The sequence below is a fragment of the Microtus pennsylvanicus genome, chromosome 7 (genome assembly GCF_037038515.1).
Source record: "Microtus pennsylvanicus isolate mMicPen1 chromosome 7, mMicPen1.hap1, whole genome shotgun sequence".
Classification (NCBI taxonomy): Eukaryota; Metazoa; Chordata; class Mammalia; order Rodentia; family Cricetidae; genus Microtus; species Microtus pennsylvanicus.
Window position 1 is genome coordinate 53,647,327 of NC_134585.1, and position 60,948 is coordinate 53,708,274.

A 60,948-nucleotide genomic window follows, 5' to 3' on the forward strand; every position below is an offset into this window, starting at 1 on the left:
CTTTTAGTTTTTCGAGATAGGACTTCTCTGTGTAACTCTAGCTGTCCTGGAACTTGTTTTGTAGACCAGGCTGGCCTCAAACTCACATAGACCTACCTGCCTCTGCCTCTTGAGTGCTAGGATTAAAGGCATATGCCACCCAACTCAAGTAACTTTTTTACATTTTGTATTATATTTATATATTCATACTCTTTCATTCTTTGTGTGTGTGTGTGTGTTGTATGTGCATGCAAACACACGTACACACACACGATCATGCATCACAGCATACATGTGGAAGTCAGAAGACAATTCATGGGAGATGATTCTTTCCCCTCACCAAGTGGGTTGACTGTGGGTCTTCAGGCTTGGTCATCAAGTCCTTTCCTCACTGGGCCAACTCACAAGCCCACGAAATGTTCTTCAGGCAGTGCCGATGCCTGAGCGCCATCCCAGGGAGTTCAGCTCACCTCTGGGAAGAAACTGGAACAGCAAGTTGGAACAACAGCCCATGCGTGCCCATGGAGACGAGAGGTGGTCATTGACAGTCCTGCCCTATCACTCCTCATCTTATTCCCTTGAGACAGGGTCTCTCAGTTCACCATTTCAGCCTCAGGAGCCTCCTGTCTCTGTCCCCCAACTCCAGGGTTAAAGGTATGAGTATCCATTCCCAGGTTCTGAAATAACCTAAAGACATCCCACTAGGTCTTACCATCCTCTTAACGGATACACCACCTCCCAGTGGCACCTCCCTGGACATTTAAGATGCAAACTGTAGTGGTAGCCTCTTATTTAAAAAAGTGAAAGCTGGTTCATGTACCCAGTTCATAGGGTGTGGTAGTGCACACCTTTGATCCCAGGGCTGGGAGGCAAAGGCAGGTAGATTCCCAAGTTCAAAGCTAACCTGGTCTACAGAGCAAGTTCCGGGACAACCAGGGCTACACAGAGAAACACTACATCTTAAAACCATAGATAGATAGATAGATAGATAGATAGATAGATAGATAGATAGATAGATAGATGACAGACAGATAGATACAACACAAAAAGGTGGAAGCAATCTAAATGTCCATCGGTGTATGAACTTAGTACACGCATGCCCTAGAATATTATATTATTCAGGCCTAACAGGAAGCTCCACAAGTCAGAAGCCCACATCCACACTTGGGTGTGCCTTAGATTTTCCTCAGCGACTTTTCTTTCTAATTTTACTAAATGCCAACATTAAAAAAAATTATTTTATTTTGATTGGGATTTTTAGACAGGGTTCTGCTACATAGCCCAGGCTGGTCTTGAACTCATAGCCATCCTCCCGCCTCAGTTTTCCACATGTTGGGAGTATAGGCCTCATCACCACAACCAGCTTGGCTGTGGCACAAATTGCAAAGCAGATGAACCTTGAGGACTTATGCTCAGTCACGAAAGGACAAGTGTCACCGGACCCCATTTCTGTGTGGAATCTAGAGCAGATAAAGTCATAGAAACAGAAAGTTGAATGGTGTTACCAGGGGAAGGGGTGCAGGGGAAGGGAACTTGCTGTTCAGTGGTTACAGAGTTCTAAGTGTTCTGAAAAGGGATGGTAAAAAGGGACTCTGTCTTGGAAAAAGGAAGGAAGGAAGGGAGGGAGGGAGGGAGAGAGGAAGGAGAAAATTGAACAGAAATTTCAGGGAACAAAAAAGAACAGATTCAACGCTTCTGAAACTACACTTCAAAAATAGTTCAGAGTTTAGAAGGCAAGGGAAATTTAAAAATATCAAAGGCATCCTTAGTTACATATCAAATTTAAAGCCAGTTTAGGCTACATGGGACTTTATCTCAAGAAAATCCAGCAATCCAGGTGTGGTGGTGCACGTCTTTAATCCCAGCCCTTGAGAGGCAGAGGCAGAGGCAGGTGGATCTCTGTGAGCTCAAGACCAGCCTGAACTACATAGTGAGTTCCAGGACAGCCACAGATACATAATGAGGCTCTGTCTCGGAAAAAGGAAGGAAGGAAGGAAGGAAGGAAGGAAGGAAGGAAGGAAGGAAGGAAGGAAGGAAGGAAGGAAGGAAGGAAGGAAAAAAGGAAGAAAGGAAGAAGAAAATTGAACAAAAATTTCAGGGGACAAAAATATATGTATGTATGCATGCATGTATGTATGTACGCATGTGTGTGTATATGTATGTAGGTATATTTTACCACACTAATGAAACATTGGAACTTAAAAAAAAAAGAGCCAAAATGTGTCTCAAAGCTGACCCTGAGTGAGGACACGTCCCCAGAGAAGGGTGGGTACAAGGCAGATACAGGCAGACAGATGCACAATGAATGAACTCAGGATTTAGACTGATAATAAACAGGAAATCATAGATGGGTTTAAATATTTACACGGTATGCAGGCTTCGGGGTGAGGACGTTACAGGGAGGGCAGCGGAGGAGCAGGGGACACGGGAGAATGTAAATGTTAGTAGAACATGAGCCTGAAGCAGTCCGACTACATGCTGCCTGTGCACCCAGGAAAAGTGACAGCTGCAGGAGGGGGAACCCCTGAGCAGGCCCAGGGAAAGCGCACCCCAGAAGCCTGGACCGCCCCGTCCAGGAAGGGAAAGCCTTGTTTACTCCAAGAGGCTGGAATAGAGTCATAATCAAATTATAACTTGTTATTCCAAATGACTTTCCAGCGAGCCAGGCTGACACCAGGAGCTGGAGAGATAGGAAGCAAAGTTCTTTCCAGAGCTTCGTTCCTTCTCTAGCTCCCTCTCTCCAGCTCTTTCCTCCCTTTCTGATTTCCCATCTTGGCCTCTGCAGCCTTCCTTTCTCATGTGAGCTCCCTGGGTCTGTGGAGCAGAGATGGCCCTCCTTCGTCTCAGCAAGTGAGCACTGGTAAGACACCAGGAGTGTCCTGGCTCAGAAGCTTCTCTGCTGTGGACCCAGCACCCACCTCCCAACTCAAGAGCAAGTTCAATCCCTGTTCCTAGGAGCCAGGACACTTACCGGCCAGGAGTCTGTCTAGAACGTACCAGGTTATTAGTGTTTTGACAGGGTCTCATGTGCCCAGTGTTAGCCTCTTAACTGCACTGCAGAGAATGGCCTTGAACTTCTCAGTTTCCTGCCTCTACGTGCCCAAGTGCTGGGATTACAAGCATGTGCCACCGTGCCCGGTTTTGGTTTGGGTGTGTGTGTGTGTGTGTGTGTGTGTGTGTGTGTGTTGTTGTTGTTGTTGTTGGTTTTATTGTGGTACTGGGGTGGAACCCAGGGTTTTGTGCATGCTGGGCAAGCATGCTACCAAGTAAATGACAACCCCAGTTCACTTTCTGAGTCTTCTTAGAGAAGTCGCATTTCCTCTGTGGAGTTGAGAGTGTCTGTCGTCCCAGAAGGCACCTCTCTGCTTGCCTTTCCTGTTACCCAGGCTACTGTAAGAAGGTGTGCTGCTACCAGGGGCCCTCAGCTCTCAGAGAGTTGGAAGCCTGAGGTGGATGGCACACACAGACCTTCAGTGATGGGGACAGCAGAGAAGCATTTAACACGTCCCTGTGCCATAAATCTCAGAGATCCAGGATCCCACTTGGCCTAGAAGCAGTGAGTTAAATGTCCACCTTGTGCAAACCTACACAGTTTCTCAGAGGAAAACAGTAGGGCAGAGGGCCCTTTGGAAGGCCAGCTGGACTGAAAAGGGGACAAGAAGTAACCACCTTCTCCTTCATTCTGGCCAGTTGCCTTCCAATGCCCCAAGAAGAGTGAGCAGAGAGGCGGGCTTCACTTCCTTCCCTGGGTTCCCATACCCATGGTTATCAGCTCTTAGGAATGAGCACCTCAGAAAACCTCCCTGGAATCTAGCCAGTGGTAGTGATGGCACACACCTTTAACCCTGGCACTCAGGAGGCCAAGGCAGGTGGATCTCTGAGTTCCAGGTCAGCCTGGTCTACAGAGCCAGTTTCAGGGCAATCTGGGCCACACAGGGAAATTCTGTCTTGAAAAGCAAAGACTAAACAAACAAACAACAACAACAACAAAGCAGAGGGGAAAAGTGGCTCCTTCCAAACAGACTTAAGGCCGCTTTCTTAGCCCACTCTCTTGCTCTCCCTCTCAAGTACACACACACCACGTCCCAGACAAAACCTAGTTTTCTTTATTAATAACCTTGAAATCTAGGGAGATGGCTCATCAGTTAGAGCGCCTGTTGACTCGGGTTCAGTTCCCAGCACCCACATGGTGGCTGACACCTGCAGGGGTCCCACACTGGCCCTCCAAGGGCCAGTTTATTTCCACAGACAGGAAGGACAGGTCTGAGTCAGCAGGCCCAGGACAGGGCCAGTCACAACACTACTTCAGGCCTGTCCTTCCTGTCTATGGAAATAGACTAGGCTATGGATCTGACAGTTTCATAGCAATTTAATAAAAGTCAAAGTATTAATGTTTTTACTTTATTTATATGGTTTTTCTTTTCTTTTTTCTTTCTTTTGGTTTTTTGAGACAGGGTTTCTTTGTAGCTTTGGAGCATGTCCTGGAACTAGCTCTTATAGACCAGGCTGGCCTCGAACTCAGAAAGATCCACCTGCTTCTGCCTCCCGAGTGCTGGGATTAAAGGCGTGCGCCACCACTGCCCTGCTTATTTTATTTATATGTATGTGTGTGAGCTGCATGAGTATATGTGCACTATGTGTGCCTGTGGTCTTTTAGCAGTTCCACACTGCCTGCATCCCCACCCCTGCCACTCCCCAGCAAAACCCATTTCTCTAGGGTTACAATGGCTTCTGTGACAACGACAGGAGGAGGTGAGGAGGGCCCTGCTCCCCAGATCCTAGACTGTCCTGTCTATTCCAATGCTAAGCCAGTGACGAAAGCACAAAGAAGTACATCACGCTTTGGTTCCCTGGTGACAGAATCATAAAATTGGAGACTACCAGTGCCCAGCATTTTCTCCGAAGATGAAATCCATGGTGGGCCAAAGTTAAGCCCCAAGTTGCATGGTCAGAGGCAGAGTTATAATGGAGAAGTGTGGCGAACACCCCAGGCCTCCTAAACAGTCCCCTTCTTCCTCTTCCTACACTCTGACTTCTGTCTGCTGTCAGGCTTTCTTTTTTTTTTTTTTTTTTTTTTTTTTTTTTGGTTTTTCGAGACAGGGTTTCTCTGTGGCTTTGGAGCCTGTCCTGGAACTAGCTCTGTAGACCAGGCTGGTCTCGAACTCACAGAGATCCCCCTACCTCTGCCTCCCGAGTGCTGGGATTAAAGGCGTGCGCCACCATCGCCCGGCTTGCTGTCAGGCTTTCAAAGAAGCCTGAGGGAAACCATCCCACACAGTGGCCATCATCAGCAGGCTCCTGGGTACTCATCTCTGACCTGTACCCCAGGCCATCTCCTAGCTTTCTGATGGGTCCCACAGTAACCCTCTGCCCCAAGCAGGCTGGGGGATTATGGGAGGGCCCAGGGAGCCCCTGGAGGTCCAGACCAGGCCTCTGTAAGGGCTAACTCTCACTGGAGGTCTCACTCACATCCTTCCCACCAGGCAACTCCCCAGACAGCATTTCTCGAAGGAACAGAAACTAAGCTGTAGCCAGGCAAAGGGACTTGTCTAGACTGGTCCAGCTGGTCAGGGGCAGCTCTAGAGCTCTCGGGCCTGCCAATTCCATGAGCTTGTCCAATATAAAGTCACCCCCTGCAGCTCTGGAAACTAATTTAGCATGGCTAGCTATCAAACACCTCGCGGGATATGCTCATCCTGTCGCCCCAGGTTAGACGTGGTAGGATCTGACTGGAACAGCGGGGCTCTTTACAGATGCGGACAGGCCTGGGGATATGCATGTCTGGCTCTTGTTGCTCGTTGGTAGGATGGAGACTGATGTTCAGCTCCATCTTTGACTTTCGTGTGCTTCTCCTTGTGCATACAAAGAACAGCATCTTCCCAGGGGGGCCACATGTGCCAATTCAGAAAGATGCAGTAATCCTAAAATGCCATCAAAGGTTAGAACTTTTTTTCCTTATACAAGAACCCCATGGGGGAGGGGTGGAGCAATGGCTCCGTGGTTTAGAGCACTTACTTGGTGCTCTTCCAGAGGATCCCAGTTCTATTCCCAGCACCCACTAGGAGGCTCACAATCATCCATAGCTCCAGTTTCAGGAGATCCAGTCCACTCTTCTGACCTGGCATGTTCATACATACGAGCAAAGTATTTATACACATAAGATAACATAAATCAAAAATAAATGAAATAATTCTTTAAAGAACTGTGTGGGCTGGGGAAAGGAGCCTCAGGGGCTGGAGAGACGGCCCAGCATATAAGAGCTCTTGCAGCTCTTCCTGAGGAGCCAAGTTCAATTCCCAGCACCCATGTCAGGTGGCTCACAACCACCTGAACTCTAGCTCCAGGGGATCCAAAGCCACCACATGCACACACATCCACATAAATCTTTTAAAAAGAACAACACTTGGGCAACACAGGAGAAGAATCTGATGAGTCACAGCCCGACAGGGACGTGGCCTTTTCAGAAAGAGCATCCACTGATCTGCACAAGTGCCCAGCACAGACTTGTTTAGACGGCAGGGGAACGGAGCTGAGCTGTCCTCACTGTCCCCGACCACAGGATAAACCTCTCACTTGGCTTCCATTCTGGCCCTGCTTGAGAAAGTACCCAAAGGACACTAGGGACCTCCTCCACTTGGGCAGGCAGTTCTGCTAGGGATCCTTCCTCCAGCCTGACTTCCCCCAGGGGGGTTAGGGTTGTTTGAGTGTCCCTGTGATGACTAATTGTGACTGTCAACTTGACTAAATTTAAGATCACGGACACGTCCCTGGGCATGTCCCTGAGGACACCTCCAGAGAAATTTTAACTGAAGGTGGGTGGCACCTTCCCTTGGGCTGGGGTTCTGAACTGAAGTGAGCTGAGCACAGACATTTGTCTCTCTGCTTCCTGACTGTGGATGTATATGACATCCACCCTACTGTCCCCAGCACAGCTGCTCTGGCTCCCAGGCCTTCCCACTGTGATGGGCTGCACTCTCAAAGTAGGAGCCAAAGCTCTCAGGGAGAGTGGCACAGCCCTGGTGACCGGAAACCCACTGTGTAGACCAGGCTGGCATTGAGTTCTCTGAGATCCGCTCTCCACCCTGCCCCAATTTAAGTTGCTTTTGGTAACTGCCACAGCAACAAGAAAACAAGAAGCTGCCACTCACTGACCCCATTTTATGCGTGTGTGTTCTTTCATTGCTGGGGCAGCAGAGCCCAGTGTTCTAGCACAGAAATGAATCAGTTTTGCCTTTCGAAGAGTCCGTCAGACCACACCTTTAATTCCAGCACCCAGAAGGCAGAGGCAGGCAGAGCTCTGTGAGTTCAAGGCCAGCCTAGTCTACAAAGCAAGTTCCAGGACAGCCAGAGTGTTATTCTGTCTCAAAATTTAAAAAAAAAAAAAGAAAGAAAGAAAAAGAAAAAAATCTCCATCTCAAAAAAAAAAAAAAAAGAGGCCGGGCGATGGTGGCGCACGCCTTTAATCCCAGCACTCGGGAGGCCGAGGCAGGCGGATCTCTGTGAGTTCGAGACCAGCCTGGTCTACAGAGCTAGTTCCAGGACAGGCTCCAAAACCACAGAGAAACCCTGTCTCGAAAAAACAAAAAACAAAAACAAAAAACAAAAACAAACCATATTGTTGTTTTAATTAATTTATTATTATTATTATTTTTGAGACAGGATCTCTCTCTATGTAGCCTGGCTGTCCTGGAACTCTCTATGTAGGCTAACCTCAAACTCACAGAGATCTTCCTGCCTCTGCCTCCCAAGTACTGGGTTTAAAGGTGTGCACTACTATGTCTGCCTCCTAATTAATTATTTTTTTCGATACTTTGTCTTAGTAGCCCAGGTTGGCCTCCAGCTGGCTCAGTACTTGAGAATAACCTTGTTCCTTTCTGCCTCCAGAAGTACTGGAATAATAGGTGTGGGCAGCCATAGCTGCTGTTTTATTTCTTATTTATTTATTTATTTTGGTTTTTCTAGACAGGGTTTCTCTGTATAGCCCTTGCCAACCTGGAACTCGCTCTGTAGACCGGGCTGGCCTTGAACTCCCAGAGGTCTGCCCACCTCTGCCCCCTCAGTGCTGGGATTAAAGGAGTACGCCATCACTGCCCAGCACTGTTTTAAGTTTAATCCCGAGTGCTGGGATTAAAGGCATGAGCCACCACCGCCCGGCTATGGTTTGGTTTTTGTTTTTGTTTTTTTGTTTGTTTTGGTTTGGTTTTTCGAGACAGGGTTTCTCTGTAGTTTTGGAGCCTGTCCTGGAACTAGCTCTTGTAGACCAGGCTGGCCTCGAACTCGCAGACATCTGCCTGCCTCTGCCTCCCAAGTGCTGGAATTAAAGGCCTATGCCACCACTGCCCGGCAACAATGTTTTTAACTTAAAAATGAGGAAAAAAGTGCCAACTCCAGGGCAATCAAGTTTTCACGACAAAAATTATGTTTTGTATGACAAACCTTTCACCCTTGAAGAATGTTCCCTGGGGTATATATGCGTTTGTTTACGGAAGCGCAATGTACCTGCTTGATGGCTGCCCACTGAGGCAGGTGTGTGAGTGGATGGAAACAATGACTGGAGAAGAGTAAGAGTCTCCCAAAGAAGGAAGCAATACAAAAACTCGGAGTGGTAATCTACAGTGGTAATGTAACCAAAACTCTAGACACAGCCTAGCTGTTTCCAGATCCCTGGAGGGCCTTGGGCCAAACACACCTGTAAGTTTTGTTGGGACAAAGAGAGGTTCATTGTCTCCCTCCTTTCATAAATGTCCCTTCACGTCATTGCTGCTGTGTGAGTCCCACCGAGGAAGGGCTCTTTGCCTGAGGTCTCCGGCTCACACTTGCCTGAGAGGCTGCAGCTCCTTCGGGAGACCACTCCCCTCTAGGAAAGGCCGTGGGAATATTCAGCCAGGCAAGCCCAGGGCAGCCAGGTCCTGGCTGTTCCCCCAGCCCAGCTGTCTCCACAGCTTGAGATGCTGTCCCTTCCCTCCCCTGCACTAAACCAGTGAACGGAAGGGCAGCCTGACTGTAGATGAAACCAGACCCTCCTTGGGAGGCGCCTTCTCAGTTCCTGGCCTGGGCAGGGCAGGCCACGTGTTGTTATGGTTGAGTCGACCAGCTGGGAATCAACAGGGGGGTTGTAAGGAAACCACACTAATTAGGAGAAAGCAAACATGACTGTCACTGCTGGCAGTCCTTTCCCTGGCGTTCCCTCCCAGCCCGCTCCCACCAGGGTATCAGTACCAGATCAGCTTCTGTCCTCCTGCCCTTTCCCTGTGCCTTCTATTTCCAGGGTCAGAGTTGTGTGACTATTGGCTCTGACCCCTCTTCTTGAGTGAGGTGGGAGGAAGGCCAGACTGGCTCATCCATCCATAGCTGGGACCAGAACTTCCTTCCCTGAGGCCACAGCTGACCAACCCCTGGCTACCCATCTCCTACCTCTAGTCAGGCCTGAGCCTGTGTTCTGCTGTTAGGCAGCAATCTGACCAGATCAGTTCTGTCATAAAGTGAAGTTTTCATTGGCAAATGAACACGTCCGGGTTTGCTTGCCACGGGCGTGTCCCCAAACATCTTCCTTGGGAAGGTTTACTGGGGATATAGATTACCTCCAGATCAAGGGAGAGGGTTAAGACAGCATTCTGCTCTTGCGAGGGACCTGGGTTTGTTTCCCCAAATCCACACCAGGTGGTTCGTAACTACCTGTACCTCCAGCACCTGGGGATCCGACGCCCTTCTCTGGCCTCTCAAGCACCTGTGCGCATGTACACATACCCACACACGGATATAAACACATACACAAAATTTATAAACAATTTTATATCTTTAGATTATCTCCAGAATTAAGAGGCTGAATATAGGACAAAGTGTGAAAGGAAGAAGAAATGCCTGCACAGGGCAATGGGAGTGTAGTCAGTGTAAATAGAGATCCGTCAACCTCTTTCCTCTCGTGTGTGTGTGTGTGTGTGTGTGTGTGTAGCGTCACTGATGCTCCGTGAGTCTTGGGTTGGCTGCGACAATTGAAAACAGTCACCCAGATGTGGTGGCACACGATTGCCTAGTCAGCCCTATATAGTAAGACTTTATCTAAAAAGGTAGAAAGGGGGAGGGAGGGAGGGAGGGAGGGAGGGAGGGAGGGAGGGAGAAAGGGAGGGAAGGAGGGAGGGAGGGAGGGAGAAAGGGAGGGAAGGAGGGAGGGAGGGAGGAAGGAAGGAAGGAAGGAAGGAAGGAAGGAAGGAAGGAAGGAAGGAAGGGAGGGAAAATAAAAAGAAAGGAAGTAGAGAAAACAGTTCCCCTGTATATGAGTTCCTTTGCCAATAGTCCTAGAAGCTGTGACTCATGAAAAGACACATTCTTGGATTGGAGCTACCATTTTAAAGCCTGTAGAAAAAAAACCTTGATTCCACACTACGACTCTACAATACACCAAACATCCCCACATACCCAATTAAGAGAGGAGTATAGAAGATTAGCTAGTAGGGAAGAAAATGTTATGTTTAGGGTAGGAAGAGACAGCTTAGAAATCGAGTTTGACTTAAACCAGACATGATGTCTTCTAATCCCAGGAGACAGTAGAATTACCATAGATTTGAGACTAGCATGGGCTAGCTAATGAATTTAAGGATAGTGTGGCCTAAATAGCAAGAATGTGTACCCCTCCCATAGGGAAGTAAGATATAAGAAAGCGGGGAGAAGTATTGAGTTGAAAGCTTCCAGCTACAGCCCGATCTACATAGCAAGGTCCAAGGCAGCCCGGACTAGAGTGAAACTCTGCCTCAATAAATAGACAAGAAAATGATAAAATTGAGATCAATGTAGCCAAATGGAGATTCCAGAAACTAGACCAGCTAAAGTGTAGTGCAGGAAGAGTCTGATCATCCTACCTCCAACTGTGACAGTATTTTTAATGGTATTAGGTCAGTAAAACACTACTATGGCAAAAAATGAATATTTTTTAATGTTTTTTATTTATGATGATGAAGATGTGTGTGTTCGTGTACACAAGCATGTGTCATATTAAGTGTGGAGGTCAGAGGACACCTTTTAAAAGCTGGCTCTTTCCTTCTACCTTCACATGGCTTCCAGGGATCGAACTCAGGCTATTAGGCTCACACGGTTTTGTAATGTACAATCTAGTTGTCAACCTGAGAAGAAAACAAGACAATAAGTAGCATTCCCCATGGTCTCTCCTTCCGTTCCTGCCTTGACTTCCCTCTGTAACCTGTAAACCAAATCAACCCTGTCTGCCTCAAGTTGCTTTCCGTCACGGTGGTTATCACAGCAACATAAAACTAACTAGGGCAGGTGACAAGTACTTTTATCCATTAAACCACCTTGGTGGCTCAGAAAATGAATCTCAGACCACATGGCAAAACAATTCCAGAAAAACTGAATATCTGATTATAAAGTCTTCGCGAGAAAACATAGAAGAGCCAGGCAGTGGTGGCACCGGTCTTTAGTCCCAGCACTTGCAAGGCAAGAAGCAGGTGGATCTCTGTGAGTTCAAGGCTAGCCTGCTCTTCAGAGCAAGTTCCAGGACAGCCAGAGAAACGCTATCTCAAAAAACAGGAAGAAAGAAAGAAAGAAAGAAAGAAAGAAAGAAAGAGAGAGAGAGAGAGAATTAGAAAACATAGGAGAATATTTTCACAAATATTTAGAAAGTGAAAGTAATACAAAATGAAAATAGTTAACCATAACAGAAGAAAAACTGATGAATTTTTAAAAATTAAATTAATATTTGTTTAAAAATTGTACTTCAGGGAGGAAGAAGGTAATACTTGAAGAGCTGTATGGCATCTGCGATACATGTAGTCAACAAACAGCAAGTATGAAAATATAGAAAGAACAAGTTAATAAGAAAAAACAGACCAAGGGGCTGGAGAGATGGCTCTGTGGTTAAAAGCACTTTCTGCTCTTACAGACAACTACAGTTTAGTTCTTAGCAACCACTTGGTAACTCACAGCCATTTCTAACTCCAGTTCCAGGGGATCAGATACCTTTGTCTGGCTTTCTTGAGAACTAGGCACACACATGGTGCACATACATATGTGTGGGCAAAACACTCATGCACATAAAATGAAAATAAAATGATGTGGGAAGGTCATTTGTCTATCTGTTGCTTTTATTGGTTAATTAATAAAAAAAACTGCTTGGCCTGATAGGTCAGAACATAGGTGGATGGAGTAGACAGAACAGAATGCTGGGAAGAAGGGAAGTGAGGGCAGATGCAATGGAGCCAGCCACCAGGTCAGACATGCTGAATCTTTCCCAGTAAGCCACCACCTTGTGGTGCTACATACATTAATGGAAATGTGTTAATCAAGATATGAGTGTTAGCCAAGAAGAGGCTAGAACTAACAGGCCAGGAAGTGTTTAAATGAATACAATTTGTGTGTTGTTATTTCCGGGGCTAAGCTAGCCGTGCGGGAGCTGGGCAGGATAAAAAGCAGGCCTGCTCGCCTCATCACTACAGTAAAATTTAAATATATGTATTTAATATAAATATATCAAGAAAAAAGAGACAGATAAATATAAAATGAGCACAAATCCTGAACAGATTTATTACAAAATAGAATCTATAAATGGTTTATAAATACCCAAAAAGCTATTGTCATTAGGCATCAAATGTAAAATAAATCTTCAATGAGCTCTTATTATATACTAACTAGAATGACAGATGAAAACTACAAAAAAATTTTTCAAATATGACAAGGTTTTGGAACACCTGGAATTCCCACATATAGCTTGTACCAAAATAAAGTGGTACAAGTGCCATGGGAAGCATTTGGGCATGTTCTACTAAAGCTGAGCATGTGTAGACCCTAACAGTTCCATCACTCAAATATTCCAGAAAGGTTTTTCTCAAGTTTGCCCAAAGTCATGTTAGTCCCAGCACTATTTGCAACATTTTATATTGAAAGGATCCAAACTCTATCAACAGAATAAAGGAGTTTTTTGTTTTGTTTTTTTTATTTTCAAGACAGGGTTTCTCTGTAGCTTTTGGTTCCTGTCTTGGAACTAGCTCTTGTAGACCAGGCTGGCCTCGAACTCACAGAGATCCGCCTGCCTCTGCCTCCCGAGTGCTGGGATTAAAGGCATGCGCCACCACTGCCCCGCAGAATAAAGGAGTTTTAAAATAAGAATCAATCTAAGAAAATATTATATAAAGTTCAAATCAGCAAAATGTTATTTGTGGTGCCAAAAGTTGAGATAATGGTTATCCTTAGAGGGAATGACTGGAAGGGGATACAAGACAATGTTCTGGATTATTGATCATGTTCTACTTGTTCTATGGAAGGAAATACAAGACTGTGTTCTAGAGTGTTGATCATGTTCTACTATTCTATGGAAGGAAATACAAAATGGTGGTCTAGAGTGTTGATAATGTTCTACTTGTTCTATGGAAGAGAATACAAGACAGTGTTCTAGAGTATTGATCGTTTCTACTTATTCTATGGAAGGGAATACAAGACAGTGTTCTAGAATGTTGATCACATTCTACTTATTTTATGGAAATTCATCAAGCTGTACACTAAAGATCTGTATGTTTTACTTACCTGTTTTTTCTAATTTATTTAAAAAAGAGGGATGGGCCAGAGCCAAAGACTGCTGAGGGTCTGGATGTGAATCCGGGACCGTGAGTGAATCTGGGTCCTCCAAGGGAATAGGCAGGAACCAGAGATCTCAGCGAGGCCAAGCACGAGTCTGGAACCTCAGAGAGAGTAGGCCTGAGCCAGGTCCTCTGTGGGTTCGGGCATTGGTCTGGGACATCAAAGGGAATAGGCAAGAACCTGGAACCCCTGCGGGTCCAAGCCCGAGTCTGAGACCTCTGAGGAAGTAAGCAGGTCCTCTGCAGATTCGGGCACACCTGAGTCTGGGACCTCCAAAGCAGTAGACCAGAACCAGAAATCTTTCCAGGTCCAACTCCAACCCAGGGACTTCTGCAGGTGGGAATCCAGGCCAGGATTTACAAATACAGGTTAAAGCCGGTAACCTAAACCAAAGTTTCCCGGAGGCAAGGAACTCCACCTTGGGCTACACATTCCACAGGAGTGGAGCACAAAGAGACTCCTAGGACAGGGAGGGCAAGGGGAAACAAGCTCCACCGGGAGCAGAAGCCAGGAGCAAATCCAGCCCTAGCAGCCAACCCAATCCTGGGATACTGGCAGACCAGGATTGAGCCAATGACCTGAATCAGAGTCTGCAATCTCCACCGAACCGGAGTGGGACTGAACCAGTTACCTAAGACATAGAGAGTACAAGCTCCACCAGGAGAAGAAGCCAGGACCAAACCCAGTCCCAGGACACGGGCAGATCAGGACTGAGCCAGTGACCCCAGATCCAGAGTCAGCGATCTCCACCTCAACAGGTTCAACTCCAAGTCAGGGACTTTTTCAGGAGGCTCCAGACCAAAATTTACAGAAACAGATCAAAGCCAGCAGCCTAGGCAAAAGTAGGCCTGAGACAGCAAACTCCAAAGGAGTAGACCAAAGCACAGGAACACTGAGCTACCTCCAGGAACAGGAATAACCAACGGGGTAACTAGAACTGTGACACTGACTGTACCACGAGGATCAACCATCTGAGCTTTGGATTGACTGGCACCTAGAAGATTATTCAACAGAATCTCAGACAGCCCCAACCACACCTATTAGAGGAAAAGATGAATAGAAAAGGTAAGATCACATGCTATACCACAAAGAGCAACACAATACCAGTAAAACCTAAAGACCCTACAAAACCAAGACCTGAACAACCAAATATGGATGAACCAGAAGAAAATGATCTAAAAAATAACCTCAAGCGAATGTTTGAAATTCTTAAAGATGAAATGAGAAATTACCTTAAAGAAATGGAGGAAAAAAGAAACAAAAAATTGGAAGATATCAGCAAATCACTTAAAGAAAACCAAAAAAAAAAAAAAAAAAACTCAAACATATAAAAGAAACTATTCAGGTCTTGAAAACTGATATAGAAAAAATAAAGAAAACACAAGCCAAAGGAATTATAGAAACAGAAGTCAAGAGAAAAAGATCAGGAACCACAAACGTAAGCATGAACAACAGAATACAAGAAATGGAAGAGAGAATCTCAAGCACTGAAGATACAATAGAGGAAATAGGCTTATCAGTTAAAGAAAGCATTAAATCTAACAAAAGCTTAACCCAAAATATCCAGGAAATATGGGACACTATTAAAAGGCCAAATCTTAGAATAATTAGGTATAGAAGAAGGAGAAGACGTTCAACTCAAAGGCACAGAAAATTTATTTAACAAAATCATAGAAGAAAACTCTCCCTACCTAAAGAAAGATATGCCTATGAAGATACAAGAAGCTTGCAGAACACCAAATATACTGGACCCCCAAAAAAAGTCCTCTCATCACATAATAATCAAGACACTAAACATACAGAGAAAAGAAAGAATATTAAGAGCTGCAAAGGAAAAAGGCCAAGTAACATAAAAGTAGACCTATCAGAATTACACCGGACTTCTCAGTGGGGACAATGAAAGCCAGAGGTCATGGTCAAGCATTATGCAGACATTAAGAGACCATGGATGCCAGCTCAGACTACTATACCCAGCAAAACTGTTGATCACCATAGAAGGACAAAACAAGATATTCATAACAAATCTAGATTTCACCAATACCTAGCCACAAACCCAGTCCTACACAAAATACTAGAAGGAAAACTCCAACCCAAGGAAGATGGCTACACCAACAAAAACACAGACAATTGATGATCTTATTACAGCAAATCCTGAATAAGAAAAAAAAATACACAAATTAACATTATCAATGATGAAAACTAAATTAACAGGAGATAGCAACCACTGGTCATTAATATCCCTTAATGCAAATGGACTCAACTCACCTATAAAAAGGCACAGGATAACAGATTGGATACGAAAACAGAATCCATCCCTCTTCTCCATACAAGAAACACATCTCAACCTCAAAGACAGACATTGTCTCAGAGTAAACTGTTGGGAAAAAATATACCAATCAAATGGACCTAAGAAATAAGCAGGTGTAGCTATCCTAATATCTAACAAAATAGACTTCAAGCTAAAATCAGTCAAAAGAGACAAAGAAGGACATTTCATATTAGTTACAGGAAAAATCCATCAAAAGGAAATTTCAATACTGAACATCTATGCCCCAAATACAAGGGTACCCTCATATGTCAAAGAAACACATATAAAGCTTAAATCATATATTAAACCCCACACACTAAGAGTGGGAGACTTCAAAACTCCCCTCTCACCTCTGGACAGGTCAATCAGACGAAAAATGAACAGAGAAATAAGAGAACTAACAGGAGGACCAATGGAACCGAATAAAGACCCGGATATCAATCCACACATCTTCGAACACCTGATTTTTGACAAAGAAGCAAAAAAATATCAAATGGAAAAAAGAAAGCATATTTAATAAGTGGTGCTGGCATAACTGGATTTCAACATCTAGAAAAACGAAAATAGACCCATATCTATCACCATTCACAAAACTCAAGTCCAAATGGATCAAAGACCTCAACATAGAGCCAGTCATACTGAACCTTATAGAAGAGAAAGTGGGAAATACACTTGAACACATTGGCACAGGAGACTACTTCTTAAATAGAACCCCATCAGCACAGACACTGAGAGAAACAATTAAAAATGGGACCTCCTGAAACTGAAAAGCTTCTGTAAAGCAAAGGACATGGTCAACAAGACAAAGTGACAGCCTACAGAATGGGAAAAGATCTTCACTAACCCCACATCAGACAGGGTCTGATCTCCAAAATATACAAAGAACTCAAAAAATTGGGCACAAAAAAACCACATAATCCAATAAAAAAAAATGGAGTGCAGACCTAAATAGAGAACTCTCAACAGAGGAATCTAAATGGCTGAAAAACACTTAAGGAAATGATCAACATCCTTAGTCATCAGAGAAATGCAAATCAAAACAACTCTGAGATTCCATCTTACACCTGTAAGAATGGCCAAGATCAAAAACACCAATGATGCCGGGCGATGGTGGCGCACGCCTTTAATCCCAGCACTCGGGAGGCAGAGGCAGGCGGATCTCTGCGAGTTCGAGACCAGCCTGGTCTACAGAGCTAGTTCCAGGACAGTCTCCAGAGCCACAGAGAAACCCTGTCGCGAAAAACCAAAAAAAAACAAAAACAAAAACAAAAACAGAGGGATGAGCTAAATGGGGGAAGTGGCACACATGGGAGGCAGAGGCAGGCAGATCTATGGGTTCGAGGTCAGCTTCATGTAGAATGGTTCCAAGACAGCTAGGGCTACAAAAAGAAATCATGTCAGAAACAAAACAAAAAACAAAATTAAAAAAAAAAATATGCATTTAAACAATGAGTCTGTTTTTAAATAGACTGTGACAAGGAAATCTGCTCACTGTCATCAGCATGTGGGGACCTAGAAATTTGCCCATGGACAAAAGAGGTAAAGAGTCGATGTAAGTCTTTTTAATTTTAGGGTTGGGGCTAGGGTTAGGGTTTGTTAATTTCGCCTATGTTATTTGTAAATTGTTTATTACAGACTTGACATACTGACTGCTTTCAGATTTCATTTGTTGGTTGAGTGTGTGGAATGAAAATAGAGAGATTTTTTTAAAGTTTTAAGAGGTTCTGTTAAATAATTTTAGGGAGCTTTCTAAAGCGAGTTGTTTACTCTTGGCATGGCAGTCACTGACTCGGGTAGTAACTCGGGATGTTCTAGAGTGTTCCAGAGACATGCAAGAAATCAAGGCAGTTGCTATTTCTGGGAGTATACTTTTTAAATTGGAAATAATTTTTCTTTTTTGTTTTGTTTTGTTTTTAGAGACAAGGTTTCTATGTAGGTTTGGAGCCTGTCCTAGAACTAGCTCTTGTAGACCAGGCTGGCCTCAAACTCGCAGAGATCTGCCTGCCTCTGCCTCCCGAGTGCTGGGATTAAAGGCGTACGCCACCACTGCCCGGAGGAAATAATTTCTTTCTGGGAAATACAACCTAGAAATAAATTGTCTCTTTACACAGCCTGACAATATAAAATATACTTGCATGTAATCTTGGAATATTATATTATATATATTATATTATAATTTGATTTTAGCAAAAATATATATTGTCATGTTTTTAAATGCTAGATATGGTCACTTAAAGGAAATAATCCCAATTTAAAAAAATTTTGTCTCAACAAATTGTTTCTAACCAGAAATCTAGTTTTCCTTGGGATATTCTGTTTTTGCTCATGAAATAATAGCTGGTGTCGTTAATATTTGAAACAAGTATACAAAGTTTATCAGATGTGAAAGCAAGGAGTAGCACTGAGCCACATTCTGTCAGGTTTGTCCTTAGACGCTGACATTAGCTGACTTCTTTACATGTTTCAGGAGCTCGTTCTGCATGCAGGAGTCTGACATAACGAAGAGCTAACTACAGCCACCTTATCCTTCTGTAGAACACAGTCCTGTCGGGTGTCCAGTTACACTGTGCTCCTGTGTGTGTTCTCGGTGTGAGAGTTTTCCTCTTCGTCTCTTAATGTTCCACACTAAGCTGTAGTCATTCCTTCCTGGCTTCTGTTCTGGATCTTTGACGACTATTCGGTTTTATCATGGCCCCTAGGACGGACCCTCCTCTGAGCAGTCCAACTGCTGCTCCCCTCATTACCCTCTGTCGACCTCAGAACAGTCACCGAGAGACCAACGTCCCTAAGCCCCTAAAAGCATTCGGGTGGCCTCTGACAGGGCTAATGGTCAGGGGCCATCTAACTCATCCGTCTTCTTGTCATTCTGAACATCGTTTCAGGGACACAGAACTGAAACAGCTGGACTGGAGCCTCCTTTGCATCAACGCAGCTCTCTGGCTCACGGGCTCAGATGAGCTTAGCATCCTTCAGGACCAGCTGGACCCCATGACGGCCGCAGCACTGTCCTCCTTCCTCCTCATTCTCCTCATACTTATGTTTTTGCCCCATTTTAAAATGTTTCACTTATAGAACTTCGATATACCCAAACAAAACGTCCCACACAAGCTCTCCCAATGCTCTCACCTACAACAGCTCCATGTCTTCTCAATACCTCTGCAGAAAGGCCTTTTCGAGGCTGTGGACAAACAGGCTAAAGGGACTTCATTCCTTTCCCCCTGAGCCGGATACAGTTCTTTATATTAGTCCTCTACTTTCTCCTGTCTCCTTCCTTTCATGCTCTGTAGCTCCCTGCTATTTCTGCTAGCTTGTTTTGGTCCAACAGTCCAGGCAATGGGACTAGTCACTGTCACCCTGAATCAACTCTGTGTCAATATCCTCTCGCCTCTGTTCCTCCCCATCCCTCAACCTTCCCGGGAAATCTCTTGGTTTTTCTCTGAAACCAAACCAGCTGCTTACAGCCCTCTGATAATTATTTTCCAGATCCCCCCAGGAATATAAGATGGCAATCACCTGATCCATCAAAGCCGATCAAGTTAAGACTCTCCCCTGACACATGAATAGAAGACCCCTCCCCTTCAATGGACCCAGGACTACCCCCTCTAACAAAGACCCTCATCAGCAGAAACAGCTATAATGTCCCTGCCCTGTGTTTTTTATAGCCTCTCAGAGTTAGGAGTGATAGCTTCCTGCTGAAAGACTGCACTTCCCAGCTTCCCTTTCGTACTGTGGAAGTCATTTCCATCCCTATAAGGGGCTGCATCCCAGCTTCATCTGTAGGCCTTCTGCCCATCCACACCTGTGGATAACAAAGTGCTCCCTCGGGCTGGAGAGATAGCTCAGAAGGTAAGAGCACTAGCTGCTCTTCCAGAGGTCCTGAGTTCAATTCCCAGCAACCACATGGTGGCTCACAGCCATCTATAATGAGACCTGGTGCCTTCCTTGCCAGCAGTACATTGTATGCTTAATAAATAAATCTTAAAAAAAAAAGTGCTCCCTCGCCAGGAATAAACATGGTTCACCTATGATCAGAGCAAGCCTTCCTTCCTTTCTACATTCTGTCTCTCTCCAGCTGCCTTTTAATAATCTAACAATGACAACACCCCCATAAGGTAGAGGAGAATCTGTATAGACAGAGCAATAGTAAACAGGCTGACATAATACACCTCTGCCAGAGCCTGGTGGTCAGCCTTGGATTCGTCACCTCCCTGAAGGCTGCTTGGATCTAATTAGTAAAGGTCCCAGGAGTGAAGCGGCCAGCAGCTGGAGGGGCTCCAGTGGCGGCAGCAAACAGCAGCACAGCTTGCTGGCCAGTGTTCCTGGAGGAGATGATGCTGACATAAACAGCAATGCTGAGCGGCCAGCAGCAGCGTTTCCCAGGTCCTGCTCAGGCTTAGGATACAGATCCATCATTGCTCCTTTCGTGGGTGTGCTGTTCTATCCAAAGTCAAACTTGGTGCTAAACCAGTTCCTGCTGCATCCTCTTCCACGTGCAGGGTATCGAGGGCTCCAGATACTGGGAGAAGTTTCCCTTTAAGTTACAACAGGAATTAAGAATGACACACAGGACAGAACAGAAAGGGATTGTTTTTACTTTATGAGTATGACTGCTTGCACGTAAGAATGTGCACTACACTTATGACAAGAAGTCATCAGCTCCCCTGGGACTAGAGTCACAAAAGGGTGGGAGCTGCCATAATGGGTGCTGAGACCCAAACCCTGATCCTCTAAAGGAGAAGCCAGGAATCTTAACCACTGGTCCATCTGTCCAGCACCCCAAAATATGCTGATTACAGTAAGTTAGAAAACGTAACGTGGAAAGGGCTGGCACCCAAATGCTTTAGTTCACTATGTCCACAGGTGTCAGATGGGGCTCTGCTACTGCCCTGGTCTCTGCCCAGCACCGAAAATGGACATGAATAAGAAACCAAGAAATGTGGCTAGAAACACATGTGGCTCATTTACGCAGGAGAAAGTCGGAAGCTAGAGTGAGTCAAGGCTATCCTGATCTTGCTTGACTGGAACACCTAGAAGTGCACCCACAGAAACCCACTTCTAATCCATGTGTCAATCAATTCCACCTTAACTGACCTTTCAGATTGCTTCCCTGCATCTGCCTTTGCTCAATGTAATATTTCTCCTGTTCTTCCTATCTATATCGATTGTTTGGTCGAAAGCATCACCCCAGCTCCCTAACACCCCTTTATACAAGAGTCTGGAATATGATAGTCAGGGGTCTCACCCTAGCCCCTGACACCCATTTTGGAATGTTGGGCGGAAAGTTCCATTTCAAGCCCCCTCCCCTGGGAGTTGCCTTAGTCCAAACTCCATCTCTGAGAAAGCCTGCCAAGCAGTGACCCCTCCCCAGGAAGGATCAAGAAGGCCCACCAAATGGTAATCCCTCCCCAGAAAAGGTCAAGCTGACTCCCACAGGCTACTTAAACTACCCCCCCCCCCCCAGAGAATGAACACATAGTCTCTGGGTTTCATGTGGTCTCCCCTTCTCTCTCTCCCCCTTGCCATGCTTTCCCAGAACCTCCCGGGAGCGATGTATTAAACATGGGCAACTTTTATTCGGTCTAATTTGGTCTGACTGGAATCATTTGTGTCGGCTGAGAGGCTCATCTAAGAAATACTCCTAACAGTGACGCTCCAAAGCTCCTCTTGCAGCTTTGGTTGTCTCCACCTAGCCCAGCAGGATGCCAGTAGCAAATAAACAACAGGCCCTCTCTCCCTATCATCAGAGAACTTACTGTGTCTTTCAGTAGACCTAGTTTCTCTCACCAGAGTACCAGAATAAGATAACTAGCAACACCCTCACCCCTTTGAGGCTTACATTGGATAAAAAGTTGAGGGGAGGAACCTTACCATCAAAAGGAAGACTTGAGGGGTCAATAATTTTCCTTTCTTAGGTAGCTCAGGGGAAACATCCTGAAAATCTGAAAGTGGGAAAATCAGACAATTTTATTTTTTTGGTATTTTAACTTTTTTTTAAAGATTTATTTATTATGTATACAGTGTTCTGGGCACCAGATTTTATTATAAATGAGTTGAGCCATCATGTAGTTGCTGGGAATTGAACTCAGGACCCCAGAAGAGCAATCAGTGCTCTTAACCTCTGAGCCATCTCTCCAGCCCATTTTAACTTTTTTTTTTTTTACTATTTTTTTTTTGAATGTCCATGGGTGTAAGATCCCTGGAACTGGAGTTACAGACAGTTCTGAGCTGCCTTGTAGGTGCTGGGAATTGAACTCAGGACCTCTGGAAGAACAGTCAGGGCTCTTAACCACTGAGCCATCTCTCCAGCGCCCCCATTTTAACTTTTTTGATAAAGCAAATATGCCAAGCTTGTGAAAAGATCCATCTCCCTAGTTGTCCTATTAAGTACTTTATATTCATTGAGCATGAATGATTTATTTCATATAATCTTTGCAACAAGCTATTTTATAAAAAGATTCTACTTATCCACTGACAAGTATACATTGAACCATTATTACTTGTTATTCGACACCAAGCACTGTGCTAGAAGATGTAGGCTTGAGAGGCAACAAAAATTGCAATTGCAATGTTTCTGTCTTTTTGTTTTGTTTTGTCTCAAGACAAGGTCTCACCGTGTAATTCTGTCCTGGAATCCACTATGTAGACCAGGTTGGCCTCGAACTCACAGAGATGCACCTACCTCAGCCTCCCTAGTACTGGGATTAAAGGCATGTGTCATCACGCCTGGCAACAATGTTTATGACTTAATTTACAATCCTGTGGGGAGACTGCAACTGTGTGGAACCCTAAAACAGATGTTGCAGAGAACCAGCGTGGCGAATGAAGTTTGAAGTAAACTCTAACAAAGCATTTACCAGGTAGCCAAAGAATAGGCAGAGGCTAGGTGGCGCCAAGTGCTGGACAGGAGATGTATATAAGCAACAAAGATTGGCAGATGGGAGGGCAGGTGGTCAATTTTGTTCCAGGTCTGTTGCTCCCAGAGCCAGAGTTCATTACCATTTCATTCTGTCCCTCACAAAAGCTTAAAATCCACAAGCAGGATGGAAAAAAAAAACCCTAAAGAATTGGTGTGGTGTGTAATTTACTACAGGAGACTAACAGACAGCTTTGAAGACTAGGTTCTGGCATACAGCAGCCGGAAGATTTGCTCCGCACAAAGCCGCGTGCATCTCCTTACCAAATCCCGACAGGTGATAGAAACAGAAACCACGAGAAACCCGCTCGCCGCACGGCGGCGGCGTACTCCCCGCCCCGGAAGCGGAAGTGCACGCGAGGTCAGGCGTGTTTCCAAGATGGCGGCCCTCAGGGCTCTGGTATCCGGGTGTGGAAGGCAGCTCCACGGGTTCCTAGGAGGCCCCGCTACTACCGGCTGGCTGTGGCTTCCAGCTCGCGGGTTGAGAGAAGGTGAGTCTCAGGACCCAGCGACTTCTAGAACTTGAGAACAGCCACCTAACAGACTTGCGTCAAGCCCGGCGTGGCACCCCCTCTCTGCACGGCTCTCAAACCTCGGGGGTGCTGGGCTCCACAGGACGCTTAAAAGCTCTTCCAGACCCTGGGGCTGTTGCTTCACCTCCCGGTTTTAGTGCCTTCCGGGAGTAAATGAGGACTGAGAGATTTAGATCTCAAAGATTTAGAGATCAAAGACAAAATTGTCTGAGAGTTCAGAAAAGCTATAAAGGGCCGACTGCTAATTCTCTCATAATTTCCAAATCTCCCTCTCCTTAAACCGTATCCCCAAAGCCTCCCTTTTCAATTTCCCCTCCGAAAATGATATTAGGTGGTGGCTGTTTTTGTCTAGGCTACTAATCTTGAGAGATGGCAGCCAAGGTGCAAAGGCTATTGAACAACTACGACAGAAGCAAGTGCTAAATTTTAGTTCTGCATTTCATTAATACTAAACCCGGAAAAGTAACCCGAGTTACTTTTTCATCGGCGGAAAGGGTACTGAAGTCCCAGTGCTGTGAGTCAGGCTGTGAAAGGAGAAGAAAGCACAGCCTTTCTGTGAAGCCTGGGTTCTGATGAGATATGTCTACGTCCTCGGTAATGAGAGTCATCCGTTTGCATGAAAGAGCCCAGGAAGATTCTGTTGCTGGAAATAGCAAAGGCAGTTGGAAGTTTTCATAAAGAGGATGCTCCTTCAACAGGCTCCTGAAGGGCTGGAATCTGGCGAAGTGAAAAGGTCTTTCGGGATAGTCTTCTTTTGTTGTTCTGTGGGAAGCAGGAATGGATTAGTGTTGAACTAAAAGAAATGATGGACAAGGGGCTTGTTTTTAAAATTCTAGTGCAGTGTTGGCCAACCAGTGAATATCTGTCAGAGTGGAGAAGGAGCCAATTGGAAAAAAAGAGCCACTGAGTAAAGAAGAGGCCTCAGCCTCCCAGTCATGTGGCATAACTTAGAGGAGGTCTCTTTCGTTTCCAACAGTAATTTTATTAAGAGTGGCGCACGTCTTTAATCCCAGTTCTTGGGAGACAGAGGCAGGAGGATCTCTGAGTTCCAGGGCAGCCAGGGCTACACACCGAAAAGTCCTTTCTCAACCAAGAAACAAACAAAAGAAAATTATTTTTATTTTTGAAACAGAGTCTCACTATATTGCTTTGGCTGACCTGGAACTCGTTATGTAGACCAGGCTGCCCTTAAACTCATGGAGATCCACCCACCTCTGGCTCTTTCTTGTGTGTGGTTTAGAGGCGTGTGCCACCATCCACTGCTTTGACTAGTTCTTTACTGTGTTGTTTTTTTGTATTTTGGGTTTTTTTTTTTACTAGTTATGTAGTTTTATCTTTGAAAAGATAGAGAAGAAATAAAGAGGGTTTCTTGTATGATTCGTAGTTTCTATGATATGTAGTTTCTTTCCTTTTTTTGATATGTAGTTTCTTGTATGATTAGTTGATTTAAAACTAGAGTATTTGAGATTTCACATAAGAAACTTGTTGTTTCAGATGAAGTTTTGCATTGGGTGGCTTTAACTTTCTAGGTAGACCAAGCTGGCCTCCAGCATCTGGCAGTCTGCCTGCCTCTGCCTCCCAGGTGCTGGTATCACTGTCATGTACTATCACATCCAGCAAGAAATTTTTTTAACTGGAGAGTTTGTGGAATGGTGAACTATATAATCAGTGTTTGGAGTCGTCGCTACAAATGCTTGGTTGGTAACTCTTCTGTCTGTGAGCCACTGTGTAGACAGCCTGGTCTCGAGGCTGAATGTTAAGTTGAATTGATGTCTTTTACGTGAAAGCCCTGTCATGTTTTATTTCCTTTTGAATCATCCACCATTCTTCCCTTTGGTAAGCCATATACTGCTGACTGTCATTGAACCAGCTAGTATACTTGTCACTCAAATATGTGCATGTAAAATTTAAAGTTGTGACAGACAAGCTAATTCTCTGAAAATATTCAATCATCTTACTTTTCAAAGATAAACTATGTAACTGAAGCAAGAATTCATGAGGCTTGGACTCAAGAAGAAAAGAACCTTCGTGAGGACTGAGCAGTGGTGTCATTGCTATGAGTTTTCAGTCTAATGCATTGTTCCTCAGTCAGTGGTGATCATCCACTCCCTTTCTCCCACCCCCAGTGTCCAGACATTTCTGGCAATGTCTAGAAACCTTTTTGGTTGTCACAGCTGGTAATTCCAGCATCTGGTGAGTGGGTAAGGATACCCTTAAATGTCTTACAGCACAACATGTCAACTCGACAACAGAGAACCAACTGGCCCAAAATGTCAGCAGTACTGATGCTGAGACAGCCTGGTCTGAAGTTTGGCATGAGGGCCAAGATAAACACCTTTAATCCTGGCGTTTAGAAAACAGGCAGAGGCAGGTGGGTCTCTGTGAATTCTAAGGTCAGTCTGGTCTACTTATAAAGTTCCAGGACAGCTAGAACTACTTAGTAAAGCCCTGCCTCTGAGGGTGTGTGTGTGTGGTGTGTGTGGTTGGCAGGTACATACAAGCCCAAAGTGAGAGAGTGGGTTATAAAAAAAGCAAAAGGCATAACTTAAGGGGACAAATGAGGAAACTATGGTTTACTAAGTGCCTTCTTCCAGACGTATACTAGGTGTTCCTTAAAACATCTACTCAGAGCCAGGCGGTGGTGGCGCACGCCTTTAATCCCAGCACTCGGGAGGCAGAGACAGGCGGATCTCTGTGAGTTCGAGACCAGCCTGGTCTACAAGAGCTAGTTCCAGGATAGGCTCCAAAACCACAAGAGAAACCCTGTCTCGAAAAACCAAAAAAAAAAAAAAAAAAAAATCTACTCAGTCTTCCTTAAAAGTAGATGTTAGCGGTCTTTACTTTGATGAATGGGGGATCCAGTTCTAAAGATTCCGTAGCTTACCTAACATCAGCTCTAAGCAGCAGGGTTGAAAGCAGGGGCAGCACTCTCCCCTCTCCCGTGACACACAGCCCTGGTGCTCCTCGGCAGGTCCTCTTTTTTTTCCTCCTTTCATGAAAGTCTCTTGCCAGTTGACTTGCCAAAGAACGTCTAATGAATTCATCAGTGACAATGTCAGATTTAGCAAGGATCGTGTTAAAAGCGTCCCGCCTTAACACCTTGTGAAGGAAATGACAGCATGACAAGAAACCATGAGCAGTGAGTTACCAGCTATGACCTTACAGCATAGAACGTACTGAAATGCTGAAAGGCCACTTCAGCCAGCTAAGAAGGGCCATCTGATATGCTGAGTAATCCCACAGCAAGGAGCTTTGAGAGGAGGGAACAAGTGGGGTTTACGGTTTCAGCGCCTTGCCAATGGGGAAAGTCCTAGGCAGCAGTGAGACTGAAGCCCAGAGCAAGAGGGACATTTCATCAGGAATTCCAGGACAGGAACCGGGGAGGCAACCAGAGACCCATAAACTGAGCGATGCAAGGTGAACTGAAGGAGATGGCGCTTGAGAAACAGGCAGCGCCCTGAAGCACAGGCCCTCATTGTGACTGCTGAGACAGGGGGCTACCTTCCAGCCCTCCCGCATATGCTGCCTAGAGCTCAGTTTCCACAGATCCTGGAGGACTTGGCATCTCGGGCCAGGCACTGCTGCGGTGCCCCTCCTCCTCCATCATTCATCTCCCTCCCTCTTCCTCTACTAAACAGCCGAGCCTTTATGCACCAGGGTAACTGTGTCTGCCTGTGTTTATGTGTCCATCAAGGGCTTCTGCGGCCATTGCAGTCTCACCACATCACTGCTTGCTCCAGGCTGTTATAACCCGGTCATCTTGGACTCCATCCTAGGAGTATTTACTGAAGTACTCGGAGGACCTCGTTATGAGACATGGGCTTTATTACGGTGACGTTCCCATCCTTGCTCTACTTCCTCCTCCAGGGCAAAGACTGTGCCTTACTCTTCTGCTGTTCCTCTGCCCAGGAGGTAGAGCCTGGCTGCTGCCCCCTTCCTGATTCTCGGTGCACGTGCTGCCTCGCTTGAGAGGCGGCAGCCTTCGTTCTCCTCAGAAAACAACGTCATGTCTGGTGGCCTACTTCATGCTGGCCTATCTCAGGATGCAGGAGTGGTTGCATTTTTTTTCCTAGTTAAGTTTTCTTTTGGTCTCTAAACCTTAGTCCAGCTTCTCTTGCCCACCACCACTTCTCTTAAATGAAGAGGAGGCCAGGGACAACTGGATCTCAGGTTTTGTTTGGTTTTGCCATGTTTTTCTATGTACACTGAAAATCAATACTATTTTTGATTCCTATCTCCTCTTTGCAGAAGCTTAAAATCTGCTGAAGGGGGCCTCTCCAGGCCCCAGTCAGCCGCCTTCCCCTGCACTAACTCACCACCCTGATCAATCTATGCCTCCTGTGAGTTCCTTGGGTCATTCCTTTGGTTTGACAGTTCGTCTCTCTTAGATAAGCATCTCCTATTGTTTTACCCACTGGCTTCTAGAAAGACACTGGCTGGCTCGAGGTTGCTGTGGGAGAGCTCGTGAACAGTGGAGCTTGCCATGGGCTTTGATCTCTTTTCCAGGGGCCAGTGGGATGACTTCAGGCTTTGGGTCTTTGCCGAGAGTGATGTGTGTTTTGTTAGACTTGTTTACCTCATGGGTAGGGCCCAAGAGCCTGGACCAAGAAGGAAACCACATGTTTATGCTCTTTGTGTTTCAGGCCATTGTCCTGGTGCTGCCTCCATGGTTGAGCATGTGTCCCTGCTTTTGTTTCCTGAGACTTCTCAGAAATTTACCCCCTACCTGGTGTTGCTCCCATTTAGTTACCCTCTTTCCCTCCCCCAATTTTTTTGGCGTAGTAGCACAGTTTCTAGGGTGGCTAGACTGGAGATATGCCCCCTGCTTTCCCTGTTCCTCCTGTGTGGGCCATTCTGCAGTGGACATGGTGGTGAACTTCCCTCTGCAGCTGTGCTGCCTTCTAGGCTGACAACCAGGTTGGGTCTCACCACATCCCGTTCATGGGCTGGGCTCCGTTCTGGACAAGTAGAACCGTGTGTGAGGTGACGCAGTTTCTTTTACACAGGAGCCGAATTTGTTCTGATTAGTGGCTAGAGTGTTCTCTGAAGAAAGCCTCTGGGTTTTTCTGGTCATTGTTTCACTTGTGTGTGTCTGGAGTTAGACAGGGAGGGCTCTCCGATTGGTTATTTTGGAGTAATGATTCTTTATGAATGGTTTGCCCAGAAAACAAATGAGGAATCATTCTAGGCAGCCTGTGTCCAATTAGGTGTCGGTCCCAGAGCTCAGTGGCCACAGATGCTGACACGGGCTCTGGCTGGGTTAGTGGTGCCTTTTTCCCTAGGCCCTCTCTCTTTGCTGTTTATATTATGTTTTTGCATAATACTTTAGAAAATATGGTAGGTAAAAAGAAGAAAGAGAAATAAACTTCCTTCCACCTCTGAGGAATAGCCAGGTCTGTAACACATACCCCACAGCCTCCTGCAGCCCATGGCCAATTGTGTGTTCTCAGGTGGATATTTTTCCTAGGAAGAGATCTTGAGCTCCCACTTAATTCTCAAAGTCAAGGACCTTAGGCACTTTTCTAATTTGTATTATTTCTTGTGTTAGCCAGAGTTAAGTAAAACTAAACTGTGGTAGCCAAACTACTGTTTAAATAGGGTCTTAGTATCTTAGGGTTTGCGGATTGTGTGGGCTCGAGCTCCCTATTGTAGCAGTTAACGGTTGGAAGGAGACATTGGCGATTATTTCACTTGTTAAAACTAGCGTTTATTGAGCATTTGCTGTATACCAGTTCCTTGCTAGCAGCTGTGGCTCTCTCTCTCTAAACAAGCCAAGAACATGGGAGATGCTCCAGGAACAGTTGCTGTGTGTGAGCTGGCAGCTTCATTCAGTATCCTAGTTAGGTGAATGGTAATGTGTGCAGCTGATGGTCTTGCCTCCACTTCTCCCCTGCCCACCTCAGGCATCGATAGGCCCTGGATGGCCCTCAGTGTGGAACAGTTTTCCCTAAGCCCTGCTGACCCTACTGTCTTGAGGCTCCTGATTGTTCCCTCTTCCATTCCTTTTTCTGGGATGATAACAGAGCATTAACCCTTCAGGGAGAGATGAAGAAGGATGGAGCAGAGAATATTTCCCTCACGGCCAGTTTCATGCAGTCTTGACACAGGATTCTCAGGATACATTTTGGGATTGGCTTTGTCTCCTTGAAAAGCTACCACTGGAGCACAGACAGAGCTGTGTTGTAGATTGCAAACCCTTCAAAGTCAGTCTGTAAAGGGACATGTGTAAGAATCTTACTTTGTGGGCTGGAGAGATGGCTCAGTGGTTAAGAGCATTGCCTGCTCTTCCAAAGGTCCTGAGTTCAATTCTCGGCAACCACATGGTGGCTCACAACCATCTGTAATGAGGTCTGGTGCCCTCCTCTGGCCTGCAGACATACATGCAGACAGAATATTGTATACATAATAAATAAATAAATATTTTAAAAAAAAGAATCTTACTTTGTAGCCCAGGCTGTCCTCAAACGTATAGCAATTTTCCTGCCACAGCTGTTGAGTTTGCCAATTCTTCTAGACATAATCAAGATGAATCTCTGCTTCAAAAGGCAAAAACTAATATGGAAACCCTTAATTCCAGAGAGATGCTGTAGCCTGAGCATCCCAGGCTTGCCTACAGCCAGCCTCAAGGACATAGAGCCTTGGCACTTGGAGGTGAACCTTGCCCGCTTTTTGTCCCAGGCAGGGACCGTGGGAGAGTGCAGACTGAAGACTCCTCTCCTCTGCCTGTGTAGCATTTGAGCTGTTATTTGAAACTCCCTGTTCCTTATTAAATGGCTGACCTAATTTTTCCCCTTTATCTCTGTAGTGGTGGAGATCCAAGAAGGGAAGACGACTGTAGTAAGTATCGCCGCGTTGGCCACTCACGACCTCCTTAACGCTCGGAGCCGCCTGGCTGCTCCTCTGAGGGAGGGAAAGAGGCCCAATCTGGACTCCTGGCTCCAGGATCTGCTCCCTCTGAGACCATAAATCCTGAAGTCTACTATTTTTTGGGCTGTGTGCCGTAGTGTGGTTAATCAAGAACAGTCATTGTGCCTGTACTGAGGTATCTGTTACTTGATTAAAGTGACCTTTTGTATGACAAAGTCTCAGAGGACTTTGCTAATAAGTTTTCTGGCAGGTGATAAATTAGTTTCCCAAAGGGGAAACTAAGGCAGCATTGCAGGCCTACAGAACCAGAGTTAGTTGGCCCAGAGCCAGGGTCTGGACTTCTGATCCTTGCTTTCTGTCTAGAAAGTGTACCTGTAATTGAGACGTTAGGAGGTGACAGTCCCTAGGGCCTAACCTCACTAGTAGGCACCCTGACTTGTCTCTTGGTAAGGAAACTGAAACGGTTCTTTCACCCATGCTCCACTTTCCCTTGCTGGGCCCATCTCTCCTCCCTTGGGGAGTCAGTCATGGGGCCTAGATTATCCTATAATCCTTAAAAGACAACCTTGTTTTCACATGGGCTTCTATGCCTCCAAGAAATTCTCAGCCACCTTGCAGAGCTCCCAGAAGGCTCAGGAACTTCCATGTCAACCAGGGGCTTAACCTCTCTGGCAGTCAGCCAAGTATAGGCCTCCCCAAGGCAGTCTTATCCCCAGGAGAAATCCACTCATTCTTCTCCCACTGTCCTTTCCTCTGGTTAGCCTCCACCTGACTCTTAACTTTTTAGGGAACTCCCCTTTGGGCATCTCTCCAATTTTCTTTTTTTTTTTTTTTTTTTGGTTTTTCGAGACAGGGTTTCTCTGTGGTTTTGGAGCCTGTCCTGGAACTAGCTCTTGTAGACCAGGCTGGTCTCGAACTCACAGAGATCCGCCTGCCTCTGCCTCCCAAGTGCTGGGATTAAAGGCGTGCGCCACCACCGCCCGGCTCCAATTTTCTGATTAAAACCTAAAACAGTCTGGGCATGATGGTGCATACCTGTGATCATGCATACATGAAGATCAGGAGCTAAAGGCCATCCTCAGTTACACAGCGAGTGCAGGGCAAGCCTGGGCTCTCAAAGGACAGAACGCATTCACCCTACAGACTCCATGCTGAAGAAAAGGGTGCCATCGAACTTTTTGGGTTTTGTGTTTTGAGAAAGGGTCTGTATGTAGGCCTGACTGTCCTGAAGCTCACGTATAGACCAGGCTGACTTCAGACTCACAGAGATCCGCCTGCCTCTGTCTCCTGAGTGCTGGGATTAAAGGTGTGCGCCACCCCACCCAGCCTGACCTGACATCTGCTTTTCTGAGTACAGAGTGCTCAGTGCTAAGAGCGTCCCCTGCCACTGCATCTCCTGCTAATGCAGCTGTTGTCCTGAGCCCAGCCTTTGTTCTAGCCCATCAGAATGCTTGCTATTCTTCTGATTGCTGTTTCCATTTCCCGTGAAGACTATGGCAGCCCATGCCTGGCTGTCTGTCATCTGCCGTCTTCAGACTTTAGAACCAGCTAGGTCACCATCAATGACAGTATCTCTAAGAGGAGCTAATGTGTTAGACATTCAGAATTGAAGGCTTGCGTCCCAGCTCATGGTGCTGGCCACATCTTACCTTTTAAATTTTTTATGTGAGGCCTGCATGGATCTGCTGTTTGTAGAGGGAGCATGGAGAGACACTGCGACTTTGACTGACCGTGAGTGTGTGTTCTGCCGCCTGCCGCACTGAGTTGTGGGAGTTAGAGGAGCTGACATGTGAGCCACTCTTAGTGCAGAACCAGCCGAACAGCAGTGAGCCGATAAATGTTGGTGCTCTCCTGGGGCCCTGGAGGCCTCCCATGCACCTACAGATTTTCCCTGGCCCACAGCTTCTCTCTGTCATGTTTGGGGTTGCCATGGTAGAAGTGGGGTGGGGTAGATAGTGGTGCCCGGTATAACTGAGCAAAACTTCTTGCCTTTCTCCAGGGGACAGGGCTACCGAGCCTAGCCATGCGCTTAGGCTCGGCCTCAACGAGGCCTGCTAAGCTCCCCTGCAATTGGAGCTAAAGAGAACCATATTCCCTGAACTCAGGAAGTAAAGGCAAGAGGTTCACTGCAAATGTGAGGCCAGCCTGGTCTCTATAACAGGATCCAAACCAGCTGAGTCTACCTAGTGGGACCCTGGTTTGTTTTAGAGGAGGACGTATATTGTGTTCCTCTGCCCGTGCTTTCAGTTTGCAGAGGGAGAGAGGAGCAGTGCACACAGACACCACTTGTCTGGCTAGTCCCAGTTTCTCAGCTGCGGCACTTCCCCCAGCTGTCCAATCAGAAATGTCCCCAGTCGTGGCCTGATGGGGAAACATCACCTCTTGTTGGAAACTGCTAGCATAGATAGGGCTTTTCTCCTAGAACATAGCTGGAAATAGTGCTCTCCACGGATAACGTAGAGTGGGTACAAGCTTTCCTTGGGTAGTGCATCTTTATGCCATTTGGAGCTTTGTTATGTGTCTAGTTGTGTGTGTACATGTGCATGCAGGGATCTTGGAGGCCAGGGGAGGGCACAGGTTCCCCTAGAACTGGAGTGCTGGAAGACTAAAGCCCAGTACCCTGCAGGAGCAGCAAGTCCTCTTAACTGCTGAGCCCTCTCTCCAGCTCCCATTTAGAGGGAGGAAGCCTAGGACTCAGGTATTTTATTGTGGTTTGTTGAGGGAGGAAAGATAGCATTCAGTTGATATGACAAACCCTTCCCTCTAGTTCAGCAGTTCCCAAACTGGGCCATACCCCCCCCCAAAGACCATGGGAAAATGCAGATATTTACATTGCAGTTCATAACAGTAGCAAAATTAGTTATGAAGAAACAGTGAACATAATTTTATGGTTGGGGGTCACTGTATTAAAGGTTCTCAGTGTTAGGAAGGTTGAGAACCACTGCTCTCGCTCCCAGTGTGTATGTCTGTCTGATGTCATCATTGCCATGTGTCTGGTTTTTGAGGCAAGAGTCTTAACCATATAACCCCTGCTGGCTTGGAACTTAATACTGTGTAGCCCAGGCTAGCCTTGAACTTCTAGTTTTCTTGCCTCTGCCACCCGCTGCTGGGATTACAGGTATGCATCACTTGTCTGACCGCCAAACCGCATCCCTGTGTCCAAGGCCCAGCATATAGCAGCTACAGACAATCTCCACCATGCAAGCAGACCTGTTCGTTGCTGCCATGAGACCCCCAGAAGTAAGCTTTGGCTGGTGTTCATGCAGAGTGTGTGCAAAGGTAAAGAAAGACCTGCGTGCCTGGCCCAGGCTCTCACTGGCTTTTTTTCTCTCTTTCTTAGATTGAAGGCCGAATCACAGAAACTCCCAAGGCAACCCCAAATCCCCCTAACCCCTCAGGCCAGTGCCCCATCTGCCGCTGGAACCTGAAGCACAAGTATAACTATGAGGTGAGTGTGGAGGCCTCACCCTGTGTGCGCACCTCATGTTGGGACAGCTGCACTTCACGTGGCCACCAAGGACAACGGAGCTTTGTGCAGTGGCTGTCGACGCTGACTGTGGTAGACTGAAGGGGTTTTGGTTACGAGCACTGTCTGCTTTTCTAGAGGACAGGGGTTCAGCTCCCAGCACCCACATGTTGGGTGAAAGCAGTACTTATCAAGTTCCAGAGAAGCCAGCACCCTCTTCCGGCCTCCACACGCACTGCATGCACATGGTATGCATACATACATGCAGCCAAAATACCTATATGCATAAAATAATCTCAAAAAATAAAAATTTAAAGAAACAAAAGGTATGGGGCTGGAGAGACAGTTCAGCAGTTAAGAGCACTTGCTGCTCTTGCAACAGACCTTAGTTCAGCTCCTAGCACCCAAGGGGCAGCTCAACCAGTTCCAGAGTATCCAGTGCCCTCGTGTCCCCCAAGGATACCGAGTAAACATGCAGTGTGCATATATGCATGCAGGCAAACCACTTACATACATACATTTTTTTTTAAAGGTAAATCATTGCTTCTATAACTCAGCCTCAAACAGACCCGCTCAGCTTGAGCATTTTTCAAGTTCTCACAGGCTGTGGAGCTGGAAGCCACTAACTGATTCCATGGCCTGGTTCAGAAGGGCAGGAGTAGTTCTCACAGGGGTAGATTTGGCTCTCCTTTCCCCTTAGGTAACAAGATGGTTCACAGTTTGATCTGAAGACACATTTTAGTCTCCAAAGTACAGCTCCAGACCATCCAACTGCTGTCCCTTTTCCAGAGCAGCTGCTTCTGGGACAGGAAACGATCATGAGCATACCCAGCAGCAGGCAGCACGAGTGGAGGGCCTGCTCCAGTGAACCGTGTCCTGAGCAGTCCCGGGCTTTATTTGACTCACTTAGGTTTTTGTTGTTGTTGTTGTGTTTTGTTTTTCAAGACAGGGTTTTCTTTGCAGCCCTGGCTATCCTGGAACTCACTCTATAGACCAGGCTGGTCTTAAACTCAGAGATCCTCCTGCCTCTGCTGGGATTAAAGGTGTGTGTCACCACTGCCCGGCATCACCTAAGTCTGTTTTTGGAGGAATTTGTGTCTTTGTAAAGGAACAGATGCCACAACATATGCATAGAGGTCAGTTTTCTTCTTCCTGAATGAGGATCCTGAGGATTAATCTCAGATAGTCAGGCATAGCAAGTACCTTTACTGTCTGAGCCATCTTACCGGCTCTTAGATTGCTAATTAACCCCATGAAGTGGGGGCTTCATCCTTGCTTTGCATTGAGGAAAGTTAATAAACTTGCCACAATCCTCCCACACTAAGTATCAGAGCTGGGATCCAAATCCAGGAAGCCAGGCAGAGCCCATGCTGTGCTAACTACTACCTTGCAGAGAAGACGGGACCCAGTCCTGGATGCCCACACTTGTTCTTCAGGGTTCTCTGTGACATGAGCACTCTGCTTGGGGTTCAGGTAATTCAGGCTCTGGGCCAGTTTGACCTGTGTGTTGTCTCAGTTCCCCTCTGAGGCACAGGATGGCTAAGGCCAGAGATCCTGCTCAGATGATAAGTGCAGGAAGCTCTGAACAGAGTGACCCAACTAATCTCCTGTACTAGGAACCTTGGCTTCACTCCACCCCCGGGTGTAGGGGCGGGGCTCTCACCCCGCTCTGGGTCCTCTGAAAATAAGTGCCCAGAGTACAGCAGAAGGCTGTTCCAAGCTCCTTGTCTCGTGGATGTCAGTGAATATACAGGTATGCTCGTAATCCCAGCTACAGTAAGAAGGCGAACCCCACACCTGCCCAGCTACTCAGGCAGCCACTACTGGCCATTTCTAGGAAATGGATTTGACTGTTTTTCCAGGAGAAGAAATCTAATCTTCTCCAAGGTAAAGGCTAAAGTTTTTTCTTTTTCCCCTTTGCACTTGGAGTACTGTTGGTCCAAGCTGTGTGCTGCTGTCAGCTGGCATGGCGGCCGCAGTGAAGGGTGCTGAGAATGCAAGCCAGCATGTTTGCTGTGGGTTAGTCCAAGTCCATTCCAGCGGCTTCTGCAGAGGGCTGGGCTGAGAGTGTGGACCCTAGGTCCCCAGGAGCTGTCCAGTGATTAAAACAAATTTGCAGTCATACAGCAAGGCAACCAAGGCAACAGTTTAGTAAACGGACAAAGGCTGGCATTGGGCCCTTGTAGGGAAAAGTGTTATTTAACCCTTTGAGCCATTTAAGGTGGAAGAGGGTTTTTTTTACCAGTTTGTCTTCTTTTTTTTTAAGATTTATTTATTTATTATGTATACAGTGTTCTGCCTGCATGTATGACTACAGGCCAGGCGAGGGCACCAGATCCCAGTTCTCATTACAGATGGTTGTGAACCACCGTATGGTTGCTGGGAATTGAACTCAGGACCTCCGGATGAGCAGCCAGTCCTCTTAACCACTGAGCCATCTCTCCAGCCCCAGTTTGTCCCTTTTGCTAGACTCAGTCCCACACAGCTTGTTAGGTCCAAGGACTCGTTCCCATCTGGACTTAGGAAATCTGGACTGACCGTCACAGCCCGTTTCCCTTCCTCTCGGCTGGTGCCTCCTAGCTAGCACCTGAGCATGCGCAGCAGGCAGGGCAGCTGGCTGTGGGCGCGTCACCTGGGCATCGAGATTGTGCAGCTGAGGTGGAACAGCAGTGCCTCTCACGGAAATGCTTTCCATGGTCCATCCCAGCAGTCAGAAATGACCACTGGACACTTCATTTATTTATTTGGGAGTTTGTTTTGAGACAGGATTTCTCTGTGTAACCCTGGCTGTCCTAGAACTCACTCTAACTCAGAGATCTGCCTGTCTGCCTCCTAAGCACTACAACTCCCTGACAGACTACCAGACATTTTACTACCAAGAAAACCTGGTGGCAGGTGCTCACTAGAGCATTTCTAGTGTCGCCTATGTCAGAAGATTTGGGGGAGGTGCTGGGACCCCTGCAGAGCCAATAGTCCTGTTTTCACTAGGATGTGCTGCTGCTCAGTCAGTTCATCCGGCCACACGGAGGCATGCTGCCCCGGAGTGTCACAGGCTTGTGCCTGGAAGAACACCAGAAGATCGAGGAGTGTGTAAAGATGGCTCACCGAGCAGGTCAGAGTACCCAGGACTAAGGGGTGGTGGGGACTGTCGCAGCTGGAAGAGGGGTGATGAGCAGAACATTGGTGCTGTGACCCTGCTCCCCACTCCCATGGTCTGCACCCCGGCCCTTCAGAACTGTGGAGGCTGACCCTTTGTGTGTTCTTCTCTTCAGGTCTCTTACCGGATCACAGGCCACGGCTTCCAGAAGGGTCCTTATCCAAGAATAAACCCAAGCTCAACCGGTAAGGAAACATGAGCACAGTCGACCTAAGCACTCTGGGCTCATGGCTCTCACAGCAGCCCAGGAGAACCAAAGTGTTCTTTGGCTGTCTGCTCCATTCCCAGCCAGCCCGAGTACACACCCACATCTTCCCCACCACCGTACTGTATGCTGGCTACCACCTCCCTCTCTGGCCAACTCTCTCTTTTCTGTCTTAGAGGGTCTTGGCCTTGACACGGACAAGGAGGCTGCTGGTTGGGCAGTAGAATATGTTAATCCCATTGATGACATCACTGCATTGCTATCGGGATGTCAGACCACTACTACAAATTTCAGTATCCCAACTCTCCAACACTAGGGTCATTACAGGGCAGAGCAAGGCCTTGGCCATGGAGGACTGTCTGGGATAGGGCCACTGTACACGGCATTGCACCAAGGAAGCCTGCATATAGGTTCAGTCACCCATGCTCCCTGGAACTAACAGCCTACACAACTTCCTTGGCATCTTGAGCTGTTCTGAGGTCTTAAGGGGAAGAGATGAAGTCGGCCCTCCAACAGCAGCAGGGTAGGCAAGCCCCTCTAGAGTGAGAGCAGATTCTCAGCTAACATTCAGACAGCTATCCTGTTGCAGGATCCCCTCTCCTGATGTCAGCCTGACAGGCAATTTAGTCTATAATATCCCCTTGTTGAGAGGAGAGCTGGGTCTGTAGAATTGATTTCGCAGTTCTTATGCCCCCAGTGGCCTTTCCCTCCTCTAGTGTGTCAAGCTGCCTCTGCTGATCGTGAGAACGCAGATGCTCTGCAGGGTGACTGAGGCAGGAGACTCCGAAGCCCCCACAGATCTTTGCAGAGATCCCTACCATCCCAGGTGGATGTGGGAAGCCAGGTTGCTAGGTGGAGGGTGTGAGGTGGGGTAATTTAAGCTTGCTTCCTTTTGCCTTGCCTCCCCCAGTCCTAGATCCTGCAGAGCTGGGTTCCTTGCCAGGAGCCCCAAGGAGCAGGGCGTGCTCTGGTCCGCTCAGGGGTTGAGCCCACCCCCACCCTGGCTTTTAAGAGACAGCAGCAAGCCTGAGGACACAATCCATCCTGCCCTCGGGCCTTTGAAGCTAGGCCAGGCTCCCTCCCTTACATCCGGTGTCCTTTAGTGTGACACGGGATTGATGATGTGTGGGGGCTCTTGAGTTGCAAAAGGCCATCCTGGGGGAGGGGAAGTCCTGGCTCAGGAGGCACTGATCCCTGTACAAGGGATGCTGTGATTGCACCCAAAGGTCCCTAGTCTGTACTCAAGGGCCTAGGCCCGCTCACTCCTCCATGTCCTCAGCACCCTGGTGCAGCAGTACCTTCTCCAGCAGAGGGGATGGTCTTCCCGTTCCCACTCTTCTGTGCACCAGGGTCCAGGCCAGCCCTCCTTGCTCAGAAGAGATGTAAAGGGAGTGATTTGGAAAGAGCTGAGGTGTTCACAGAGGGCTGACTGAATGCCACCTAGCCTACCCGTCAGCTGGCTGCCCCATGTGGAACAGGCATCAGGAGAGTCTGGTCAGCTGGGGTCTTCTGGAGTCCTGCTGAACACCCTTTTTCAGGGGCCACTGTCAGACCCCCATCCTTACCTCTTCCTCCTGGGACAGCTGGTGGTGAGGGAGCCCATGCTAGTCCGACCTGCCGTTCTAGAACCACTGATGAGAGAGAGCAGCCCCTGTGCAGGCAGCACACCCCAGCCAACTGGGGAAGGCCTTGTTTTCCTACCTTCTGAGGCCAGCACACACCGGGTCCAGGATGGACCTCCCGGTCCTCCATAGGCCATCAGCTGAAGACCAGGGTTCAGAGGAACACAGCGGAAAGGCATGCATGAGTCAGCAGTCCTCCTTTCAGCCAAAGATTTCAGCCAAAAAAATAAATTTAATTCTGCCAGGAATACTAGTTTTTAAATTAAGCTTTTACTTGACGGTCTCTGGAGGAGGCCAGGGCAAGCTTCAACCTCACATAGAACACAGGAGGACCCCTGGCCTTTGTGGCTGAACTTTAAGGATAAAGGATGGATCTTTCTGGTCAGGAGCCAGGTTTCATATGAACAGAGTAAACCCCAATCTTGGTGCTGTGAGCCACTTTTCCAGGAACAGTCTGGGCCCAGGCTATCCCCAAAGGAGGCCAGAGGACCATGGGTGGCCGCCATCTTTCCCTGCCTCTCCCACTTACAGGAACCCTCTGGGCTGGGATTGCACCCTCTATGTTCATCCCTTGCTTCTCGTCAGACTGGATGACGGGTGGAGTCCTGCACCAGTGTGGTACCCCGAGGAGTTCCCTGGAGGCTAGGGCATCTAGAGCAGCCAGCTGGGGAAGAGTGGCAGGGTTCTTCTGCCTTTATCCTTCCCTGTGTTGGGCCAGAGAGCTGTTGTCCAAGCAGCCTCTTCCTTGGCCTTCTCCCTCAGTAGATGACACTGGCAGCTTAGAAAGATGAAGGGAGCTGGGCCTGGGCTCCTGACCCTGACTGACCCTAACCACACACTTGAAACAGCAAGAGCCCGTTCATTTATAAAACAGCAGTTTCTCCCAGGAAAAATCCTTTGCCCTTTGAGAAGGGAAAACTGGTGAAAGATGGCGCAGTCGCTACAGCCCAGTCCCGGGGTTTAGTGCCCTACTCTTCTGTCCCAACATGCCAACCTTCTTGTGTTCCCTCCACAGCTACCTGACTCGCTGGGCTCCCAGCTCTGTCAAGCCCATCTATAAAAAAGGCCACCGTTGGGATAAGGTGGGAATGGCTGTGGGGTCACCACTCCTGAAGGACAATGTCTGCTACTCCAGAAGGCCTTTGAAGCTGATGCATTAATGGGAGCCGCGCTGCTGAATATCTTGACCAGAACCTTCCAGATGATGCACTTGCCCCTCCCACCAGAACCACTGCCCTCCACACACAGCATGGGGACTTCAGGACTAACTTCTTCTGTTCCTTGGATCTGCCCAGCCACGGTGTTGGGAGCCGGGGCAGGCAGGAACTGGCCTGTGGTCTTTTGACTAGCTCGGGCTGAGGTCTGTGCAAGGGCAGGAGCCTTACACAAAGGTAATAAAGCAGGCTCTCGGCTTCCCAGTGTGGTCACTGCTTAGAAGTGTGGGGCACACTTCAGAATGCAAAGCTGCTCATCTCTGGATGGCCCTGTCTGCCACTGGAGTGGGTCCATGTGCACACACAGGTGCCCATCCTCTGCCAATAGGCATCACACTCTAGTGGGGACCTAACCACAAGTAGCTTTCAGTAGAGTCGAGGAACCTCAGCAGACACCTGACCATCCCTTCCGCGGCTTCTCCTGTCTCTACATGGTGTCTCCTTGGGAGTGCACTCCTCCTCTCTGCTCAGCAGGCCTTTCAGACCCAAGTCTCTGGATGGGGAACAAAATGACCAAAACCATGGCAACAAAGAGGCCTAATGTGTCGGACTTTATGGAAATAATGTTTAGACTGCACATAAATACCCAGACTGCCCCTCCTATAGCATGAAGGGTAAGTCCATGTTCTTCTCACCCGTGCCCACGTAAATGTAGCCATAGTTCTTGGTGCCGGGAGCATGGTAGAAGGTGAGGCCCGGCCAGAGCAGGCTGCGCAGCACCACCAGCGCGTTGCCCCTCTCCATCTGGATACTCCAAGACCCTGGAGGAGACAGAGGGGAGTGGAGGCCTGGGGCTGAGGTGCCACTGTAAAAGCTGCTGTGCTCCTGGCTGCTGCTGCTCATTATGACACACAGGGAAGATAATGAAGACATGAAATGCCAAGTTAGGGCTTAGGGGATCGGCAGACAGAGTGGCTCCTTCCCCTTGCACTAGAGTAAATCACCGTGACCTTGAACCTCTGTTCTGAGATGGATGGGACAACCAGGGACTCAAGCTGAAGTTGTCCCCGCTCCCACCTCAGAGGTTTTCCTAACTGCTGGTAGGTGGAGCTATGCTTGGTGTGATGGGACATCGGCTGCTGAGTCGGCCCTGTGCTACTCCAGACACAGCAGCTTAGACCAGGCCAAGCTGTGTAGCCAGAAGGACTTGGCGGGAAGGGCCTGATCCAGCTCCAAGGGAGGGATCCGCTGTGTGGGAGGAAGGAGCCTGGGAAAATCGCCTCTGGATGCAGATCTGGAGCTTCTATTCCCCTGCGCACTGAGGCCTCACCCCCAAACCAGCCACAGCCCTGCTCAGGGCCCTGCCAGGAAGGCAAATACTTTTGAAGGTTTTGGTGCAGGACCAACCAGTTCTGCTCTGAGGGCTGTTCTGGGGCCTTCATCAGTTGCCAGCTCAGCCCTGTTGCTGGCTCCCACCACTTGAGCTTCCCGCAGTCTACCTCCAACCATGGCCCACCCTGGTCACTCCACACCCAACAGCCTCACAATTCAATCCCCACCCTCTGGGGGCCACTCTGCATCCGAAAAGCTGGTCCCTGCATAGCTAGCTGTCTGCCCTGGTCAAAACCAGAGCTTTCTGGAAGCATGGAGGTCTGCTGCCCCTGGACCTGACTCAGCCATGCATGGGACGGTGAGGTGGTGGTTACACCATGGGTTTGTCATTGCCCCATCGTCAAGGACTCAGAACATCGTGTATGACAGGCCCTAGCTGGAGCGGCACCTGACCAACAGCTGTTCTCTGGGAACCTGAGAACCTTGGTGGCATTCTTGGTCACAAGTCTCCAGAAAACATTGTTTTGGGGGAGATGAGGATGGAGTGTGACAGAACAAAGTGTTTCAGGTCTGTTGTGTCTGGTCCTTGACAACAAACCCAGGAATATACTGTTCTCTAGCCTTAGTCACTGCACCAGGGCCCAGCACATCCACAGAGACCTTGGAGTCCACAGCTTCACAGCCTCCTTGAGATAAGCAAGCCCAGACTGCGATTGCTCTGCCCACTAAAGGAGATTGACTTGTTAACTTCCCTTGCCCGAGTACTAGCCTGGAGAAAACAGCCTAGAGTCTACCCCCCCCCTCACTGCAGCCAGATACCCATCGGTTCAGCTAACAACATGGTGGCAGGGCCCCTGACACCAGCATGCCTGATCACCTCTTGTTTCCAGTAGATGGGGAACAGAAGTTGGGATGAGTGGCCCAGGCCCAGTAACGGGGAAAACTGTGAGGAAGTTAAACACAGAAACCAAGGAGGACAGGGCCAAGCAGGCCAAAGGGTGCTAGCCGAGTTGCAGCATGCCAGGGGCCAGCTCCCGCCTTCCCTTGCATTCCTGTCATGCTCGTGTCCTCTCATCCTTGCTGGCTGCTCATCACCCAGAATACACACTCTCCTCCTCCGTGCATGTCAACAGACACGTAGCTTGTATCTGAGAAGCCAGGCATTGGCTGTCACCTTCACCACCGTCTCAAGTGCAAACATGGGAAAACTAGGCCCAGCCAGCTACAGCTGCCTTTGAAGGTAGGAAGTAGCCTAGTGGGGCAATTCACAGACCCAGGTCTCCCAGACCTCCTCCCACCTGGCTTCCAGGCTTCCGGTGGCTCTCCAAACACCTGTGCTCTGGGGCTGGGGAAAGGATCAGCCCCGGCTCAGCAGGGAGTCCTGGGTGTCCAGGTTCCATGGTGGAGCCCTAAGCTAAGGTAGGCTGATTCTTACATCCTCCTGCCACCTGGGAAGGAAGGCAGACATAAGGGCGTGTAAGAGTCAGGTTCCTGTCAGGGGCAGCAGTTGGCTTAAGCCTCAACCCTTAGACTTCATCACACTAAGAAGTGACCAGGGAGGACTGGATAGTTGGCTCAACGCTTAAGAGCATGGCTACTCTTTAGGAGGACCTGGGTTGAGTACACGAGGCTTCACAACTGTCTGTAACTTCAGTGCCAGGGAGTCCAGTATCCTCTTCTAGCCTCCACGGACACCAGACATGCATGTGGTACGCAGATACACACGCAATGAAATTAAAGAAAAAATGACTAGGGGTTTCTGATGAGAAAAGCCACATCCCCCTTACCACAAGGTAGTCAGCCCTCCTAGAGGCTGGGGACATAGGAAAAAGATGTCCCTGGTGTCAGCCACCAATATAAGTAAGCATTGAGTAGCAGGGTCCTTGGTTAGCCAAGCTTACAAAAGACCTGGACAGGAAGAGCCATCTGCTCGCTCACCCATAAGGCTAATACCACGTTGCCTATCCTCTTCAGGTTCCCTATACCATAAAGCCCCACCGTAATCTATGATGGCATCTAAGGCCAATTTCCAAGCTACAGGACTCTTGCTGCCCTCTGCTGTTCAAACTGGGCATTGCCAATGAGTGCTCGCTATTGGGACCCCTTCCCGCCAGCTCTGCACCCCCAGCCCTGCCACCTGCTGCCTCGATTGCTTTCCTCTAACCTTCCTGACACAGGAGAGTTGTCTTTCTCATTCCAAGGGCACCAAAAGGGCTTGGCAGACAGCAGCTGCTCCGTGCTCCGCGGACAGCGAAAGCTTAAGGAATACTGAACACCACTGAGGAATCTGACTACTGACCCACGGCTCTGCGGTCTTCCTGGTGCAAGCCCAAGGCCAAAGAAGTCTTAGCCAGTGCCCTGTGCCTGCCAGGGATCCAGCTCTACAAAACTGCCCATCCCAGGGTATTATTACATGGCAGCTCATTGAAAAGATATTGGCCTCAGACAACATCACTCCCCCTTCTCTTTCACCAAGACTGGTCCAGAGAAAAGCCATGGGCTCTGGGCCTATCTTCTGTGGGCTCAGAGAAGAGGCCCCAGGATAAGGCCCACTTCAACCATACCTGTTCAGAGGTGACAACAGGCCATCCTGAATGCTTGCTTTACGAAAACAATACTCCTTCCTAAGCAGAAAGAGCTAAGGAGCCACAAACCCCACCCCTTTAGCCAGGCATTGTGTCCCAGGGGACTCCTCCAAGGGTTCCTGTCCCCACTCTGTAGCCCAGCACGTCACCACTGCCATCTGCCAGTCAGGAGAGCCACTCAGCAGCAGCTCACTCAGCTAGAGAGTCTAGAAGGAAACCAGAGTTGTGTCTGATAAGTGAGATCCATTCTGGCCCTATTCACGTCCCCTTTGGTCACAGAAGCCACCTATCCACTACTCACGGTGACTTGGCTCTGGTGCCCCCATGTGGCAGAATCCAGCTGCTCGGGACCGTCATCCAGCCCCTGGCACTGCACTGGCCCTGAGGGTTCTCTGTCCTCCTGTGCACATTGCCTTATGATGTGCATAAGAGGTGTGCACAGTCCTGCCTTCAAGCCTCCGCAGCTTCTTCCACCATTTTTTTTACCACCAGAAATATTTGTTTAATTGTGGCTTTTGACTAAGTGGGGTGGCGCATGCCTTAGGAGGCAGAGGCAGGTGGATCTGTGGAGTTTGAGGGTAGCCTGGTCTATAGAGTGAGTCCCAGGACAGCCAGGGCTACACAAACTGTCTCAAAGAATAAAAATAAAATAAAATCAGGGTTTCATGTAGCTCTGGCTGGCCGAAATTCACTGTGTAGTCAAGGAGGACGTTAAACTTCTGCTCCTGCTACATAATGACACCTTGCCTCAAAGAAAAAGAGGAGAAGAAGAAAGGCTATTACCGGAGGTGGGTTGGATAAAAGGAAGTATGGGGTTATGTCATCAAAGGACACAGGAAGTAGAGTGGTAGCAGATAGGAGAAATAAATTTAAAACATCTATTATAAAACATGGTAACTATAGCTAATGTTGAACATATATGAATGGAGATATATATATATGGATATAGATATATAAATACAGATATATTTGAGATAGGGTTGTGTGGTGAAGCACAGGTGTCTGTGTCCTAGGTTACAGGTCTGCACCACCCAGCTGGCTTTATATTATACTCTAGGAAACACAGTGATAGCAGACAATTGTGCTCCTTGCACGAAACAAAAACTATCTGGCTGGGCATGGTGGTGCACGCCTTTAATCCCTGCACTCGGGAGGCAGAGGCAGGTGGGTCTCTGTGAGTTTGAGCCCAGCCTGGTCTACAAGAGTTAGTGCCAGGATAGGCTTCAAAGCTACAGAGAAACCCTGTCTCAAAAATCTGCTCAAATACTTTCACTTGCCGCCTCCCCCCCACACACACACACAATAGAAGTGGATTGCCTCAGACCAGACTCTGGGGAAGCCCCACCCTCAAGAGTTACAGTGAGCCACCCATGACTGCCCAGTTGCTCAGTTTCCAGCCTTGGAAGAAGGAGAAAGGTAGATGTTTGGCCTACTGCTCTGACCTGAAGACCAATCCTGCATCCTGAAGATAAAGCCTGTTACCTTTGGGGATGTCATACTCCAGGGAGTCCATGAAATCCAGAGAGGGGTCCAAGTCTGCCTTCTCGAGCAAGGTCTTGTTCTTCAGGTCAACAGCCTCCCTGAAGTGGAAGTAGGCGCTGAGCTTCTTGATCTCAGACAAGGGCAGGCCTGGAGGAGGGGGGCAGGAGAGCAGTTAACCCAAAGCCCAGGGATCCTTTGTCCTGGCATTGCCACCGTGGAGATGACTGCACAGGATCCTTCTGTCCACCAAAGAATCCAAGACTGAAAAGGAACTCATTCCCTCTGCCCATGCTTGACCCTGACCTCCATCCACACCCCCACCCCAGAAAAAGGAGCAAGGAGGGACAGGGACAGTGGCAAGAAGCAAGCAACTCTGACCCGGGGAATCCCAGGTCACACTCCTGCCCTCAGGGTCCCGTGACTGATTACCCATTTCAGCTGCACTGCTTGGTTTTAACTGTCAAGTTGACACAACTTAGAATCACCTAGAAAAAGAGTTTGGTTCTTTTTTTTTCTTTCTTTCTTTCTTTCTTTTTTTTTTTTTGAGACAAGGTTTCTCTGTAGCTATGGAGCCTGTCCTTGAACTAACTCTTGTAGATCAGGCTGGCCTTGAACTCACAGAGATCCACCTGCCTCTGCCTCCCGAGTGCTGGAATTAAAGGTGTGTGCCACCATCACCCAGCAAGTTTGGTTCTTTTAATTAATATATATATTTGAGACAGAGTCTCATTATATAGCTCTGGCTGGTCTTGAACTCACAAAGAGTTCCTCTTATTTTCTGTTTTTGTGTACTCTAAGCTAAAGTATGTAGTCACTAAGAAAGAATACATGTGTTATTCTCTATGCCTAGAAAAAAATGTAGAAATTGTCTGTGTCCCTGCCTTCAGAGTACTAGGATTAAAAGCATGAGCCACCGTGCCCAACCTGGGAGTCTTAATGAAGAATCAGCTAGAGCAGTGGTTCTCAACCTGTGGGTCTCGACCCCTCTGTAGACCAAATGATCCTTTCACAGGGTTGCAAATCAGATGTTTACATTACAATTCATAACAGTAGCAAAATCACAGTTATGCAGTAGCAACAGAAATAATTTTATGGTGTGGGGTCACCACAACATGAGGAACTATATTAAAGAGTCGCAGTTTTGGGAAGATTGAGAATCACTGATCTAGAGCAAGTTGGCCAGTGGGCATGTCTGTGGGGGATTATATTCATTGTTAATTGAGGTAGAAAGACTCAGCCCATTGTGAGCAGTACCATTCCCTAGGCAGGGAGACCTGAACTATCTGCGAATACAGAAAGCTGGCTGAGCACAAGCAAGCAAGCAGGTGTGCCCGAGTGAGCTCATTTCTCTCTGCTCTCAACTGTGAAGTGACCAGCTGTCTCAAGCTCCTGCTCAGATGGACGGTACTCTCTCCTCCATTTTGCTACTTTCTGTCAGGACACTGTTCACAGCAGCTGAATGAAATCAGGACGCTAACAGCGGCAGCGGGCCAGGAAGCACATAGCCTCGCTTCTCCAGATACCCTGGTTTCCCAGACATGTCCACCAGAACCTCAGTACCTCCTGCTCTGAGAGGATCCGCAGGAACTCACCTTCAAAGGTCCGGTTGACGTGGGTGACCCCGAAAGGAGTCTTGAAGAGGGCCCCTCGGGGGATGATGGCGACAGCTTTGTCAATCTGGTCAATGATTGACACCAGGCGGGTCTCTTCCTTGATTTGGACCTGAGGCGACAGGAGAGGAACATCCTGCCAGGACACTGTGCCTGCTCACCTCAGGTGAAGGACAGAGATCGGCATGGCTAATTCTTCTCCTCACCAGCAGGGCCTGAGACCTGAGTTGTGCTGAGTAAGCATTTGTCTTCCCCTCTCCACACCCCCCACCACCACAACTCCCGCGCATGCGTGTGTGCGCGCGTGTGTACAGGTGGCTCAGTGAGGCGCCGGCAAGCCTGATTATCTGATTGGGAGCACATGTAAAAAGCTGGACACTGGGTACAGTGGCACACTTCTGTAATCCCAACACTCCTGTGGAGAGACAGAAGGGAAAGACAGAACTGCCCAGAAGCTCAAGGGACAGCTGGTCTACCATAAACAACTCTGCAACAGTAGAGACCTTGTCTAAAAAATAGTGGAAGGGGCTGGAGCGATGGTTCAGAGGTTAAGAGCACTGGGTGCTCTTCTGAAAGATCTGAGTTCAGTTCCCAGCACCCACAATGCAGCTCACAACCATCTGTGACTCCAGTCACAAGGTACACAAACCCTACAGGAAAGCAAAGCATTCATACACATCAAATAAATACATTTTCTTTTTTTAAAGTGCAGAGGAAGAGCTGACTCCCCTAAGTTGTCCTGACCTCCATACTTACACCATGGCTCGTACTTGCCCGAATACACACACACACAGAGACACAAACACAGACAAACACACAGAGAGACAGACACACTAATAACAAATATATAAAAATCGTATATATGGAAAAATCATGTACATTATTCGGATAATATAGAAAAGCGTATTAAAGGGGATTCAAGCCATTCATTATTCTACCTCCCACCCACTAGCATACTGATATGCTTCCTTCTGTTTTTATGAATTTTTATGAAAAAGTAAATTATGAATATATTTAAAGTAAAATTGGGATCACAGTTTACGTAGTGTCCTTCTCTACGCTCAACATCACCAAGTATTTCCCCATAAGGTCACCACACCTTATACAGATGATATTCCTTTGTGGTTCGCATCAGGGCAGCAGTAAGAAAAGGGAGCAAGCCGTGCTCAATACAGCAGCCTATGGACAGAGGCATCTGAACCCACAAAGCCACCTGTTGCCTGGCTGAACAAGGAAAGCAGAAACCAACAGGCAGCATGTCCCCTGCCCTGGGGCTGTGAATGCCACCTTGGAGACTCCAACAAGCCTGCAGGAGCAATGTAGTCAACCCGGCTATACAGGCTCAGAAGAGTGCGTTTATCAGGTGGGAGATGTGGCTGTCGCTAACACAGACAAATGGCATCACCCAAGTTCAAATGCAAGGCTGGGTTTTGAATCCAGGTTTGGTTTAGCTGAACATGAGCTCCCTACTTGTTGGCCCAGTGGCATTTCTAGGAACTGGCCCTTTAGATAAAGTGCACACTTTGGAAATGACTGGAAATGACGTCAATCCAAGGCCACTTGGCACGGCGTGTTTGTCAGAGCTGAAACCTGGAAGCTACTTTCCACTAATCAGACTCTGTTTGAACACAGGTACATTCACACACTGGCACAAAAAGTAGGGCGGCTGGTTGGGTGCTGATATAGGTAGGTCTCTAGGAGACACAGAGAAGAGCAACGCCCAGCCTGTGGACATACCTCACAGCCGTTCTGTTTGAAAATGGATTGTTTTATTACTTTGCACATGTGGGTGTTTTGCCTGCATGCATGTCTGTGCACCATGTGCGTCTCCGGTACCCGCAGAAGTCAGAAGAGGCTGTCGTGTCAGGTCCCCTGGAATTCGAGCTATAGTGGCTCTGAGTTACCATATGGGTACTTAGAATAGAGTCACATCATCTGCAAGAGCAACAGCTGCTTTTAACAACTGAGCCAACTCTCCAGTCCCACATCTTTTAATTTTGTTTATTAAGGAAAACGCATAGAGGCCAGGGGTTTCCTCGTCACTAGTGTCTGGAAATAGCACCTCACTCTTCATAAAGGAGCCAGACCCCCGAGGATCATGGGAAGATGCAGGTTTGGGATGCTGGGCCGTAGATTGTACCCTTTGAGCTCCTGGAGGGCAGTGAGGCTACTGATGCTGTTAGAAGGATCTGGAGTAGACAGGGACACACACGCTAAATAGTTACATAATGTCCCCTAGAAAGATGGTTTCCCAGTCCAGCAGGCAGGGAACACAGGAAACTTTATTACATTCCTTTTAGTGCCTATGACTCAGGAAGCATGTGGTGTATTATCTAGTAAAATTAAGATTAGTCCCAAAGGGCTGGTCAGATGGCTCTGCGGGTAATGCACTGATCGAAGCCCAATGATCGAAGTTCAGACTTAGAACTTACATGGAGAAGGATAGCCCAACTGCACATACGAAATAAACAAATGAACTTCAACAGCAGAGTGGTCTCCCAGAATAAATAAGACCCATTTTCGATCCCCAGCATTGTAAAACAATAATAATAAGCCAGGCAGTGGTGACACTCACCTTTAAGCCCAGCACTCGGGGGGCAGAGGCAGGTATGGTCTATTGAGCGAGTTCTAGGACAGCCAAGGGTACTCAGAGAAACCCTGTCTCAAAAAGACAGAATAATAACAACAGCAACAGATCTCTGTGAGTTCGAGGCCAGCCTGGTCTACAAGAGCTAGTGCCAGGACAGGCTCCAAAGCTACAGAGAAACCCTGTCTCGAAAAACTAAAAATAAATAAATAAATAAATAAATAAATAAATAAATAAATAAATAACAACAGCAACATTATCTGCACGCATACATAGTCCTGGCCCTCAAGATACCGCACGGGCCACTCTCCCCGGCCCCGTGTGGAGCCAGCTTTACCACAGCTGCCTACCCACTCTCTTCGCCCTGCCCCTCAAGTCTCAGCCACTAGTCCAGCGTCCTCCTCGCCATCAGGATGGTGCGGGTGCAGCAGAGCCCCGGCTTCCCCAGGTACTCAGTGCACATCTGGGCAGGAGTGACGATGGTGACAAGACAGCCATGGCGGGACTAGCTCTTGTTTCTACCGGGCTGGAATCCTGTTAGCTTTTTTATATGTTTGAGGGTTTTGCCTGCATGCATGTCCAGGTACCACTTATGAACCTTGTGCCCACAGAGGTCAGAAGAAGGCATTGCACCCCTTGGAACTGGAGATCCAGTTGTGAGCTTCCGTATGGATGCTGGGACCGGAACCCAGATCCCCTGGAAGAGCAGCCAGCGCTGTAGCCACTGAGCATCTCCCAGGCCCTGGAACCCTGCTCTTGCGTCGATTCAGTTGGGTTTGGCGTGTGAGGCTGGGAGTGCTAGGGCTTTGCCTGTGGTGCTCACACCTTCTCCCATCATGTTGACCCCCAACCCTAATGGGCATCTGCTCAAACCCCTCCCGCACCCTCGCACCCTTGCACTTACCACCACTTCTTCATCAAAGACCTTCTCCGCCTCGGTCACCTTCTGGAGCTCGGTGTGCTCATACTCGTGTGAGGGATCACCCATGAAGCGGCCACTCACCACCGCCGTCTGCGTCGCCATCTCCTCTGTGGCAGGGGGCAAGAGACTCCACTCTGTGCAGTTCAGGCTGCCAAGGACATCCGCATCACCCTGGGCTCCACTTCTCCTTGCTCCCCCCACTTTCCCTTCTCACAGGGTCAGACAGCCAAAAGCTTTGGGAACACCTCCAACCTGGACCTTTCAGAGTGTTTGTTTGTGGTACAGTCCACCCTTACACTTGATGCACTTGTTTGTTTGTTTGTTTTTGATTTTCGAGACAGGGTTTCTCTGACGTTTTTGGAGCCTGTCCTGGCACTAGCTCTTGTAGACCAGGCTGGCCTCAAACTCACAGAGATCCGCCTGCCTCTGCCTCCCGAGTGCTGGAATTAAAGGAGTGAGCCACTTGTTTTTGTTTTGTTTTTCAAGACAAGGTTTCTCTGTGTAGCCTTGGCTGTCCTGGAACTAGTTCTTATAGATCAGGCTGGTCTCAAACTCACAGAGATCTTCCTGCCTCTGCCTCCCAAGTGTTGGGATAAAAGGCGTGCGCCACTATCACCTAGCTTGTACATTTATATTTATGCATTTTTTCACTTGTTTTAAAATATTTTATTTTGGGGGCTGAAGATATGGCAGCTCTTCCAGAGGACCCAAGTTGGTCCCCAGCACCTAAATGGTGGCTTGAAATTGTAACTCCAGTTCCAGGAGATCCTGGTGCCCTCTTCAGCCCTCACAACCTATAGCAGGGTGTGTATGTCACCTCACCTAGCCAATGCTTATATACAACATTTATGTATCTTGTTGATACATAAATGTGCTGGTTTGGGGGCCAGTGTTTTGTCTAATAAATTGAGAGTTGCTCATACAGAGTAATATAGAGAAGGACCAAGTTCCAAGTTTGCACCCAGCTTCAGAGTTAGATCACCTTCTTAGCAGCAAAACCTACGGTCACCAGCAGAAAGGCTTGACCCTCCACTAGCATAATCTTGATTTGCTTATTTTTCAAATAGAACCATAAAGAGTTTAAATTATTTCTTTTTTTAAATATTTATTTATTATGTATACAATATTCTGTCTGTGTGTATGCCTGCAGGCCAGAAGAGGGCACCAGACCTCATTACAGAGGTCTGTTGTGAGCCACCATGTGGTTACTGGGAATTGAACTCAGGCCCTTTGGAAGAGCAGGCAATGCTCTTAACCTCTGAGCCATTTCTCCAGCCCCCAAATTATTTCTTACTTAATAATTTTTTCTCCTCTTTTTATATTTTTTTGTTTTGTTTTTAGCATGTATGTCTATGTATCGCATGCAAGCCAGGTACCCACAGAGGTCAGAAGGCTGCACTGGAACCCCTCAGATTGGAGTAACTAAGTCCTCTGGAAGAGCAGTCAGTGCTCTTAATTGTTGATCCATCTCTCCAGTTCCTAACTTTAAGCTTTTCAAAGTCACAGAAGCTCCATGGCTAGGAACAGATGCACATTCCTGTTATCCCAGCACTTAGAGGCAGTGGAGGCAAAAGAAAATTCAAGGTCATAAGTCTGAGGCCATTCTGGCCTACCTATACGACCCTATTGAATGATTTACAATGAGCCATGGTCAGTGTTCTAGTCAGGGTCACTATTGCTGTGATAAACTCCATGGGGAAAGCAGCCTGGAAGGAAAAGGGTTGTCTTGCATTTCCATATCACTCTGTGTTCACTGTTTATCCTTGAAGGAAGTCAGGAAGGATCTTAAACAGGGCAGGAGCCTGGACGCAGGAGTTGATGCAGAGGCCATGTCGACCTTGGAGGCCGTGGAGGGCGCTGCTCATCACGGCTTGTTCTGCTCAGCTTGCTTTATTTTATGGGATTGCTCTATCTGCATGTACACCTTCATGCCAGAAGAGGACATCAGATGCTACTAGAGATGGTTATGAGCCACCATGTGGTTGCTGGGAATTGAACCCAGGAAAACTAGAAGAATAGAAAGTGTTCTTAATGGCTGAGCCATCTCTTCAGAATGCAGGGCCACCAACCAAGGGATGGTAGCCACCCACAAGGATCTGCCCCCCCCCCATCAATCACTAATTAAGAAAATGCCCTACAGGCTTGCCTAAAGGCATTTTTTTTTCTTTTTTTGGTTTTTCAAGACAGAGTTTCTCTGTAGCTTTGAAGCCTGTTCTAGAACTAGCTCTCGTAGACCAGACTTGCCTCGAACTCGCGGAGATCCACCTACCTCTGCTGGGGTTAAAGGCGTGGGCCAAACCATCCAGCTAGAGGCACTTTCTTTATTGAGGTTTCCTCTTCTCAGATGACTCCAGTTTGTGTTAAATTGACATAAAACTATGCCAGCACTCAAGAGGCAGAGGCAGGCAGATCTCTGTGTGTCTGAGGCCAGCCTGGTCTACAAATCAAGTTCCAGGACAGCCAGAACTGTTACATAGAGAAACCCTGTCTGGAAACAAACGACCACCACTAACAATAACAAGAAAGAAAAAAAACCAACTACCCAGCACAGTAAGTTTAAAATGTTCATAAATCTAAAATACATTAAATGCCCCTAAACTGGCCAACACCACAGTTTAGAGACACAGCCTGGAACCCCTGCCTACAACCACTGCTCAGGATTGGATAAGGAATTAAATCACACGTCACTAGCCAGGGACACGTTCAGGGCAAAACACGCTTTCTACTGAACCCTGTGGTGAAGTCATCACACAGCAAGTGGAACCTGTCCCAGTCCCTGCTGTGTGCCGACGTTAAAGACATCTGGACTGTGAAATTCCAGATGAGTCTCTTGAGGTTGAATTTTGTACAATTATGAGTTTGTTTCCACCCCCTAACAACAAAACAAACAAAAAAGTGTTTTGTTGTTGTTGTTGTTGTTTGCTTGGCTTGTTCCATTGTTTCTACAACACACTTGTAATCCCAAGCATTTGGGAAGCAGAAAAAAGGAGAATCTGAAGTTCAAGGTCATCATTGTGTTTGGTTGGAAGCTTCACCCCAGCCGCTGAAGTCCCAAGAGTCTGAAATGTTTGGGTGTAACTTTCCACCCCAAGCCCTCTCCCCTGGGAGTTGTCACAGTCCAGACTCCACCTCTGAGAAAGCCTGCCAAATGGTGACCCCTCCCCAGAGAAGCTCAAGACCACTCCCACAGTGTTTTTAAACTGCCCCACAGAGAATGAACGCGTGGTCTTCTTTTTCTCTCTCCGTGTTTTTTCCGGTCTTTCTTTCTAATTTGGCTTAATTTGGTCTGATTTGGATTATTGCATTGGCTGAGAGGTGTGTTGGGCTGTAAACCTTTTCACCTTGGACTATGTCGTGTGAGTTTAAGGCCCTAGAATACATAAGACCCTGTGTTATTGTCTGTGTGCGTGCGGCCCGGGTGGGGTGGGGTGGGATGTTTTCTTCCTCACTGCACTGTGATTTCTGCTCCCGGTTGGGCTGCGGTGGCGCACACCTTTAATCCCAGCGTCCTGGAGGCAGAGGCAGGCGGACCTCTGAGTTCATGGTCAGCCTGCTTGACAGAGCAAGCTCCAGGACAGGTGGAGCTATACATCATTTCCTGTCTCCTTCTGTACCTGGCACCACCCAGCCTGTTATAGATGTGGGTGTTTCGTCTGACCATTATGTGGTTCCAAATACATATACACATGGTAACAGAAGGCCCACCGAGAGTTTGTGTTACCTTTTCCAGGCAGACTGAATTCCTGGTGCCTGAATCAGTACACAGCACATAGCAGGAGTAGCTCAACAAAATGAGTCCCAGTCTCAGCATCTCTAGCCCAACCGTGGGTCTCGGTCTGCACATCTATGCCGGCCTTACCATGCGTTGCTCCCGGGCACCTCATACCAATCACTGCCCTCCCATTAGCTTTGGTTTGTTTGCTTGTGGATGGTTTTGTTATTTGAGGTAGGGTCTCCCACTGTAGCCCAGGCTGGCCTTGAACTTCTTCTGCCTCAGTTTCCTGAGTGCTAGGGTTACAGGCCTAATCCTGACGTCTGGATTCTCAATAATAACAGGGCCGACACTTAGCTGCATCAATTGAATGGACCAACAGCGAACTCTACATCTTCCTCCAACCTGTCACAGTCTCCCTCTTTAATGGTTTCAACCAAGCCTCACCTCTGGGCACTGCAAAGACCCCTAATACTCACCTCCCCGCCACTCCCAGACCACTGCCCACTTAGATCTGAGCAGGCTCTTCTTGCTTTTGGTGTCCCCTGGTGACCTATGGACAGGGTTCCAGCCCTTGACTTGTCCAACCATGCTGCCTCTGCCAAGTTCATGTCCTGTCTCTCCCCAGTCCCTCAAAGCCTCCTCTCATGCAGGAGGGTTTAGAGGAATAAACAGTTGGCCGCTGTGGGCGTGCTTGTCTTTCAGAAGCCAGGGCAGGTGCTCCCTGATCAAGTTTACTTAGCTGTTCTCTGGGAGCCCAGGACCCTTGGTTATCTCTTTAAGTACACTTAATTCTAGCTTTTTTTTTTAAAGACAGGGTCTTTAAATTTTTTTAAAATTATTTTGTGTGTACGAGTGATTTGCCTACATATCTGTACATGCACCTCATGTGTGCAGTATCCTCAGAGGCCAGAAGAGGGTGTTGGGGCCCCTGGGACTGGAGTTATAGATGGTTCTAAACTACCATGTGGGGGCTGGGGATTGACCCCCAAGGGTCCAGAAGAGTAATCAGTGCTCTAAAGTACTGAGCCATCTCTATCCCCAACACAGGGTCTGAAGTAGCCCAGACTGGCTTCAAACTCCCTATCTATATATCAGAGGCTCACCTTGAACCTCTCAATCTCCTTCAGTGCTAGTTTGAGGCATGGGTAAGTAAATGAAGTCCCCAGACACCTGCAGCTCGAGTGTTGTATAAAGTGGAAGGATCTCTCTCCATTGTCCTGGGGAACTCAGAAAAAGACTGGAATGGTTCTCTATGGTAGCCGTACATTGTAAAATTTCCCCCAGATCTTTCCCCATTGCACAAGTCTTCTGCCTCCAAGAGCACCCCCCTCCCCGCTGCAGAGTCCACATCCCCGTGGGAGGCTTCCAAATAGCTCTAGCACAACTCCCAGAGTGTCTGACTTCTCCAAGCCACACCCAGTCCACAGCTGTAACCTGAATTCTTTTTTTTCATTCTTTATTGATATTTATTGAGCTCTACATTTTTCTCTGCTCCCCTCTTTGCCTTTCCCCTCTTCCTTAAACCCTCCCCCAAAAGTCCCCATGCTCCCAATTTACTCAGGAGATCTTGTCTTTTTATACTTCCCATGTAGATTAGATCTATGTAAATCTCTCTTAGTGTCCTCGTTGTTGTCTAAGTTCTCTGAGATTGTGGTTTGTAGGCTGGCTTTCTTTGCTTTATGTTAAAAAAAATGAGTGAGTACATGTGATAATTGTCTTTCTGTGTCTGGGTTACTCACTCAAAATGATCTTTTCTAGCTCCATTTTCCTGCAAAATTCAAGCTGTCATTATTTTTTTTCTGCTGTGTAGTACTCCGTTGTGTAAATGTACCACATTCTCCTCATCCATTCTTCAGTCAAGGGGCTTTTATGTTGTTTCCAGGTTCTGGCTATGACAAACAGAGCTGCTATGAACATAGCTGAGCACATGTCCTTGTGGCACGATTGACCATCCTTTGGATATATACCCCAAACTGGTATTACTGGGTCTTGAGGAAGGTTGTTCCTAACTTCTTCTTTTTTTAATATTTATTTATTTATTATGTATACAATATTCTGTCTGTATGCCTGAAGGCCAGAAGAGGGTGCCAGACCTCTTTACAGATGGTTGTGAGCCACCATGTGGTTGCTGGGCATTGAACTCAGGACCTTTGGAAGAGCAGGCAATGCTCTTAACCACTGAGCCATCTCTCCAGCCCAGTTCCTAACTTCTGAGAAATCGTCACACTGACATCCAAAGGGGTTGCTCCATCTTGCATTCCCATCAGCAATGCAGAAGTGTTCCCTTTCCCCCACAATCTCTCCAGCATAAGTTGTCATCAGTGTTTTGTTTTTTTGTTTTGTTTTGTTTTTGGTTTTGGTTTTGGTTTTGGTTTTTCGAGACAGGGTTTCTCTGTGGCTTTGGAGCCTGTCCTGAAACTAGCTCTGTGGACCAGGCTGGTCTCGAACTCACAGAGATCCGCCTGCCTCTGCCTCCCGAGTGCTGGGATTAAAGGCGTGTGCCACCACCGCCCGGCTGTCCTCAGTGTTTTTGATCTTGGCCATTCTTACAGGTGTAAGATGGAATCTCAGAGTTGTTTTGATTTGCATTTCTCTGATGACTAAGGATGTTGAACATTTCCTTAAGTGTCTTTTAGCCATTTTAGATTCCTTTGTTTAGAGTTCTCTGTTTATGTCTGCACTCCATTTTTTTTTATTGGATTATGTGTTCTTTTGGTGTCCAATTTCTTGTGTTCTTTGTATATTTTGGAGATCAGACCTCTGTCTGATGTGGGGTTAGTGAAGATCTTTTCCCATTCTGTAGGTTGTCATTTTGTCTTGTTGACCGTGTCCTTTGCTTTACAGAAGTTTTTCAGTTTCAGGAGGTCCCATTTTTAATTGTTTCTCTCAGTGTCTGTGCCACTGGGGTTATATTTAGGAAGGGGTCTCCTGTGCCAGTGTGTTCAAGTGTATTTCCCACTTTCTCTTCTATAAGGTTCAGTATGGCTGGCTTTATGTTGAGGTTTTTGATCCATTTGGACTTGAGTTTTGTGCATGGTGATAGATATGGATCTATTTTCATACTTCTACATGTTGAAATCCAGTTATGCCAGCACCACTTGTTAAATACGCTTTTTTTCCCATTTGATATTTTTTTTGCTTCCTTATCAAAGATCAGGTGTTCGAAGATGTGTGGATTGATATCTGGGTCTTCTATTTGGTTCCATTGGTCCTTCTGTCTGTTCTTATGCCAATACCAGGCTGTTTTCAGTACTGTAGCTCTGTAGTAGAGTTTGAAGTCAGGGATTGTGATGCCTCCAGAAGTTCTTTTATTGTACAGGATTGTTTTGGCTATCCTGGGTTTTTTGCTTTTTCATATGAGGTTGAGTACCGTTCTTTTGAGGTCTTTGAAGAATTTTGCTGGGATTTTGATGGGCATTGCGTTGAATCTGTTGTAACCTGAATTCTACACCAGGTTGCCTTCTCCAGGACCTCTCTCTTTGCCCCTGCTCTGTTTAGCCCTCTCTCTACTATGAATCCCCCTGCACCAGGTTCTCTTGTTCCTCCAGGCTGACAACCCCTGAACACCGCCCGCCCCCAGCCACTTTCAAACCCCAGGAGGATTCACAAAATTCTCACGGTCATGACATCTCAGTTCCCAAGCTCTTCGGAACTGTCCATTTCCCTCCTCTGGCCCCGCCCACAGGCTGCTTCTTAGTGATTCTAGGGCAAGTCCTGCCCACCCATCTCCCCCAGCCGCAGCAGCACCCACCACCCTACGGTATTCTGCATCCTCGTCTGCCACAGGGTCGCCTCACCTGTAGAGCGTCTTGCGAGGTGCGAGCTGGTCCTCACTCAGTCCCTGTGCGATATAGTAATCCGCAACAAGGCCGAGGATTCGGCCCCAGAAAAGGACCCGAGCAAAGCGGTAATCGCGCTTAACCAGCATAAGGGACGTTAGCAGGGAGGCTCGACGGTCCGGGCTGAGCCCCTGCCCACTGCCAGACGCCAACTCCAGCGACAACAAGAGACTATCTGCATCCATCAGGCCGGCGGTTCTCCTCCACGCTATTCCGACCGCTAAACCCTGTCTCCATGGAGACCCTGAGCCCCGCCCCTCAGCCTAGCAGGAAACAAAATCCCACCCACAGAACCGCCCATCTCTCCAAACCCGCCCTTTCCTGGAGCCCGGGAACACACCAGCCCCACCCTCCTCCATTACCGGTCCAGACACTAGTCTTTTGTTGCTCCGGCTCGGCTTTCAGGTACGAAGTGCCAGACCAGCTCCACACTCACGCTCCATATTATTAAGGCCTATGCTCCACCTATTCCCAATGGGGACTTGGGAAGAAAACCAATACAAAGTCCCAACAAGGACATTCGCTGGGCGCTGGTGGCACACGCTTCTAATCCCAGCAGGCGGGTCTCTGAGTCAGAGCTAGTTCCAGGGTAGTCAGCGCTGTTAAACAGAGAAATCTTGTCTCAAAAAAAAACAAAAACAAAAACTAAATAAAGCCCCAACAAAGCCATTAGTTGTGTTATTCCAGCCTGGGCATATCACTTCTTGACCTCAGAATTTTATTTTTTTCTAGGGAGAGCGCTAACGCAGTTTCCCACATTTGGGGAAAACCGCAGGGGTCAGCACATCCGGAGCGCAACGGATAAGCCTTGCCCTGGGAAAACCACCTTCATGATCATGGTATCTCCCCTGCCAGGTAAGTATGACCTCAGAATTTTATGACGAATCTGACAGCTCCTGCTTCTAAAAGCACGAGTTTCTGACACCCTCTAAGCGCCCCCGAAGCCAGGTTTCACCAAGTATCCATTTCTTTCCTCTCCAGTTTTCTCCTGAGAGCTCTTTCAGTCCCTGGACCAGTGTGGCAAATAGACAAAGAAGACCCAGGACCACTCCTCTGAAAAGGATGATGTGGAAAGGGTGACATTTTCCAGGGGTGGTGGCCCACACCTTTAAAACCAGCACTCAGGAGGCAGCGACAGGCAGATAAAGTTACCTAACAAGGGCCGAGCCAGTCAAGGCTCTTATGAGATGCTGTCTGAAATAAAGAAGCCCACACACGTGTGTAGCAGCTACAACCGGCATGTACTTAACCTTGGGCCCCACAACGGTTTAGACTCAGATGGTAGCAACAGATGAAGACCAACACCCCACTGTATTCCCCAGGCTAACCTAACTGGGGCTTTTCCACAACCACTTCAGGAGTCCCCGGACAAACGCTGTCTCAACAGGTGGCTCTGAAGACTTGTTTCAGGGAAATTAGGCTTGCGTTGTAGTGACTGAGCTTCTATTTCTGGATTCCTTTGGGGAAGACTCACGAAGTCAAAATGCCCTGGGCCTCCACGCCAAGCCCATAGAGAAATGTGTCTAAATCACTCAATAATTACTTTGTTTTGATTGCCTGAGCATTGTTCGTTGTGGCTGTTTAAATGAGCATCTGAGAACAGCTGACCTGGCTGATAATTCTTCCACCTCAAAACAATATATGGCTCCATTCCCAACTTCACCTCCCTGCTTTGGCAACATAGCCCAATTCTTCTGTAGAGAAAAACCCCAACAGTCTGGCTGCTGGGATACACGTCTGCTGATTTCAACACAAAACACAGCTCTCAAACACCTTGTTTTCATGGGTTCTGGATTTATCTATGGCTGGTGAGTTCCACCTCAGCAACCAGAATTGGAAAGAAGGGGGAGTCTCGAAACTTTGTTATGTGCCCATCTGGAGCAAGAACAAATCCTGGCTATTTGAGAGAAAAATGATACTAAGAAACGGAGAGCAGCTGCCAGCAGGTGAACAGGTTTGAACTCAGGCTTCACCGTGTAGGCAAACTCATCTCCCCAAACCTCATTTATAATGGAGCAGCTGTGAGACCAAAGCAGAAACGGTATACCTTGTGAGTTGATGTGAGACCAAAGCAGAAACGGTATACCTTGTGAGTTGATGTGAGACCAAAGCAGAAACGGTATACCTTGTGAGTTGATGTGAGACCAAAGCAGAACCGGTATACCTTGTGAGTTGATGTGAGACCAAAACAAGTAAAACAGACTTTGTAGGTTAAGGGTTCTGTTTGCAGTTAAGACAGTAAGTTCCTATTTTTCCTGTGTTAAACATTTGCAAGTTAAATTTCTATTTGTAATTAAGAATAAGTTTTTATTAGATCTGATGTAAACTGCAAACCATGTTTGATTTATACTAAACTTGTGACACCATCCATATAATGTATATCCTTACCCTCCTTCCCTTTCATCGTATCTTTCTGTTACGCCCAAATCTGTGGGTCCCCACAAAAGCCAAAAAAGGAGATCAAGTCCCATATGCAAAAGCAAAGAGCCTTTATTTTAATCAAGTTTGCAAACTCGGTCTCTCAGCACGTCCAACGTATTGGAATATCTGGAGAGCCCCGAGCTCAATTAGAATTGTGTTTTTATAGTAGTAAGGGTGGGGGTGAGGGGTCTCTGAGGTTCAGGACCCCTAATTGGCTGACATTTGTCTAGGGGTGTCCTGGTGAAGTGCTGGCAGGTGTTTCTATCTACAGTGCTTGGAATGCCAGGCATTTCCTTTGAATGGTCTGCTCTTGGGTGGGGGTCAGGTAACCTTGGCCTGCCAGGCTTGTCTCAGGGTAAACTATTGAGATTCCAGACTCCATTTAAATTTATTGATGGCCAGAGTCCCAGGTGATAATGGTTGGAAGTAAAGAACTTCCTTTGTTTTTTTTTTAAAATATTTATTATGTATACAATATTCTGTCAGTGTGTATGCCTGCAGGCCAGAAGAGGGAACCAGACCTCATTACAGATGGTTGTGAGCCACCATGTGGCTGCTGGGAACCGAACTCAGGACCTCTGGAAGAGCAGGCAATGCTCTCAACCTCTGAGCCATCTCTCCAGCCCCATTCTTTTATTTATTTATTTATTTATTTTTTAAATATTAA

At 47.5% G+C, this 60,948-nt stretch overlaps 2 protein-coding genes, 1 long non-coding RNA gene and 1 pseudogene across 3 annotated transcripts; 2 read left to right on the plus strand and 2 right to left on the minus strand.

Annotated features, from left to right (window-relative positions):
- Positions 1-23,124: 23,124 nt before the first annotated feature.
- Mrps18a (mitochondrial ribosomal protein S18A) lies at positions 23,125-40,046 on the plus strand. Its single transcript, XM_075980732.1, has 6 exons — positions 23,125-23,275; positions 30,123-30,154; positions 33,525-33,632; positions 36,639-36,762; positions 36,923-36,992; positions 39,650-40,046. The coding sequence occupies exons 1-6, from the start codon at positions 23,164-23,166 to the stop codon at positions 39,792-39,794; spliced, it is 591 nt and encodes a 196-aa protein (XP_075836847.1). The 5' UTR covers positions 23,125-23,163; the 3' UTR covers positions 39,795-40,046.
- A 338-nt stretch (positions 40,047-40,384) lies between these two features.
- Positions 40,385-58,114, minus strand: Rsph9 (radial spoke head component 9). The gene is made up of 5 exons (XM_075980731.1): positions 57,819-58,114; positions 50,289-50,454; positions 46,780-46,909; positions 45,188-45,334; positions 40,385-40,609 (listed from the first exon to the last, which is right to left on the minus strand). Exons 1-5 carry the CDS (start codon positions 58,043-58,045, stop codon positions 40,449-40,451), a joined length of 831 nt encoding a protein of 276 aa, XP_075836846.1. The 5' UTR covers positions 58,046-58,114; the 3' UTR covers positions 40,385-40,448.
- A 94-nt stretch (positions 58,115-58,208) lies between these two features.
- On the plus strand, positions 58,209-60,454 carry LOC142854691 (uncharacterized). The gene is made up of 3 exons (XR_012911360.1): positions 58,209-58,265; positions 58,593-58,715; positions 58,842-60,454. It is a non-coding gene; the product is annotated as an uncharacterized LOC142854691 (long non-coding RNA).
- On the minus strand, positions 58,596-58,723 carry LOC142855219 (U1 spliceosomal RNA; annotated as a pseudogene).
- Positions 60,455-60,948: the final 494 nt, after the last annotated feature.

What these genes read in the sequence shown, in the direction of transcription:
- Mrps18a (XM_075980732.1), top strand. Translation starts at nt 23,164, where the DNA reads ATGGCGGCCCTCAGGGCTCTGGTATCCGGGTGTGGAAGGCAGCTCCAC. An exon ending in AAGAAGGGAAGACGACTGTA is followed by an intron (nt 30,155 to 33,524) that starts GTAAGTATCGCC and finishes TCTCTTTCTTAG; the next exon opens with ATTGAAGGCCGAATCACAGA. An exon ending in AGCACAAGTATAACTATGAG is followed by an intron (nt 33,633 to 36,638) that starts GTGAGTGTGGAG and finishes TGTTTTCACTAG; the next exon opens with GATGTGCTGCTGCTCAGTCA.
- Rsph9 (XM_075980731.1), bottom strand. Translation starts at nt 58,045, where the DNA reads ATGGATGCAGATAGTCTCTTGTTGTCGCTGGAGTTGGCGTCTGGCAGT. An exon ending in CCTCGCAAGACGCTCTACAG is followed by an intron (nt 50,455 to 57,818) that starts GTGAGGCGACCC and finishes TGTCCTTGGCAG; the next exon opens with CCTGAACTGCACAGAGTGGA. An exon ending in TCTTTGATGAAGAAGTGGTG is followed by an intron (nt 46,910 to 50,288) that starts GTAAGTGCAAGG and finishes CTGTCGCCTCAG; the next exon opens with GTCCAAATCAAGGAAGAGAC.